Source organism: Arachis duranensis, chromosome 6, assembly GCF_000817695.3.
Source record: "Arachis duranensis cultivar V14167 chromosome 6, aradu.V14167.gnm2.J7QH, whole genome shotgun sequence".
NCBI lineage: Eukaryota > Viridiplantae > Streptophyta > Magnoliopsida > Fabales > Fabaceae > Arachis > Arachis duranensis.
Window position 1 is genome coordinate 12,062,929 of NC_029777.3, and position 70,168 is coordinate 12,133,096.

Below are 70,168 nucleotides of genomic sequence, written 5' to 3' on the forward strand. Positions count from 1 at the left end.
AAAGCAGCCAAGCCACAGTCAGAAAGACGAGGCATCAAATTCTCGTCCAGAAGAACATTGGCAGCCTTCAAGTTTCCATGGGCAACAGGTGGGGAGAATGCTGAGTGCAAGTAGCTGAAAACATTCATCATGTTTATGAGTTGACACTATGGGTATTGCCTAGACATGCATACACGTGTGATATTAAATGGAACTTACTCCAGGGCGTTAGCAACGCCGACAGCTATCCGGAGACGGAGGATCCATGATAGAGGCTTGTATACGTCTTTGTGAAGAGCATCATGCAGAGTCAAATTCCTAACATAATCATACACAAGAAGATGCTTTCCCCGCTCCAAACAGTAGCCATTCAGTGCTACTATGTTGGGGTGCTTCAATCGGGAAGCCGTGCAGATAACATCCAAGAACTTTTCCTCTTCTCTGTAAGACACACCCGCCAAGTTTATGCTCTTCACTGCCAGAATCTTCAACGACAAAAAGGAAACAATAGAAAAAGAGAAAATGGTAATTAATTTGCAAGGAAAATTTTAAAACTTTTTTTTTTTTTTTTTTTTTAAAAAAGACACTCCTTTTTGAAAGATAGCTGAAGTTTGTACTTTGCCATCAGGAAATTTGGCTCTGTATACAGTGCCAAGAGAACCCTCTCCCAGAATGTTGCATTCATTGAAGTTGTTAGTAGCAAACTGAAGCTCCGATACGGTGTAAACTTTCGTCCTTCCGGTGGATCTGCTTCTTCTAGAAAAACTTCTTCTTGAAGCTTCGTCTATGTTGTTGTGGTGCACAGGAGGCAATCCCATTGGACCCCTGAGGGATGCAGGATCAAAAGCCGGGATTTGTGGGCTCTCATCTAAAGCAGTAGATGAGACCTCTATTTCCAGGGGAAAAGAAAACACATGATTAACGAGAAATGAAAAAGATGAATTCACAGAATCCTAAAATTCAATGGCATACTAGTCCGAAAAATATTGATAATATGAGAAGTGAATTTCCATATATCAGAGCTTCCTTATATTATTTGCTTTTAGCCTAGACTTCTTGAATGTAGCAAAGTAAGAAGTGATTCAGTACATCAGTGGTTCAGTATATGTATTGGTATCTTTATGAATTACCTATTGTTGCACTGCTTGGATGAGAATGTAAAGAGAAATGGTTGCTTTCCAAGCTCTTTGAGCTTGGCATCTGTGCTCGCCTTTTACTTAAACGGATTGCAACGAAGAGTGCCACACCAGTTGCCATTAGTGTTCCTGCACCAACCATAAAAGCTATTCCTCCGGGACCCATATGTTTTTCCTTGTGCTGACTAACCTTGGGAGGTGGAGGAGCATAGTTCCTTATGGCACTTGCCACAGTTGTATTATGCTCAACTGGGTGTATGGGTGGGTGACTAAAGTTATGTTCAACTGGGTGTGAGGGTGGGTGACTAAAGTTACGTTCAACTGCTATTGGTACAGTGTCCAGAGGAAAAGACCAGGGAGGAGAGCTGTCCTCTGAATGGAAGTTATTCCCTCCAATCCTGATCCATGGTAGAGAGGGTTATCATCACATGTTGTGTGTTCATTATTTCTTTTGATGCAAGAAACATTATGCTTTCAAAATTCAGAATAGTTGTCACTGACCGTAAATTCGGTATGGTGTGAAAGTGGAGTGGAAGAATGCCACTAAACAGATTGTCTTGGATGTTCCTGTGAACATAGAGAAGTGAGCAAATAATAAAACAGTAATGTATTTTAGGCTTTTAGCAACTGTTAAAAACCCTACAGATATGAAAGTGGAAGTTCAGCCAGGTAGGTGACTGATCCAGTAAATCTGTTATTCTGCAGAAACCTGCAAATAAGCACCACCATACAGTTCAAACCAACAGATACTATTCCTATGTTTGAATATACGAAGAAACATAATCAAGGGTCTTTTTTCCTTTAAGTAAATAAAAAAAAAAAGAGTATGAAAGAATCATCTTACAATTTATCAAGGTTTTTCAAGGAACCAAACGATCTTGGAAGATCTCCTGAGAAATTGTTGTATGAAAGGTCCCTGAAGAAAGGAGCTCACCCTTATTCATTTGATCTAAATTCAAATTCTACACCAAAAGAACAGGTGAAGATGACATACATTTCTTTGAGATCATCCAGGCCAGTAAATACATCGCCAATGGGTCCATTTAAGAGATTGTGGCTTAAATTCCTTCACGACAAGAAGATAACAATAATTGCACAGCCATTTGGAACTTAATATGTCATGTTCAACAGAGAGCAAAAAAATAAAAGGAAATGAAATTTCAGTGAGTATTTTGGTTCAGAAATGTACCCTTGTATTACACTCTTAATCAAGCTTGGTCAACATTCAACGCTAATATAGCAATTAAATGGAACTTTGGTCCCAGGGAATTCATTCGCTATCAGTTTAGTCTCATATTTATTATGTGGTTCATTTAGCCCATTAAAACATTCCCGGTTGTTTCCCAGTACTTCTTTTACTATCATGGCTATGTGAAGAGTAACATGAAATGAGTCTGAACAATTAGACTCGTGAACAAAAACAGCATTTAAGTAAGAATTCACTAGCAAGTTATATTTCGAGCATAAAAAAGAATTCCATTTTCCTAATGTGACTCGTAGATGCCATAGTTCACTGTTGACAAATGTATATAATTTGTACTTAAAAAAAAAGTTGCAAAAATGCAAGTCATATTTATACAAGAAAGAATCTAGCTAGTAGTGCAGGAACAAGATGAAACGCATGGCTTACATATTTCTTGCATTGCGGGGTAAGCTAAATGGTATTTCTCCACCTATGTTATTAGAACTGACATCACTGTATAAACCAGAACAAACAAGTCAGAAAAAGTCTGCAGATCTTAACAGTAAAATATCCTGATGGTAAGAACAAATACCCCAACAAAAACTTACAGTTCCTTCAAGTTCTGAAGATCACGGAGCATGCTTCCAAAATTTCCAGTGAGGTTCAGTCCGCGAATTTTTCTTCATGAAGACAAGAAAGCATTATACTAGGACATTATTATGATCTAGCAATGAATATAATTAGCATTAGTTAGTAGCCAATCTCACATGTGTATAACTGATGACCCGGAACAAGCGATTCCTTTCCAAGACTCCTCGCATGGATCACTACCATTCCAACCTTGGAGCTGAGGAGGGTAGTTTAAAGCCTTGTATAGATCCTGCAGAGCTGATACTGTTCGTCGAAAGAACCACAAGAAACATATTATTATTCCATTGTTTAGGTTCTTGATTCAAATCACATTAAGCATTTAGGATTATTCATTCAATATGATATGATATCCGATGGAATATTTGATTCCAAGAACAAATTATATGAACATGGAGAGTAGAAATGAGTAAAAGAGGTGATCTTGAATTACCTTCGGGTGAAGGAGTAGATGCCAAACCCTGAGAAATCAAAATCGACGAGAAGACAACGAGGTTGAGTTGCACGTAGAGGTAGTCGCAAATCATTTTTTATTTCCCGAGAATCGGAAATGTAACACCCCTCGCTTACTTTTTTCCCTTCCCTGGAGAAGAAGAAGAAGAAAGAATTGATGAATGCATTACTTGGATTTAGAAAGCGGAAAGAAGAAGATGACGTAAGTGGAAGGGTGCAATGAAAGCTTGTTTACTTTCATGAGCTCAGCAGCTACCTCAAGTGGGATTAGCGTTTTTCAACTGTTCGTGCGTTCTGGTGAGGTGGGGTCCACATAGCGTTTTTCGTGTTCTTTAGTTTTCGCGCCAAAGATGTTTAACGGATTTCATTGGGCTTTTTTCTTCCGGCCCAATTCAAAGATTTCTACTGGCCCAAGTAGCTTGTTTACGTTTCGATTAATCGAGTCTTTTACAAAATTTTTATTGTAAACTGCACATTGGCTTGTGTTGGAAAATTAAGTGAATTTTGAACAGCTTCATTATTCAAACATTATTTTACTCCCACTTAATTTTCAAAAATACTATTTGTGTATAAATATATCTATAGTTTAATTTAATTTCAATATATATTTATATTCCAATATGTATTTTATAACTGACTTTGTTAGCTAATTATGACATAAACATAGCATAGTCGTTTAATTTAACACTGTCTTTAGAGATAGTAAAAGATACCACTCTCTTTGTGCCATAATTAAGATTGATATTGAAATAGAGAGTACGAGATTAATCATCAAATTTAAGAGGTGGTAGTAATGCCATACCCATGTAGAAAGACAGCATCAATGTCTACTCTTAGATGATTGATTTAGTGGCTGAAAGTTTCACAACTGAATCAAAAATAGCAACAGCAATCAAGTAGCACAGGTTCCCATCTCATTTTCTAAGAGTTTGGTTATTACAAAAAGAGCAATAAAGTGCATTAAGTGACCAAGGAAGTGAATCATAGTCCCCGGACTACTCTAGATTCACATGATGCCTCCTACCTGGTTCCAGTGCATCGAACTCGCCGGGAACTTGGCTATTAGGAAGCTGCGAGAATTGACCGAGGCCTAGATCAGGGACAACCTTGTTTGAACACCACCAGGGATTCGGAACTTGATGGATGGATTCACCATGGGATGATGCAGCAAGTTGTGTCACAGGTGCACCACTGAAATTCAACATGTTATTCAACCCGAGACTTGGTGCCATGTTACTAGATCCCCATGTTTGGCTTGACAGAAGAGAGAGAGCACAGCTTGAGTCTGCTACGCCGGCATAACTTTCGCTCAAAGGAGGAGGGTGTCTGAGATTGGGGATGCTTGTCCCACCCACTGAACCTTGCAAGAAAAGGTCAGATGATGTCTCTGAATAGCCCTGCCAGCTTGGTTGAGATGATCTGGGATTTGGAACTGTGTTTCTAAGACCCAGCTTCGGGTATGAAGCGAATTCCATCAGGAAGCTTCCACCTTTGCCACTATCATCTGTGTCAAACATTTTAGTTCATTTTGCATGATTTGTATAAATGATCACTGCTAATTTAATGAGAATGACTAACCGAAAAGTGACGAAGAAAGTCTTGCATAACGAGAGGTTAAGAAGTTGCTGGATGGTGGGGGCTTTCTCCGACGTTCGTTATGGCCGGCAAGCCGCCTGCGGCAACTTCGTTTCCCTTGATCAAATTCAGGAAGCTGATGAAATCTGGGCAAGGCCATGAAACAAGATATTAGCCCTTTTTTTTTTCGAAATATAAATGCTGCTAATTCTATGACAGTTCTTTTTGTTTCCTAATTCCTAGCATCACATGGATTGTAAAAATATTCATCTTAACTTTTATAGATTGAAGAAAAACTCAAATGAAGAGAGAATCTTTTAGTACAAATGATTATAGTTGGTCAATCCTAGGTTCATTTGGGTCAATTAGATTTGTTTTACACTTTTACTTTTACCTCAACCAAATATCAGATGTTTTCATATTGGTTAACATGTTAAACTTCTTGGTTGATGTTTCTATCGCAGTTCATGTAGTTTCTTCCTTAATAGGTCCAATTTGTCCTTTTAAACCTCTCCATGTGATAAAATCACTCAATATTAATACACTGTTTTCATGAGGCACAAGACCTCAAGACCCAAAAACAGAAGGCAATACTAACATCACAAAACCCAGAGGGGAAAACAACAGTATTGCACTATTGCTATAAGGTGCTGGGTGCAGGCCTAGAATGCAGGAATCGATTCCCTTCCAAAAGGGAAAAGATTAATCCTATAAAAAAATACTTCTCACAAGCTTTATCAGACAGCCATTCAGATATTCACACTTTATTAAAGTTTAAAGTGCAGCTAGGAAAAGAAAAAGAAAAGAAATGTACGTTGAACCATAATCAACCAAACATAACCCAACAAAAGATTTCAAGAGACACAGAATCACACAGAAAAACACTTAAATAGAACACACCCCAGAATAAAAAAGATCCCTAAGTAGCAACATTCACAAAAACTATAAATGTACCGACAAAACAAGATGATGATAACATCACCTACTACACACTGCTACAGGCCTACACTACACTGCACCCAAAACAGAATACCAGTACTATTAGAAGATAACAAAAATTGAAAAAACACACACAAAAAATAAATAATAATAATAATAATAATAACACCAAAACATAAAAGAAGAGTCACCTTCCAAAGAGAGATAAAGTCTAGGCATTCTATATTACATCAATAAATTCCATATTATAATAACTTAATTAAAAAAATCTGGAGATAGATACATATTCATTCTTCACCTTCTTTGTTAGTTTTTTTCCCCTTTCCTTTTTTGTTTTTTAATTGTAGCACCATAGACCCTATCCTACCCTATCCGTCCCCTTATTGCAAAATATTAATAAAGCACAAAGAAGAGTAATATACAAACATGCTAGAAATATTCCCAAACAAAGTATAAAAAATATATACTTTTAATGTCTACAAATCCTAAAAAAGCATTCTTTTCTTTGTGAAGACAAAATATTTCCTTAAAGAGTTTGGTTCCATGATAATGTATTATAATAAAAATAGAAGATAAAAGAAGATAGAGCGTTTGACCTGCTACACTGTTGGCAAAACCTTTGTTGGAGACCAGAAACAGTGACAGTGGGGGATTTGGAGTGCATGGCACAAACTACCCTTCTTGGGAACACCAACAGCAGAAGAAGAGGATGAAGTTGAATAAGTGGTTGACGGTGTGGAGAGACCCAAATCCTCAAAATATATTTTTTGGCCGAATTTCAAGCCATTTAGAGACTCAACTGTGGAGGAAGGTGGTTGGTTCTTATGGTTATTGGTGGCAGTTCTTCCCCCCGAAGCCATTGTTATTGAGCTAGCAGAAGCAGAAGCAGAAGCAGAAGCAGAAGTAGAAGTAGTGTAAGTGAGTTGAATCCATTAAGATTCAATGAGAAGAAAAAGAAATGAAAGGAGAGTTAAAGTGAAAGCGAAAAGTGAAGACGTGACGCTGGGCCATCTTGGCAGAATCTGGAGAGTGCTGTGAGAAATTATAACAAGAAAGAAATAAAATGTTAATTAATTTTGGTTTAAAAATTTAATTTTAATATATAAAATAATTTTACATATTCATCTAATATTAAATTAGTAAAAATACTCATTTTTAATATTAATTACTGGATAATCATCTAAAAAATAACATGATTATGAAAAAATATTGATACTTCCATTAAATTAAATGAGAATTCCCCTAATTTCATACTACCTAGTACATTAGAGTGACGTCAAATAAAATACTCAATATGTCATAGAGTCAATCAGTCAAAGTTAAAGTTGGGATCAATTAAGTTCACACTAATTTATTACAATTTTGAGTTCCTTAGAGATCTGATGATGTGATATCTCAAGTTACATTGCGACTAATATGGTTATGTATAGTTTTAATTTATGTGGCAGGCTAAACAGTTCCCAGGAAATGTTTATGTACCAAAATACCCAAAAAATTTATAAAATAAGATAATTTTGAACAAAATTAATATGAAATATAATAAATTTATATGTTAGAAAGCTTTTCGGTAACAAAAAAAAACATTTTCTCGAGTGCAAAACATAAAAAAATATATTTAGTATTTTTGTTGTTTTTAAGATATTTATAAAAATAAATATTTAATTAAAAAATATATTTGTATCTTCTGTTCGTTTAAGAATTTATTCCAGTCTTGAGTAGTAATTATATTAGGAAAATTTTAGGGGTCAGCAATTTTATTAAATTTTAGCCAGCATATAACCAGCAGAAAAAGGTAAATTATTGGATAAAATCTCACATCAATCTCACACCATCAAATTTTCATTGATAGCTAACTGATGGCTAACAATCACAAAAATTGTTGCTCCTAACATTGCTCATTATATTATACGCATGCTAAAAACAAATGTTAAATTAATTATTTATATAAAATAAATAATAAAATATATAAAATATAAAAATATAATAAAATAGTATTTTGTTTTCAATATTTGAATTAAATCTTAATTTAACTTATAACATTTTTAAACTCCTATTTTTGTTTTAAAAAATTTTAAAATATTTAATATTATCTTACCATTAAATTTAACATTAATAATTAATGAAATGAACGACGTAGAAGTTAATAACGATTATTTTATTTTCGAGCTGGCATGCAAGAGGCAAAACCAGTCCCACTCCCATGATCTCCACTAAAACTCTTTTAGTATGGTGCCTTTTTATGATTTCACTCGCTATAGATTAATTATTGATGCCTTGAAATATTGTACACTCATCCAACTAAAAAATTATTTTACTGTCAATAAAGTTAGTCAATTCATGCATAATTTTTTAGTCTTCCATTAAAAGTCTGTAAAATGAATACTTCGATACCTTGTTAGGTATTATAGGTCAAGGAATTATTTTTCATTCTACTACTGGTTTTATAAATTTTGCTTTTGCAGATGTGGATTGAAGGTCAGATATAGATGATAGACATTCTATATCAAGTTATTACTATATTTTAGAAGCAATTTAGTTGCTTAGTCCAGTAAAAAAAACAGCAATCTGTTAGCTATTTAAGTGCAGAAGCAGAATTTTAAAGTATAATTGAGGCATCTTCTGAAATTATATCACTTAAAAATCTTTTTCATGAACTTCAAATTCCTCTTGCTATTATTCCAGTTATTTACTGTGACCAGTCCAAATTTCTGCCAATCTAATCATGCATCATCGCACAAAATTTTAAAAATTTTTATTTTAAAAGGGACAGAGTTATTAAAAAGAAACTTCATGTTAGGCATGTTTTGGGATAAGATCAGGTGGCAAATATCTATACCAAACATCTGTCTTTTATAGTATTTGATAAATTCAAACACAAACTCAAGGTCACTCCAAGAACTTCCTTGAGTTTGAGGGGATTGAGAAGACAAGGCAGGCGCTAACCAGCATCGGGCGGCCAACGCTCAACCGGCACCCACCACCCAACGTTTTTCGTATATTAGAAAAATATAACCTAAACCTTCTTATAATACTTATTCTCCTCAATTTTTTTTGTACAAAATTCTAAATCCTATCAATCAATCATTAACGCTCCAAAATAAAAAAAAATATATATTAATGATCATTGATGGATCGATTTTACTTATATATTAAAATCGAATATTATTGGTTCTTCAATATGCGAATTATTTGTGTTAAATTTAATAGTGAGGCAACATTAAACCGCTTAAAACTTTGCTAGAATTGAAATATGACGTTTGAACATTTTTAGGACTAAAATAAGATATTTGAAATGTTACGGACCAAATTAGGATTCGATATAAATATTGGAACCTAAATAATACTTTATCCTATATATATATAAACTAATTTAGTGACTGATTTTCAATTTATATATAAAATTTTTTTAAAAGAAAAAGTATGTAATGTAAAAGCTAGGCAAACAAACTAAAACAAACATATGATAAATGTGACATATATCATATGCAAAAAAAATGTACACCAATTCAAAAATGTGATTAGAAACCACAGAGGATATCCGATTTCTTAGCAAGCACTGCTCCTTACAGGCAAAAGTAAGTAGCTGCGGATCATGAATTGTGGCATTGTGTGAATCAACCAACATTTTCTGCAATTTCCATCTACTTCCTAATACAGCATTTAATTCTTCAAATATGGGCAATAACTGTGCCCGTACACTACTCATTTAATAACGATTGCAACAACACAACAGCTTCTAACTTGAAACTTGGAAGTGTGAGATTATCAACTTTATTTTCATCAGTACCTGAAGGTAATGCAGTTGGAATTCAGAATTTTTACCAACACAACTAATAATGGCACCATATGAAATCATGTGACTTGCCAAATATATTTTAATGAAGACAACTCAACCTATTAGGTACACTGCATAACTCTTGTCCTCTTGCTTCATAGTCAGAATTTTTTGTTATATGTATAGAAAAAAAAATATTTGAATGGAAGAGAAGCAAATGTACAAAAATGGATGAGACATGCTCACCTAAAGGGATAAACCAATTAAGTTCTGCCATAGAATCTTAATTTTTTTAGAGGGCCAAATCTTCTAAATTTACAACAATATCAAATCCTTATCCCACTAGATAGAGTTGGCTTATCAATCAAATGACGACATTGAATCCCATCATGTATTGTGTCTATAGTGATTCTGACTACATATTTTGACTACCTCATGTATTGTCTTCTTGGGTCTATCATCTACTTTTCTTCCAAACTTAGTGAGAAGAAATTGGTACAAGTCCATAGAGCACACCCATAATAATTAGCATGAAAAAGGTGAGCGTCCAAAACCACAGATTATGCACATATTGTGGGAGAAAGCAATTAGAAGCTTGCTCTTAAGCGCCTTTGGAGCATGGGATTAGTTTTAATCCAATTAAAAGCTGCATTCCAAAGTCCAAACAAAGGCTTTGACTTTAGAGAAAGATTTATATTTCCACATAAGTTTATTCAACCTTTCTATGTTAGAAGAAGTCAAGAAATACAAATAAGATTTACATGTGAAAATACCAGACGAACGAAGAGTACAAGTCCTAGTATAAAAGATTCTAATTCATAGTTAGATTCCAGGACCAACTCAAGCAACACATCACATACAAGCAATTTCAAAATAAACAGGAAAATTGAACTTATGATTAAAGAATATCTACAAAATCCCATAGTTCCTTTTAGTGATAGTAGCTCTATAACTACAAGAAACATAGTCCATTATGAATCCGAAAAATTAAGATTTTGCCAGTTTTCTGAAAATAGCAAATAGAGTTGTTCAAAAGAAAAAAAGAATGACAATAAGCAACCACAACAAGTCTTACACAGCCAATGGACTGTGTCTTGTAATAACAAGTTTCCAGCAATTCTTCGGCCTTAAAAACCAGAATGTCAACCTTACTTGCAGTCTACACCAGCTTCAGCAGCGCGGTGAGGCTTGTTTTTGCGCCTGCTCCCGTTATGCCGAAATCCAGCAGGCTTTACAGAATCATCTGGGTTCGGCTTTACTTGGTTGCCATTCTCCTCCTTCGCCAGATCCTTCTTTTCTTTAGTCTGTACAGACCTCTTTCTTTTCCTTTTGTTTACTGTGATAACCTGAGTTTTCAAATCCTTGGTTGAACCATTTTCGTTACCAATCACAATCTCCTCATCTTTCTCTATATTTTCAGTTGCTTCTACTTCTTCAACATCATCCATCAGCAGCTTTATTGGTCTACCTCTTCTTCTGAAAGCTGGAAGTTTCTCCTCTTCGCCATTTCTAGGATCCTCCGGCTCAACAATAACAGTGTCCTTCTTCCCTTTCCCTCTGCCTCTACCCATAGTTAAAGGACAATGTTGACAAAGTGTACTAAATATCTCTAATAAGAAATCTGTGGACAGTCGAAAACAAAAAACAACATACTTAAAAACCCAAATTAAGACCATTTAACTGAATGACAATGGAAGATGTCGAACTGAAACAAACCATGAACTTTACAGGAGAATAGCTAAACCTGAATATCTATATTGAGCAATGCTACAGCCTACATGCAAACCACTTCTTTGGCAGATTCTCTCAAATGTAATTTTCACTTGCACTAATAATTTGTTGATTACATTAAAATCAATGGTGACAAAGATCTAGTATTCAGTTATAATTTCTAAAACACTTTTTTTACTGATGGAATATCAAGAATTCAGTTATAACTCTGATGTGAGCTAAAAGAATTGTTCATATGCTAAGCCTTTTCAATGAACATCATCAAAAGAACTAGCAGAAACCTCAAGGCTTAAACACAATCAAGATACATCATTCTCAAGTACTGGAACTGCATCCTACTATGTAAGTAATTCTAAAACAACCAATCAAAGGTTAAAATCATCTGCATCTTCTACTAAATAAATTACAAATACATCTTTCTCAGAAAATATCCAAATCCAATTTCAAGCCATTCACCTTAGCAAAAGATTAAACCACAATTTTACAGATCACATAATCCCAAACGGAACAAATGAATCCAACTCCATCTTTTAGGCAATAGATGAGTAAAAGCTAAAACAAAATAACTATATTTCAGTTCCAATAAACCACAAAAACACACAAACAAACACCCACACACACAAATACAAGCACACATCTCACAAGCAACAAGAAATGTATGTAGAACGAAAGGAACAAGTATCTATACCAATTTCCAAGTTCATGGTGCGGAACCAAATAGATGATGAAAGTAATCAGAATCAGAACACAGCCAAAATAAAAACACTGTTTGAAACATAGAAATAGAAATGAGGCTAACCTTGTATCTTGTAACACTTCTCTGCATATCAAAAACAACCCATTTTACACCAACAAAAATGTTCTGATTATGCAGATATAGAAACCGAGCATACCCAGATGAAAGGTATGGCTTTTCTGTGAATGGCTATGAAGTGAGGCATAACAGAAAGGTAAAAAGTGGTAGAAAATTTTGATCTAAGATAGAGAAAGCAAAGACCCAGATCAGGAAGATGAAGGAAGAAGAGATGTTGAGCTCAAAGATTGAGACTTTGATGAGTGAAAGGGATAACTAGGTTAGAGTGCTGGAAGAACTCAACAAGGCATGGACACAAACCAGAACTGAATTAACGCTGAAGTAACAAGGAAAATATAGAAAAATATAACCCACATAAAGGTCGCATTTTATTATTATTTTATTTTGTGGGGTCATAGATGTATAATATTAAATAATTAAATCATGAATTAAATATGAACTTATGCTAATGATATTTGTATTGATTTTTTTTTTATTTTTTAATATAAACAATATGATCTATGTGATATAATTCGATATAAGCAATTTGAAGGAGATAAAGATCTCATAATAAAAAAACATTTATTTATCTTTAGAACTCAAATTTAACATTTCTAATTAAAAAGATAAAATACCTACTACTTTAATTAATCTCAACTAAACTTGTGCTAAAGAGATAGTGTGATTAAAAAGAAAAAAGAAAAAACTGGTAGCACATGGGGCAAATCACAATAAAAAAATCAATTGGAGTAGAAAATTACAAACTTCTCTTAAAACAAAAAAATATTATATGTACACATTAATTTTATGTAAATTGAAGTAATTTATTTTAATTTATCTTTACCGTATGTAAGTTGAAACAATTTAATTAGATTTACTAAGGTTTAGGATCATTCGAATCAACCTAATTCGATTTATGTTAAAAAAACGTTAATATATGTAATTCGAATATATATGATTCGATTTACACAAGGAGCATATCATGGTAAATCGAATTGATTTAATTTGATTTATTTAAGGAGTGTGTGCTATTATAGATAGGATCAGAGTGTTTAATTGAAATAAATTCATCATGACTAATGAAGAGAGTTTTCTAGTTCTTATATACTATAAAGGCACGATTGAGAAAAAAAACACAATTGGATATAAAATTTACTAATAAAGATCTGTTGAATGTCTTTATTAGAACTTCTAGGAGCCTTGTTGATTTTCAAAATACTGTTCTACAGAAATTGGAATTTCAGGGAATGAAACAAATAGAGAAGTTATATTACAAAATTTCGATTTCTGTAGTTTGCGATGGAATGAAGTACGACTTGTTTGTGATAGACAGTGACAAAGATCTGCAAGTTTTATTTTACTGTCGTCACCAGTTTTTCGATGCGAGAATCCCTAAACTATTGGCCAAGTTTGTGGATGTGGTTTTTAGCTCAAAAGAATCGAACTGAAATCATTAATCAGTACCAATGGCAGCAGCCTCCAGTTCAACCCTACTGTTGAGTCTTCATCTCTGTCTGTAATTGTATCTACCGGAGATTTGGTGACATCTCCATCTTTCGCAGTTGATCTATACCGCGATGAGATCGCAAAACTAACTAGGTACTAACATGAGTACTCCTGTTCTGATTCCAATTTTTAAGACGATTGGAAAACCAGATGTGGTGGAAGGTGTCCTAAGGAATGATGATTATGTGGAACCCACCACGATTAATGATGACAGCAATAATGATATAAGGAGAAGTATTTCTGTTGAAGCTGATGGAGCATCAAGTTCGAAAAGCTCAGCAATAACATGTTTTATTTAGAAAATCCATATAATTTTGTCCTCCAATTGATTTTATTATGTGATTTGCCCTGAAAAATTTTACTTATTGAAATGAAACTAATTTATCTATTGAAGAGTTCCTTTGTTTTCTTTTTCATTAAAGGTATATTTAAATTTTTAAAAACAAATTATTTTTTTACAGTATTTTTTAATCCGGCAATTCAAAGATTAATTCATAAAAGATCGAAACTTTATTTAAAAGTTTATTATTGGCTAATGAATTACTACATGTATAAGGCAAAAAAATCGAATCTCTCGACAATTGTTTAAACGGTCTAGTAAACTAACCATTTGACTAATCCAATTTAGTTTAAATATTTTAATTTACAATCCCGCTACGTTACCAACAGCTGCCAACTTCTGCCAACTCTTATTTATAACTATGTTTAATGGAAGTGTCTTTGTGGATATGTCTAATAAAAATATTTTTTTATGACTGTGTTTAATAAAAGTGTCTTTATAGATATATTTTTTGGATGTGTCTCTTTATATATGTATTTAAAATATAATAATTAATTATTATTGGCAATAAGTTAGCAGATAATATGTTGGTCTAATAGATGAAGAATAGCCATGTCTCAAAGCTTGATCCATTACATATGTCAATTTATTTCAGTGATTATGAGTCTTATATTTTAGCTGTATGTCTTGGTGAGTAAGATTACAATCGAAAATGTGATTCGTAACATTATTATGAACAATCAACAATGACTTATATATTGACGGAATTTTTAGTTTGTTGGCTGCACCTCACTTTTCATTTTCATATAAATATATTTCGAATCACATTCAATCTCAATATCTATGCATGCAAATATTATTTACTAAAATTCTATTAATTTTTTTATAAAAAAAGATTTTAGTTATTGAAAAATAATTTCAGTACGATGCTATTCAATCATATTTTAAGTTTTTAACATGTTATAATTTGTTAACCAAATAAATATTAGTAGTTCCCCACCAACCAATGATAATAAGAACATGTGTTGGCATCATTCTATAGTAAATAAAATCTTAATACAATTTTAACAAATAAATTATTAATAATATAATGTAATATATAGTTGTCCGATTGTAATGATGGGGTTTAACAAGTCACAAGTTGAGAGTCCAAAGTTTAATCATCTGAGTAAGGAACAATTCAATGGATTTCATATGTGCGCCGTTTGCTCAACAAATATTGATTAATTTGAAAAATTTTTAGTGTAAAAGGACAATTGAGGGTGGCCACGTAAGCTTAATCTTGTGATTCAAAAGTTAAGAAATGAAGCGTGATTGGTTCACTAAAAGCAAAATAAGGTTGCTTTAGAGATTGCATTTGACTCAGGCTTGGGACTTTTGTGCCAAGCAACAAAATGCTGAAATTCTAATCAATTCTGTTGGAGGAATAATGAGCCACTAATGTCTCATTTCCTTCAACATTATTGTATAAATATACGAGTAGTTGCTAAACACATTTACAATTTTTTTTATGGTCTTGGATTAAATATTTTTTTAATCAAATGTAGATAGTCATTAATATGAATAAAATAACAAGATTATTTGGACCACTAGTAATAACAAAAATGGAACATTTGAAAATAAATTCCAAAATTGAATCATACTAAAATTCAGGCCCAAAGGTTGAACCATTCAAACATAACAACAGATAATGGTGAAGGTGGTGGTATGCATAGATTTTGGATCAATGTGGTCCAATATGATGAGTTCACATCTCAATTTAATGATGAATCATATAAAATCAAAATTAAAGTGGCCCTCCAACTCTTGTAGGAGTTCCCATAAATCATTGGAACTTATTACAAGAAATTGTTAGCAACTACCAACAATAGGTCATATGACTACTTTTCTTGAATTTTGAAACTATTTCACCCAATTTTTGGGGTAAACAATCAGCAACCACAGGAACAATACCTGCTAAAAAAAATCAAGTAAAAAATAAGATAAACAATAAATCTCTTTCACTTTGCTTGTGAGAAAGATAGTCATGGCAACATTATCAATTACCTTCAACCCAATACACTTGCTTGTCTTGCTTCAATTCTTCAGACAGTACAGTCTCTCACCCTCACCCTGTCTGCTTCATTCTCAAGAAACATATTCAGTTAGAAACTTTAACCGTCGAAGACTGGCCTGCAGTGTAGCTGGGTTCAGAAGGAAAGCTTATATACAAGCCACATGGTGAGGATGGCTTCAACAACAAAACCAATCTAGCCAACCTTCTTCCATCTACAAGTTGTGTCGGAAATATCTGCAATCAGTAATCATCTATGGTGGGGCCTATCAACACACCAAATATTCAATTAGCTATTCATGAGTATACTGATCAACTGATCAAGTCAACTCAGAGTCAAGTATTTGGAATCAGATGACAACTTACAGTTCAAGCATCCTTAACAGTTTTGTAAACGCACTACACAATTATCTGAACCAGAAACATATTTTCCAGATTAAACGATGATCATGCTTGCCACAAGGGATCATATCATGTTATTATTCTCAGGATAAATTTCGGACTTCAAATCCTGCCAAACTTGAAGGCCAGATGGATGCCGATTTACATACAACCGTAAGAATAACTCCTCTGAGCATGCAACTATGGTGCTCAAAGCAAGCCTGGGGTGAACAACTCTATGGTCTCTCAGCCAATTATACATTGATAACCTAAGCTTAACTCTACAAAGTGTATAGGAAAGAAAAGATGGGAAATCGACTAAACTTGATATAGGATATCCTTCATTCACAAGATACTCAATTTTCGTGTTGATCATATCTGTGGTCTGATTAAGAATCTGAGGTGAAGCCTTAATCATTTCGTGAACATCCTTAGCGTCCAAGCCAGCATTAACAATAAAATCGTATCTCTCCTGAAGCTCATCTCCCTTACCTCTAAACAGCTTAAAAGCCTGTTTTATTCCCTCCGAGTTCTCTTCGTATCCAAGGCTCAACAAGAACTTTGTTTTCAAGAACTCTGTTTTCAGAGCCCTCATTTCCTTATCCTCAGGGTAAGGCTGAATTTTCCTCCCCACAGCCCAATTCTGCATCCCTTCCGGATTATCCTGCACTAACTTACAGACCCTTTTCTTGCCAACATTCAAGCTACTGAGCAAACTACTAGATTTCTTAATAGTGAATGAACCCATCAGCAAGGAATGAGACTGGAAAATATTCCCAATCTCCGCAGCATGCATATCGATATCAGACAGGAACGTAAAACATTTGCGCAAATTCGACAGAAACATCAACACCCCAATTTGCGGAAACTTGACAAAAATTATAGCTATTTGGTCCAAGGACAACCCTAATTTCACCAAGAACACAATGAGGGACAATGCCCAAACTCCAGAATCCTCAAAACAAACAAAAGGGTGCTGGCCAATCATCTCACCCAACAACTTTTTGTCACTGTAAACTTTCTCAAGCAAGCACAAGAGCTCATGCATAACCCCAAAATTACAACTACTCTCATCCAACAACTGCTCCTCAATCCAAGTACTACCCTTTTCTTCACCAACAAGACGATTCAATTTCTCCAAAACCTTCACAAGATAAAGGTCAACATCTCCAACCAAAATTCTAGGGCTCAAAGAAATCACCTTTACCAAAGTTGAAGAAGCCACACCAAGCTCTTCATAACTCTGAAACTTGGACACCAGTACCCCACTTTCATATCGAAAAACTTGAGGTGCATCCTTGAAGATCTTTCCCATTTTGTTCCTGGGAACACCATAGTTACACAGAGTATGATAATTCTCCATCAACACAGTGTCATCGTTGATGAACATCATGTTCCTTGGAAGAAGGTGCAAGTATTCAAAAGGCTTCAAACCTGTACTCTCGAAGAATGGTTCGAACTCGTTAATTGGGTGGTAACGGAGGTAACGCGAGATTGATTTCTTGACGTCACTGGCAGCAGTGTCGATCTTCTTCTTCTGAAGAACCTTGCTCAGAATATCGTTGAGGAAAAAGGGCGAGTTTTTGCACATGTTGTCTGCATCAAGGAACTGCAAGCTCCTTGTGGAGTGAAGGTACTCGAGCAATGCGACTTGTGCTTCCTTTCTGACCTTCGAGGGGAACTTGAAATCACAGTTTTTTAGTGCGGATTGGGGAGCAGATTTGGCGCTGTGGAATCTAGGACTTTGCGAGGGTTTAAGGCAAGTGTGGGATATTTTGGAGATGAAGTATGTTAATTGGAGTTTCCGGAAATGGGACATAGTGGGTATCGACGGTTTTTGAAATGGAGGCGTTTTGAGTGTTAAAGGTTGTAGCTTGACGAGAATCGTTATGAGTGATGAGACAGAAAAAAGAAAAAAATGTATGATAAGGGGTACGACGTCATTTTGGCACAAAATGGCAATGGGAAATAAATGGATAAAGAGAAAGAGAGGGTCAACGAAGCCAGAAGACCCGTCGTCGGCAAAGATGGTGTGGATCAGTGACTAAGTAGAGTGAAGGGAGAGATGATCGATGATGGATGATGAACCTAAGCCCAATACCAAATTTTGTGTTTTCTGGGGTGAAGCTCCCCAAAGTCTTACCACGTTCTGGTCATAGATGGAAACTTCAACACCTAATTAAAGTACCTGTTAGTTCAAAAAAGTAATAAATGTAAATTCAAAGCAACAAACAAGTGTGTTTGATATTTGACCAATCTGTTTTCAAAATCTACTCTGTTACATGCATCATTGATGTAAACTTTATCTATAAAAAGAAGTGATTCATTCATCAGAAGGGCAAAATCTTTTTGAGCAAAAGAACCCAATTCATCCCTTCTTTCTTATTACCTATGTTTATGCATCACAATTTTTTCATTTACCCAAGCATCACCATTATCACACACAATTAGTTCATTATCATTCAGACAGTCACAACATACATTGGGTGTACATAAAAGATTGTCTCTGATTTTGAACATGAGATTGCTGTCTTCCGAGGTTGGTGTGTCACCGAAAGTTCTACATGAATGAATAATCGAGCTGCCGTTCCTCTCCCTCTCCCTCTCCCTCTCTCGCCCCCTCTGTCTGAAGCCCCATTCATTCTCATTATCAAATTCTCCCTCCCCAAGTTATTAGTAAACATGTGTGACTTAAAGTCTTAAACTAAAAACAAGACAGCAAATGCCCCTTGATATATATATATATATATATAGGGCCAAGCAAGCATGATTAAAATTGAACAAGCTCACTGCAATAGTCCAAAACAACAATGCAGCACGTTCCTTTTTTTCCATTATTTATTTGCTTATCTTTCAGAAACCATGAATGGCAAGAAACCACCTAACTTCAAAGATTATGTCAGAAACTTTCACAAGGATAACTTACCAAAAATCTAACTACAATATCCAAAGTATGAGAAACTAAATCAATCTGAATAAGTAATATGTAATATATTCTTTTGGTGTCTGAAAATAGAAGGAAAGAAAAAGAAACGAAAAACCAAAGAATAAACACTGTCCAAATGGCAGTAAGTACATCACAAAAGGAATGTAATATGTAATATATAATATATATAATATATCGTTACTGAATCTGTTGAAGTGAGAACCATTAGACTGAAAACATAAATTTAAAAGCACATGCAAACAAAGTGTTTCAATATTGCACCTCAAGAAGGAAAACATAAATTTATAACAATCCAGCATGCCTGGCATACATAACAATTCCATCCATCAACAATAACATAAAACATAACATAGTCATTCATAACATTGTTGAACTTTCAAATTGGAACAAAATTTTCTGCTTTTAACTTCTATAGACAGTGAAATTAAACTAAACAAGGGGCAAAAAAATATATAAATTAATAATTGCCTGAAGGAACAAATTTCAGCTCAACACTGTCCGAAGAACTATTATCAAAGCTTACAGGGACAAAAAAAAAAACAAAGCATGTAGAAGCAGAAAATGGTACCATGAAGGGGAGGGCTGGAGAAGAGGACGGCGAAACAACAGAGCTCGGAGAAGAGGACGGCGCGGCAATGCTTGTGACGGAGAGACTCGACGGTGGAGATGCTGCTTCCTCAGCCGCGACCGAGCTATCGCCGCCTGGATCTGGGTTTGCATCTCTCCCAGGGAGGGAGTTCAGTGGCTGGTGTGATGTGAGACAGTGAGAGATTAAATTTTTAGTAATATGTATATCATATTTACGTTATTAAATTTTTAAATTAAGATTTAATATTTAAAATAAAATATTAGTATATTTTGAATTTTAAATGTTGTTAGTTGTTACATTTTTTATTTTTATTTTTACATTTTGACAAACATAAATAAAATATTTTTTATTTTTAATTTTTAAACTTTAAATCTGATCTTAAAATTGTCATTTTTAAAAAAATCTAATTAAATAGATCTAAATTAAGTAAATTCAAACTAACAAATTTTAAATTTTAACATTTAATTTTAGGGTTGTATCTATTAGTTTAAATTACATAATATTTAATTCTAAATTATAATTTAGTATATCTTAAATAATACATGAAAAATTTATTAGTAATTCTATATTTTGTCTTAACTTTTTTTATTTCAATGCTTTATTTTATTAGATATTATCAGTATTTTTTTTTTTTGTTCACCATTATTAATTTTGTTTTTAAATAATTTTTTTCCTTAAGTTCAACCTGATTTTTATAAGTTTTATGATTTTCATTGTAAACTTATATTTTAAAATTTGTCATCGGCAAATTTTATACAGTTTCGAACAGTTCGTCTAGGACCGGAACGAATTATGTGACATTTGCTAAAGTTTCTCTAGAGTTTGGGCAAATTATTCTCAAATTTAAAAAAGAAAAGGATTCTCAAAAATAGAGATAATTTAATTGGTTATAGCAATTAATATTTTTTTATTTTATTATAAAAAAATTCCATAAATCAAAAGTATTATTTTGAAATACCATTCAAAGTTATAGACAATATATAAATAATAATTTCATCAAATAGTTTGTGGTTTTATTTTAAAAGGTTAGTAACCTTCAAATGCAACAGGGAAAAATAAAAGTGAAGACAAAGAAAAGCATTTGATACTATAATTTGGTTTGACTATTGGACAGTTTCTAATTGTACAAATACCACCTGCACTTCTCTGTATCTAATTTATACCTCTACCACAGTTGTTTAATTTCCCTTCCTCCTCAGTTTTCCCTCAGTATAAGTAATCTAAATGAAGGCTTGGTCAGTTGGACTCTTTTCAACTTCACCTAAAACCATTAATCTACATACCAGAATTTTGTATTTGGCAAAATAAAACCTTCGAAATGTTTTTCATTCTATAATAATCAATAAAGTACATAAAAAATGCTCTAATCACATGAGTACCTAACCCAAGTATTACAACTTACAAGTAAAATGTCAAAATCCTACTGAAGTGTGGCAAAATGGCCAAAAAAATTTTTTATAATAAAACAAGGAGGAAATAGAGCATTACATATAACCAATGATGTTTTGACAGGTTCTAAGGGCTAATTTGGACTGAAGCGAAAAGAAATAAAAAGGAAAAATAATATCATCATGCTCAATTTGATATGCTCATTGCTTGGGATAGTAATAAGGGTAGTTGTTCATTGCCATAGGTTGGTTTGGGATACCAAGTTGATCTTTCTTTGTAAAAGAAGTTGGATAAGGACCATGTCCTTGAACTGCATAAGGAGAAGGTACAGTGGTAGGGCTTTGATAAGAAGAGTATGATGCTATAGTTTGTGGGTAAGTGTAACCATCTGGCAGGGTAGTACCAATATGAGTTTTTCCAGGTTGCACATATCCTGAGGCCATAGGTAAGGCTGCCATTGGAACCACTCCTGGAGAAAATGATGCCTGGCTAGTTTTACTCTTGTGCGAATCAGCATATTTTACCATTATATTCCTCCCCTGCCATCAACCAAAAATAATAAGACATGGCAATAATGCTTACATACAACATGAATTGCAGGTATAATAAGAAATTCAGCTAACAAGGCTAGGTGAGCTAGGTAATTAATTTACAATGCAAGAAACAATAAACAGTATGAATTATGGTTACTAATATGCATGTATGGAATATTTTGCTCTCTTTTTTCATACAAAGAAGAAAAAAGCAAGTAAACTTGAAACAAGAACTCTAAGGCAAGTAAGAAGTACTGTAGCAATAAGATCAATGTATAGTATAGCATCTCCAAAAAGAAAAATAAAAATATATAGTATAGCATTACCACATAATCATGATGATGCCTTTCCCTCTAGAATCTTATAACAATTTTTATGATTTCTTATTACAACTCCAAGTTGGAGCAAAAAAAAGTGGGCTGCACTCAGCTCATCTAAAGGTTAATAAAACATTAAGGTATTTACTTACCCCAAGAGTCTTTTCTTGGTCATCGATGGCCTTCTTTGCAGCTTCTGATGTCTTGTATGTTACGAAGCCAAAACCACTACAATGAGAAATTAAACAATAATAATACAGGCTAATCAGGAAAAACAATGCTGGTAAAAAATTAGACAATAGCATATTATATGCAAATAAAGCATTTCACTACTTTTACCGTGATTCATTTGTATCCTTGTCATATGCAACTGAACCTTCCTCTATTTCACCATGCCTTGAAAAATAGTTAAGCAGCATTTCACTCGTGACTTCCGGCGATAAGCTACCAATATAAAGCTTCCTCTGGGCAAGATCAGGAGCACTACTTGATCCACTAAGTCCTTCACAAGCCAGATTACAAACAGCCAATCTTCCCTGAAAGAAAAAATCTCGTCAAGAAAGGGATAAAAAAAAGGAAATTTTAACAACTAAATTACAGTCCAGAAGAATGTAAACAAAACAAGGCAAAAATTAAGCAACGGCATGTGTTATATCAGTTCAGAAATATCTCTTAAGTAAAAAGTTTTTCAGATTGGGTTTAACTATCTTGTACCCTTAGGACACATGTTAATTGAGAAAAGTTTTATTGAAAATACAAAAAAATTGTTTTCAATGCATTTGTTTTACATTTATTAAAAAAAAAAAAAACTTCCACTAATAGTAATATTATCATGTCCTCTAAGAGTACATGTTAGCTTACTGTTAATAAGTGAATCATCTCTAAACACCCCTCCTTTCTCTCTCTTTCCAAAAGTAAATTACTCTAGAAAATTGGTATATGAAAAACAGAAAGGGAAAAGTTAGTGATGATACTCCTAAAAATAAATAGTAGATGAATGCAAAACTCAAATTGGATTTCTAAATTGAAAGCATTGAAAAGGGGCAAAAGCTTACATCAATTAACTTGCTAGGTGCTCTCAATGCTTGCTGAGTTGATTCCATATACTTATAAGTGATAAAACCATAGCCACGAGATTTTCCTGTATTCTTATCATGGATGACAGCCCCTTCCTCAATTTCTCCATGCTCTTGAAATGCCTGAAAATGTAAAAGCAAAAGAGCCATGTAAAAAGAATGAAGAAACAAGTGTATTTTACTTTTTGAGGGTCTTGGGTTGGCTCTAGATGAAAGAAGCAAGAACATGCATGAGTGCGTGACACACGATACAAAACACAATGATGAATGCACTCACAACACGCAAGGTTTCTGACGTGGTATTCCAAGCCAAGCCACGAACAAAAAGCTTTCGATGAACAGGATCAACACTCGCAATACTTTTTATTTCTTGTGCAATTGAAGGATATTGAGACCCTCTTTATGCCACAACATGCAAACAAACACATACAATCAAGCACACTATCCATCCACGCCTACTATTTGGTTGAAAAAATAATAGAACGAAAAGAAGGAAATTGACGCACAATTTAGTGAGAAGGTCGATGAGCTGAGCTTTAGGAAGGGGTTCAATGAGGACGCGAAGCTCTTCCTTTGAGGGACACTCACCATTTGCAGCCTCCTCCAGCTTTCTCTTCTTCAAATCTTCCATTTCCTTCTTTCTTGCACTTCACCTTCTTCGCCTTCGTAGTTCGTGTACCTCGTTTCCTTACCCACTCACTAGTTTTGGGCCGGGCTTTCTTTTTTCAACTTTAAATTAAAAAGTTTTTATTTTTTTGTTGTCCACGACATACTCAATTCGATCGTTCAAAGACTGTCAGTCACGGATCTGAGTTTCATTTAAGGGTACGTCGCTTACTAATGAGTTGTTGGCTTGTTGCATACATAAGACGGAATTCGAATCCCTAACACTTGGTTAAGCGGACGAGTAAGTTGACTACTCAACTAATCTAAGTTGATTTTAAAAAAAATTATTTAAAATACAATGTTTTAACTTTTATCCTGGTTATTAACCAAAATTTTTTTTATCTTGGTTGGTTGAGTGGTCAGATCATTATTACTTTACTCGTTTGCTTAAGTGTCGGCGATTTATGTTGCAGGTAGCAATTCATTGGTCACGATAGATCCTTAAATAGAGCTTGGATCTGTGAAAAAAAAATTGGCCATCAATGTATTTATATATAAAGGATTAATCTCTACATACAAGTGATTTGCTATACAAGTCTTACAAGTCTTCTAATTGATATTACGCTCAAACGCGCTTGTTATGCACATATGTTTCACGCGCCTCTAACAGATTTTTAATTTTTGAAAGGATTCTGTTTCTTTTTTCGAATTTCTTGCATTCTCTTTCTCCTTCTTCATTTACGTGATTTTCTCTTTCTGTTCTCTTTCTTCGTTATTCTCGAGTTCCATTGTTTTTTTGACATCAAGCTCTGAAATCGTTTTTTAAGATAATGGATAATTTAACTTCAGATTGTCAGATGAACCAGTGCGTGAACCTTACCTGTGAAATTTGTTGTTAATTCTTCCTTGTTTGAATTGAATCTAATGTACTAGTTCTGATTAGAATTAATATAATTTTGTCCATTTTATATCAGACGTTTGGGTGTAGATCAGGAATATTTGGGTGTATTTTTATAAAAGTTTGGGTGTATTTACAGTTTATGACTTTTCATCTGACGGGGGATGAATTGTCTTATTCTTTTAGTTGAATTGTTTTAATTTCTGTTTAGTTATGATTCATGAATTTGATTTTTATTATTTTTTATGATGGTTTTATAGATGTATCTGCATTCTATAGTTTATACTTGTTATAATATGGTGTATTTTGCAGCCATTCTGTGGTGTATTTTGGGTGTATTTTGCAGTCCTTGCTGATTTTGGTGGCTGATTTTAGCGTACACGTAACATAACTCATTTTTGTATCTGCAGCAAATTTGGGTGTAAAAACAAAGATATTTGGGTGTAATACGAAGATATTTGGGTATAAAACGAAGATATTTGTGTGTATTTTTATTCGGATGAGTTCTGCATAATTCAGAACTCTTCCTCTTCCTCATCCTCATCTTCTGCTACTTCTTCTTCTTCATCTTTTTATTTCATATTCTCATATTTTTTTTTGAGGAAAAAATCAAACAAAGAAGAAAAAAATACATTATGTTACAAATAAAAAGAAGAAGGAGGAGAAACACGACGATAAAGATGAAACACGCGAAGAAAAAAGAGGAGAAACACAAAGAAGGAGGAGAAGAAGAAGAAAGAAGAGGAGGAGGAGGAGGAGGAGAAACGCGAAGAAAAATGACAGTTGTGGTTTTCATCGAGGAAGAAGAAGATGAGTCATTCATAATGGTGAGTAGCGCGCTTTGGAAACAAGAAGTGATTGAGTAACGTGCGTGTATTTACTCTTGAATGTGGGAGTGTAATGCGCGGTGTTTTGTTGGACTTGTGCCAACTTGTAAGCAAAAAATGCTTGTTTGTGTAGCATACCTAATATATAAATAGTTCAATATATGTGTAATTTAATTTATTTTTAATGTATATTTATATTTTAACATATATTATATACTAATAGATAATTTTAATGACTGATTTTAGTTTACAGCTAGTATAGTCGGATTATATGTATTGTATATCATATTCAATTAACATTTGGTTATTGAACACACGTTTCCTTACCTAATATAAGATTTGACATCAAAACTAAATTTCAACCTTGAATGTAGTTAATTCCTGTTACGTGGGGTAACCGGAGATAATGGGCTTGACTCGTTAGGTTGGCCCAATCGTTTGTGGAGAGAAACCTTCGAAGAGAATCACGCTCCTAGGCTTCCGTCCGACTTGTGAATACGAGTGAATGGAGGTGGTACCTGCAAAGACACTCTGATGCCTAAGTCAGCAAGGGTGTAAGCAGGTCTAGAGAGTATTGGGGCTTAGAAATACATGAGGGATGTCAGTGTATTTATAGTAGTGAATGATTAACCACCGTTGGAGTAGTTCCACTTTTTAGGGTGTATAACCGTCCCTTTATCTTAGGAAGGTTACGATATGGCTTCTGGAAGTGGGTATAGAGATTTTAAGGGCAGTTACTCATTTGAATGAGTGTTTATCTACCAGCCAATCTTCGTCCCCGACTTCTTTGGGATAAGTCGTGGTGAGAACCGATTTCGTCAGGAGTAGGTCGGTACAGGGCGAGGCTCAATCCTTTGGATTGGGCCTTTCGTTGGGTCCTGGCCTTATCATTGGGCCAGGGTATGAACAGTGCCCCTACTCGATCCCAATTTCTTTTAAGACTTGGGTTCGAGTATTCTACTCGGGATCGTAGCCGACCTGGGAGGGAACCGACGTGATCCTTGGGAACCGACGTGACTTTTCGTGGCTTTTGATTTTCACAGTTACGTCTAATCAAACGTCGCGTCCATTAGAGGTTCGCGTAGGGATTGATTACCTTGGTAACGGTGCACTCATTAATGACCGCTTCTGTTTTTACCATTATGCCCCTAACGTGTTTATAAATACTTTCCCTCTCTTTCGTTGTTTCGTTTCTGTGATTTTTTGCTTCTCATCTGTTCGTGGGGAATTCTTGTTTGAAGGCTTTCATCTTCCTCTACCTTTTTCCAGGCAAAGGTTGGTTCTTTCTCCCCTTCTCTTTTACTAGGTGCTTCTGTTTGCATGCTTTTACTTTCTTAGAGAGAGGAGTTTACTCTGTAGGCTTCTATTTGATTCCATGTCCCCTTAGAGACCCTGTTCTTGATCTTTTTCTTTTTTCCTTTGTAGGTTTCGCTAATCCTTTTTAGGAAAAGAAAAATGTCTTCCATAGAAATTCTTGCTCAGTGGGTCGATGTTACTGTTTTAGGAGAGGAACCTTTGGTTGATGCCGAATTTATTACCAACTTTCGCACTCACCACAGAATTTGTACTTCTGAGGAGGATGAGCCGAAGTACGAATTGGTGGTCCCGGGTCCGAAAGACCGGGTTTGCTTCGGGAGGGCTACTGAAGCGGCTCCTCATTTCTTCTACATGTATGAGAGCATGGTTACCCGTTTGGGTGTTTTTCTTCCATTTTCTGACTTCGAAATTACTGTCTTACGTCATTGCCGAGTTGCTCCTACCCAACTTCACCCCAATTCCTGGGGTTTTCTGAAAATCTACCAGTTTATTAGTCACGCTTTAGACTTTCCGACTTCTTTAGGAATTTTCTTTTATCTCTTTCACATGACCAAGCCCTTCAGTGGGCTAAACAACAAGCAACAATGGGTGTCTTTCCGAGCTATACAAGGTCAGAGAGTTTTTACCCTTTTTGACAAATCCTTCCATGACTTCAAAAATTATTTTTTCAAAGTTCAAGGCGTAGAGGGTCACCACCCCTTTTTCCTAGACAAGAGTTCTTCCCCTCGCTTTCCTCTGTACTGGCTAGAAGCCTCCCCCTGTGAGAAATATGGTTTGGATGACCTGGATGAGGTGGAGGCAGCCATTGTGGGGTTCCTCCGAGAAGTGTGTGGGAGGGCCCCATATCTGGATACTAAGAAGTTTCTCCAGGGGGCTCCGACCTTTTCCCAGACACAATTAGGTAGCCTTTACTTTGTTTATGTTTTCCGACTTTGTTTCTTCCGACTTCTTCTTCTGACTATTAATTTGTTTTGAACAGAGATGGCGAAGAAGAATTCCAATGAATCTTACCAGAGAGTCCAGGAGGCCAAGGCGAGGTCCCATGCCAGGGCTGGCGGCGCCAGGGTAACTAGCTCTCCTTTTCCTCCTCCTCCCCCTTCTTCCCGAAGTTTGGGGACTCCTTCTCAACCCATCGTCATTTCCTCCTCGGCTTTTTCTCAGCCGCCCCCTCCCCCCGACCTTCTCCTGAGCCAGAGAAGAAGAAGCGTAAGACTTTAGAGTCTAGCTCTTCTTTTGAAGGTGAGGCTAAGGTGGATGCTCCTGCATTTATCCGAAAATTCATCTTTCCCCATACCCGTATAGGTATGGATGATGTTTCTATCCGGAACCACCTCACTATTCTGGCTCAGGAGAATATCAGGGGGCGGCGGTGTGCACCAAGTTTCTTGATATTTTTGAGAAGACTCCTCTTAGCTCTCTGGGTTCAACCTCGAGGGTTGAAGAGTTGGAGGAAAGGCTTCTCATATATCAGAAAAATGACAAGGAGTTGAAGGAGGAGGTCGCTAAGTTGAAGGAGGAGAGGGATGGCCTTCGGGAGAAGGAGAGTAAGTTACAAGCCTAATGCAATATGGAGGAGGGCTTGAGGAAGAAGGCGCAGGAGAGTTATTCGAGCTTGTTCAAGGACCTCATGGAGGTGAGGAAGGACTTGTTGAATTCTCGGAATGCTTACGCCGAGTTGGATGATTCTATTGCTGAAGGAGCCGAGGAGGCCTGGAGGATTTTTAAGGAGCAGGTCGGAGTCCTTGCTCCCGACCTAGATCTCTCTCCTTTGGATCCCGACAAGGTCGTCATTGATGGTGCCATAGTTTCTCCTCCTGCTCTCGAGGTTGTCTCTGAGTCAGATTTGAAGACTCGGGGGCAGAGAATCATTGAGTCCCCTCCTCGTCCAAGGATTCTCCGAGTTCTTCAAGGTCTCACAGAACCTCCTCTCCATCTCCTATGGACACTTCTCTCCCTGGTCCTGATGGCGCTCCGACTACTCTTCCCGACTCTGGTGGTGATGTTCTCTAAAAAATTTGTTGGCTATATGGGGGTCCGGCCTGTGGGTCCCCTCTTTTTTAAACTCTCTTTTTTTTTATGTTTGTGGTGGTGACTTGGTTGACATTTTCCTTGGTCTCTTAAGGCCGTAAACAAAAAATACTTAGAAATACTTTTTTTGGATAAGGGTTTAAGTTTAACAAAAAATACCCTTTTTTGGATAAGGGTTTTAGTTACCTTTTGGTGTGCATGCTTTTCTGATTTTGGCGTTTTTGAAAAACCCCTTTGATCTTTTGAAAACCTTTTTCTAGGCTGTCTGTCCCTTTTGAGCCTTTTTGTTTTAAAGGCTTAGGACAACCTTTAGCTTTGGCTTTTTAATAGGTTTTTCGATCTCTTTTTAGTATTTCTTATACTCAATTTTTTGATTCATTGAGTTCCTATGACTTAGGTTATTTTTGCGATGCGTTTTTTTCTCCTACTCGATTTTTCATCTCGACTTATGAGTCGGAGTGTCTCCGAGTTTCTTACGATCAACCTTTATAACCTCTTTACACCGACTTGTACCTCGTCATTTTATCCTGACGACCATCTAGGTCAGTTCATGGGATTTTCACGCTTTGTCAAGCTTAAGTCGGTGCGTTTCGTAGAAAGAAAAAACAGACGAGAAGGAATTTATAAGAGATATTGCAAAGGATCTTTATTTATTTGGGAAGGTACCTTACTGCTACTAAGGGTTTTTAATAATCTATTCTCCCTTAGTCTCTACTGTGATGCCTCGTTAAAAACCATTCTTCAGAAAAAATCCTTTGATTTTTGGGAAAAAATCGTGAAGTTGGGAAAAGAGTACATCAGGGAGTAGAGTTCGCATTTAACTATAGTACCTTTTCATGTTACAAGCATGCCACGACCTTGGTAACTCGGTGCCGTTTAGGTCGGTCACCTTATAATAGCCTTTTCCTAGGACTTCCCTAATCTTGTATGGTCCATTCCAATTAGCGGCGAGCTTTCCTTCCCTAGACTTGTTGACTCCTATGTCATTTCTGATTAAGACCAAGTCGTTTGGGGTGAAGCTCCTTCGAATGACTTTTTTGTTGTACCTGATAGTCATCCTTTGTTTCAATGCTGCTTCTCTTATTTGGGCTTGCTCTCGGACTTCGGGGAGCAAATCAAGTTCTTCTTTGTGCCCCTGTATGTTCCCGATTTCATCATGGAGGATCACCCTTGGGCTTTGTTCACTGATTTCCACTGGTATCATAGCTTCTACACCATAGACAAGTCGGAAGGGCGTTTCTCTAGTGGCAGATTGTGGTATCGTCCGGTAAGCCCACAACACTTGGGGGAACTCCTCTGTCCAGGCTCCTTTTGCATCTTGTAGTCTTTTCTTTAGTCTTGCCAATATGACTTTGTTGGCTGCCTCGACTTGTCCATTTGCTTGGGGATGTTCCACCGAGGTGAACTGGTGTTTGATCTTCATACTGGCCACTAGGTTTCTAAAGGTGGAGTCGGTAAACTGGGTTCCGTTATCTGTAGTAATGGAATAAGGTATTCCATACATTGTGATGATATTTTTGTAGAGGAACCTCCGACTTCTTTGGGCTGTGATGGTGGCTAATGGTTCTGCTTCTATCCACTTTGTGAAGTAATCTATTCCCACGATTAAGTATTTGACTTGATCTGGCGCTTGGGGAAAAGGACCTAATAAATCCATTCCCCATTTCGCGAAAGGCCATGGAGAAGTTATACTAATGAGCTCCTCGGGGGAGCCACGTGGAAATTTGCGTGCATTTGGCATGGTTGGCACTTTTTCACAAATTCTGTGGTATCTTTCTGCAAGGTCGGCAAGTAGAATCCAGCTCGGATTACTTTCCTAGCTAGCGACCTGGCTCCGAGATGGTTTCCGCAGATCCCATTATGAACCTCCTCTAGTACTTCAGTGGTCCTTGAGGTCGGTACGCACTTCAACAATGGCGTTGATATTCCTCTTTTATAAAGGATATTTTTCACCAGAGTGTAATGTTGTGCTTCCCTCCGGATTTTCTTAATCTCTTTTTCCTCTTTGGGGAGGATGTCGAATTTTAGGTATTCGACCAAGGGATTCATCCATCCGATGTTTAGCCCAGTTACCTCAAGGACATCTCGTTTGTCCTCTACTTTTACCACAGAGGGTTCTTGGAGAGTTTCCTGGATCAAGCTTCTATTATTCTCTCCTGGCTTGGTACTTGCTAACTTGGATAGGGCGTCTGCTCTGCTATTGAGATCCCGGGTTATGTGCTTAACCTCAGTTTCCGCAAAGTTCCCGAGGTACCCCAGAGTTCTTTCCAAGTATCTTTTCATGTTCGGGTCTTTAGCTTGATACTCTCCATTTATCTGGGAGGTCACCACTTGAGAGTCACTGTATATCATCACTTTTGTCGCACCGACTTCTTCTGCCAGCTTCAATTCTGCAATCAGGGCTTCATATTCTGCCTGATTATTTGAAGTTAGAAATTCAAATTTGAGGGATACCTCTATTTGGGTTCCCCTTTTGTCAGCCAGTATTCTGCCTGCACCGCTTCCTGTCTTGTTTGAGGATCCATCTACGTAAAGTTCCTATGCAGTTGGCTTCTCTTGATTTCCCGCGTATTCTGCTACGAAGTCGGTGAGGCATTGGGCTTTGATTGCTGTCCGAGTTTCATACTTCAAGTCAAACTCGGAGAGCTCTATTGCCTATTGAACCATTCTCCCTGCAACATCCGTCTTTTGGAGGATTTGCTTCATGGGTTGGTTCGTTCGGACTCTTATCGTATGAGCTTGAAAGTAAGGCCGTAGCCTCCGTGAGGCTATTACTAAGGAGTAAGAAAATTTCTTCAGTTTGTGGTACCTTAGTTCGGGGCCTTGTAGAACTTTGCTGATGAAGTACACTGGATGTTGTCCGACCTCGCCTCCCTTATCAGGGCTGATGCGACAGCTTTGTCTACTACGGACAGATATAGGACGAGATCTTCCCCAACTAGAGGTCGGGTTAGGATTGGAGGTTGGCTCAAGAACCTTTTGAACTCCTGGAACGCTCCTTCGCATTCTGGAGTCCATTCAAAGTGGCATCCCTTTCTTAATAAAGAGAACAGTGGAAGGGATTTTAATGTTGATCCTGCCAAGAACCTGGAGAGGGCTGCAAGTCGGCCATTTAGTTGTTGAACCTCCCTTAAGCAAGTCGAGCTCTTCATTTCCAGTATAGCTTGACACTTATCGGGATTGGCTTCAATCCCTCTTTGCGTCAGCATAAACCCTAGGAATTTTTCGGCCTCTACTACGAAGGTACACTTTGCGGGATTTAGCCTCATCCCGTGCAACCTTATGGTGTCGAAGACTTGCGAGAGGTCTGTCAAGAGATCAGCTTCTTCCTTAGTTTTTACTAGCATGTCGTCTACGTAGACTTCCATTAAGCTCCCGAGGTGGGGGCGAACACCTTGTTCATCAGCCTTTGGTATGTGGCCCCTGCATTTTTTAATCCAAATGGCATGACCACGTAGCAGAAATTTGCTCGGGGCGTGATGAACGATGTTTTCTCTTGGTCTGCCTCATACATAGAGATTTGATTATATCCCGAGTAGGCATCCATGAATGACAAGTATTGATACCCCGAGCTAGAGTCTAGTAGAGTATCAATACTTGGGAGTGGATAAGGGTCCTTGGGACACGCCTTATTTAAGTCGGTGTAGTCGACGCACATCCTCCATTGGCCGTTTTGCTTCTTGACTAGCACTACATTTGCTAGCCATGTTGGATATTTAACTTCTCTGATGAAGCCGGCTTCTAGGAGTGCCTGTACTTGCTCCTCCACCACTAGGGCTCGTTCCAGGCCTAGCTTGCGCCATCGCTATTGTACAGGTCGGGATCCTGGATACACCGAGAGCTTGTGGGACATAAGCTCGGGATCTATCCCAGGCATGTCGGAGGCTTTCCAAGCAAAGAGGTCAGAATTGTCTCTTAGGAGCTTAGTCAACCCTTACTTCAGGGTTTCCCCTAGGTTGGCTCCTATGTTGGTATTTTTTCCCTCCTCTTTGCCGACCTGTATTTCCTCGGTTTTTCCTCCTGGCTGTGGTCGTAATCTTCTTTGGCCCTTGCACCGCCGAGCTTTATGGTGTGAACCTCTTTGCCTTTTCCCCTTAGGTTCAAGCTTTCATTGTAGCACTTTCTTGCCAATTTCTGGTCCCTCCGCACCGTTGCTATCCCCGCTGGTGTCAGAAATTTCATACAGAGATGGGGGGTAGACACCACCGCTCCGAGTCGATTCAAGGTAGCTCTTCCGATTAGGGCATTATATGCTGACCCTACGTCGATGACTATGAAGTCTATACTCAGAGTTTTGGATTTTCCCCCCTTTCCAAAGGTAGTATGAAGGGGTAAGAATCCCAGTGGCTTTATTGGTGTGTCGCCTAGCCCGTATAAGGTGTTGGGGTAGGCTCTTAGCTCCCTCTCATCCAATCCTAGCTTGTCAAACGCGGGTTTGAAAAGGATGTCCGCCGAGCTTCCTTGATCTACTAGAGTTCTGTGGAGATGGGCATTGGCTAGGATCATGGTTATCACCACTGGATCGTCGTGTCCAGGGATTACTCCTTGCCCATCCCCCTTTGTAAATGAGATGGTAGGAAGGTCGGGCGATTCGCTCCCGATCTGGTAGACTCGCTTGAGGTGTCTCTTGCGAGAGGACTTGGTGAGTCCCCCTCCCGCGAATCCACCTGAGATCATATGTATATGTCTCTCTGGAGTCTGCGGTGGTGGGTCTCTTCTATCCACGTCATCTCGCTTTCTCTTCCCATGATTGTCCGACCTTTCCATGAGATGTCTGTCAAGTCGGCCTTCTCTGGCCAGCTTTTCTATCACATTTTTGAGGTCGTAACAGTCGTTTGTTGAGTGACCATATATTTTATGGTACTCGCAGTAATCGTTGTGACTCCCCCCTTTTTTATTTTTAATGGGTCTGGGAGGCGGCAGCCTTTCAGTATTGCAAATTTCTCTGTATACGTCCACTATAGAAACCTTTAGAGGAGTATAAGAGTGATATTTCCTGGGTCTGTCGAGATCGGGGTCTTCTTTCTTCTTGGGCTCCCTCTCCCTTTCTTTTATCGCGGGAGGGTGCCCAGATCGCCAACTCGACTCTCTCAGTCTGGCATTTTTCTCCACGTTGATGTACTTTTCCGCTCTCTCCTGTACATCACTCAAAGAGGTCGGGTGCCTTTTTGATATGGACTGTGAGAAGGGTCCTTCCCTAAGTCCATTTACTAATCCCATGATAACTGCCTCTGTGGGCAGATCTTGAATTTCCAAACACGCTTTGTTGAACCTTTCCATGTAATCACGAAGAGGTCCCCCGACCTCCTGTTTAACTCCCAGGAGGCTCGGTGCGTGTTTTACTTTATCCTTCTGGATGGAGAATCGCATCAGAAATTTTCTTGAGAGGTCCTCAAAGCTGGTAACCGACCTTGGAGGGAGGCTATCGAACCACTTCATCGCCACTTTTGACAGGGTGGTCGGAAAAGCCTTGCAACGTGTTGCATCAGAAACATCAGCCAGATACATCCGACTTTTGAAATTGCTTAAATGATGCTTTGGGTCTGTAGTTCCGTCATAGAGGTTCATATCAGGACTTTTGAAGTTTCTTGGAACCTTCGCCCTCATTATGTCCTCGCTGAACGGGTCCTCTCCTCCCAAGGGCGACTCTTCTCGGTTGCCGCGGGAGTCTCGGCCTTTAAGGGAGGATTCAAGCTTTGTGAGTTTTTCTTCCAACTCTTTTCGTCGTTCTATTTCCTCCCTGAGGTTTTGCTTTGCCTCTCGTTGTCGTTCTAGTTCCTGTTCCAGTTGTTCCAGACGACCTTGGTGGCCGTGGACCAGCCCATTAGCTCGGTTGCATGGGGTGGCACTTCCTTTCTGAACTTTCGTCCTTCCGAGGAATTTGCCTTTGGGTTTTTGAGCCCAGAGGTGCCTTCTTTATGTTGGTCGCTGGTTCCTTGATGAAGGGTCAGGTCTGCGTCATTGTTTCCGGTATCTGGATTTTCTTGCTTGGAATCAAACGCTGTATGTCCATCTTCTGGTGAGTTGTCCACCATTACTGGTTGATCTCTCGGCTCCCCGGCAACGGCGCCAATGTTACGTGGGGTAACCGGAGATAATGGGCTTGACTCGTTAGGTTGGCCCAATCGTTTGTGGAGAGAAACCTTCGAAGAGAATCACGCTCCTAGGCTTCCGTCCGACTTGTGAATACGAGTGAATGGGGGTGGTACTTGCAAAGACACTCCGATGCCTAAGCTAGCAAGGGTGTAAGCAGGTCTAGAGAGTATTAGGGCTTAGAGATACCCGAGGGATGTCAATGTATTTATAGTGGTGAACCAATAACCACCATTGGAGTAGTTCCACTTTTCAGGGTGTATAATCGTCCCTTTATCTTAGGAAGGTTACGATATGGCTTCTGGAAGTGGGTAGAAAGATTTTAGGAGCAGTTACTCATTTGAATGAGTGTTTATCTGCCAGCCAATCTTCGTCCCCGACTTCTTTGAGATAAGTCGTGGTGAGAACCGACTTCGTCAGGAGTAGGTCGGTATAGGGCGAGGCTCAATCCTTTGGATTGGGCCTTTCGTTGGGTCCTAAGCCTTATCATTGGGTTAAGGTATGAACAATTCCTATACCGTTAAATCCCTGCCTAGCTTTTGTGTATATTTATAATTATTATACTTTATGAAAAGTTGCTTCAAAAATATTCCAAAGATTATCATTCTATCATTTATTATTTTGTTGGGCTATAGAAAGTACGAATAATAATATATGATATAATTGTTTAACTAACACATATTCTATACATTTATTTAATTACAACCGGACCATACAATATAACCATGGACTCGGTGTATTAACTAAGATTAATTAGCCATCCAACTTCGATAATTATTATGCTAAAAATTACAAAATGGACTAATAAATTAATTAAACGTGTATCCATAATTAAGCAACTACCATAAAAGGATCCGTCTCTCTTTCACATTTATCCGCAATCCAATAATATTGGTAATTGCATGAAAGCATATAGCATGGCCATATGGCACATAATTATAGAGGTGGCAAATAGATTAACATATCAAAACAATTGACCCATCTCAAATCTAGTTTTATGCATAATGTCTTAAGGGTTATTTAATTTCTTTCCCACTTTGTTTCTTTCTTTTTGTTGATCTAACATCATCTTGAGCTGCTCTCTTTGCTGTTCAATCAGCATTTGCAAAGTTCGTTGCATCTAATAAGCCATAAAGCAAAATAGCCTCGTTACAATAATAACTAACAATAAAATTAGGATAGATGTATATGTGTTCAATGGCCACTTTTGATCAAGTAATTGATTAATTACCTCCAGTTGTTGATGAATACTCCTGCGGACCTCTTGTTGAAGTTGTTGTGATTCCTCAATTTGTATTTGTCTGCTAGAAAGCCAAGTAATCTATGACTTTATACATCTGTATATAGTATGTTTATATGGTTGTTTGCAAAATAAAAATGCTAGGTGCACGTTCAAAATCTGGTATCAAATTAGTTATCATGTATTATATTTTGGTATAAATATATGTTGTTTAATTAATTTTATGGTTGATTTTTTGTTGTGCAAGTTGTTTTCAAAGTGAAGGGACTAGTAATCAAATGGATTAGGGGCAACTAATCCGATGATCAATAAATAAAAGTATCATAGCAACACATAACTAGGTTGCTGTAACTCAGTTGATCGATCTTACATTTTGTGTTGAAGTTGATGAGTGACATCTGTTTTATCTCCTTCCTCAAATGATCTTTCTGATAGTCAAGACAGTACATAATTTACACTCATCAGAATATGAGAATTATTTGAGTATTAAGTCTATAATATTACGTTTAATTCTTAAGTGTTCTCAAGAAATATGTAACAATTAGCACATTAAAATTGTTGAGTTAGTTACCATGTGAAGCTTTGTGGTGCCATATTGTAGACCTATATTTCTGCAAGATAATATAAGTATATAACTATAGTTAGTTTAATAGCAAATGAGGTACATAACATATATAGAGCAATAAACATTTAATGAAATTACCTGCAAGTGACTTTTAATGTGTGTAATTGACAACAAATCAGATTTCATCATGTCTAATATAGCCTTAGGCTTTGCCTCTGCCATGAATTAAGCAAGGAATTAATAGTAAGAGATATATAGAAGAAGAGATTTTAGTTGCTGTATGTGTTGAGAATTGTGAACTTACTATGCGGACCACCGAGTCTATTAACAACGGTCATGAATGGCTCATGCAGATCTTTGGTCCATCTTATTCTTCTTTTAATCGATGATGACGATGATGATGATGGACCTCTCCTATAACCACAGTTGCTAGAACCACTCACATAGCCTTGCTTTTCTGTCTTTGACCATATATATTGCAATCATGTAGTTTCAGAGCCAAATTGGGGGGTGAATAATAACTACTCTCAAATTATTTCTTAATAATTTGTTAAGATATCAAGATTTGTTACCTGAGCCAATTAGTCATTAATAATAGTAGTAAGCTAAATAGTTAAAAGGTGCGAGGTAGACAAATTCTGTTAGTGTGTGATTAGTGAATTAATTTGTTAGAATATTGACTATAAATAGTTGTGTAATCCGCAAACTAGCTATAACTCAAATGACATAGTCTCTCCATACTCATCTAAGAAGATGCGGGTTCGAGTTTCTCTATCTTTATTCTAACAAACTAATTCATTAATCACACACTAACAGAATTTATTCACATCAGCACTTTCTAACTAACTAATATTTAATTCAAGAAATGATTATGTAACTTATTCAAGTCATTAATTTCTACTAATGAAGGAAAGAAGAAAAGGAGGTAAATTTATAAGAAGTAATAAGAACCTGATTTGTTTGAAAGCAAATCTGAAGAGGCTTCTCATGATGATCTGTAGCATCATATTCATGATCATCATGAACATGATGTTGTTGTGGATAGTGTTGATGGAAGATTAGCACATCATTAGCAGCAGCAAGATCAGAGTATGAAGAAGGAATAGTGTTGCATCTTTCATAAGAGGAATAGCTATCTGCACTACTACTGCTAATACTAGAAGACTCAACTGCATCAACAACTGTTCCTGTTGTTAATGGAAGCTCAAAGTTCCAAGCAGAAGCAGGAACAACCTCATCATAATAGGGCTCATAACTACTCTGATCTTGTTCCCAGCACTCACCATATTGGTACATGCTTCTTTCTTTCTCTCTCTTTTGCAAATGCTATAGCACTTGGTTTATGTGTCTTCTTCATCTCTTCATTTATATCCCCAAACAAAACCTTGTTACTAAAAAAAGTAATTTATATCTCTATGTTTCTCTACTTTATTTATAATGTATGAGGACATAGCTTTGTCCAAGTGCATAGAGAATTTCCGAATGTACAAGGACAATTTTCTTGTCTCAATTCAAACATTGCTTGTGGTTAGCTTCATAGAGATACCAATAGTCACCTACATCATATATATACTATAGTCTTAGTTTATTTTATAAGAGATTCACATATACCACTTGCAATTGTTTAATCAATTTTGTGACATTGTGACTCAGCACAAACAATGCATTGAGTTAAGAGCCTCCTATTTAAAACAAGAAGGAGAAAACAAGAAGATTAAACTGCATAATAACGTAGTATATGTTGACATGGGAACAAGATTCCTGAGCAATTTAGGTCATGTTTAATGTTTCCTGTTCTTGTTAATTAGTTGTTAAGATAAAGATTCTGTATTAATTAAATAGGAATAGGAATATATATGTATTTATATCGACATGCAAAAGTGGAATCATGTCCAATAATTAGCTTAATTAGTAGGTTATTTTAATGAGAAATGCTATTTGTACACTAAAATTAGCTATCAATGTATTTGTGTATAAATATATGTGTAGTTTAATTTATTTTCAATGTGTATTTGTATTTCAACATGTATTTTATATTAGTGGCTGATTTTGGTAACTGATTTTGGTGTACACATAGCATAATCCTCGAAGAAATAATAATTAACTTTTCAATGAATTAAAATAGGGTTATGCTATGTGTACACCAAAATCAGCCACTAGTATAAAATATATGCTGAAATATAAATATACATTAAAAATAAATTAAATTACACATGTATTTATACACAAATACATTGGTGACTAATTTTAGTGACTGATTTTAGTATACAGATAACATTTTTCTTTCTTCAAATACTTTTTATTGGTTATAAAATACCAATCAAAGTTTCATTATTAAATTGACGTGGAACCAACAATGATGTACATTTGAAAATATAAAAGAAGAATCTAAAAAGAACATATTTCATCATTTTAATGTTTGTATCATTAAATTACTTATTCCAAAAATATTGATCATTACAAAAGATAGTAATTTACAAATAAAAGAAACTGATAAAGTCATTTTTGTATGTTGGCTAGGAGAACTTTTCTTTGTTACAAAAATCTCAAACTCAAGATCGAATTTCTTTCAATTCCCAACGTACATCTTGAAAGCTTAGTTCTTATTTTAACCTGGTTCACTTACCAGTGAAGTCATATTCGAAAACCTTCTCCCAACGAACAAATCAAAAGAAGGAATAAAACAGTAAATGACAGTCTCATACTAGAATTAGATCACTTTGTAACTTTATATATGGTAATGCTGGAGAAACAAAAAAAAATGAGACCTGCTATACCTTTTTGGCTTACAAATCTTACAAGTCGGCACAAATTCAATAAAACACACACATTACACTCCCACATTTAAGAGTAAATAAACGCATGTTGTTCAACCACTTCCTGTTTTCAAAGTGCGCTACTCACCATGCATTATGAACGACTCTTCTTCTTCTTCTTCCATGAAAACGAGTTTCTTGCTAAATTTAAAGATAATGGAACTTTAGAAATACATTCAAACGATTATAGAAATACACCTAAAGGATTACAGAAATACACCTAAACGGTTACAGGAATTCACTTAAACGATTATAGAAATATACCCAAAGAATTACACAGAGAGAAAAGCACGTAAATGAAGAAGGAAAAAGAGAAAGTAAGAAACGAAAGAAAAGAATAAACAAAAGAGGAAGAGGAAGAAGAACGTGCAGCAAAAAGAAAAAAAAGGTGCAGTGAAAACATATAGTAATAGTTCGAAGCGCGTTAATATAAGTGACTTGTAAAGACTTGTATAAAAAAATGCTTGTATGTGAAGAATTATTTTAAATTCGTGAGAACTTATATTTAATCTTCATTAATTATTGCAATAATTAATAAATATTAAATAAGATAAGTTTTGATTATTTTTAACTAATTTAGTTTAGTTACCAAATATTTCTGTTTGATATATTATTTCACACAAAATTAAAATTCTCAATAAACATCAGGCATTACCACTATACCAGCCAAAACCTTTATGTTATTTGAAGAATAAACTATAAAAGAATTACTCTAAAAAATTTAATTGCCGAATAATGTTAGAAAGACAAAAAAAAAATAGTTAAAATTTGTCTCAACATTGTAATAATTAATAAAACAAGTTTTGACTAATTTTTATTATTTTTTTTATTATCAAGCAATTCTGACATATTGGTGACAAAATGATATTTAGTGATTTTTCGGCAAACAAATAAAAATCTTGGTTTAGATTTAAATTTTGTTTTATTTTTCATACATTTTTTAAATAGTTATTCAAATTTTTTTCCAGAATAATTCCTATTAAGTGCACATATCATTTGTCAAATAGAAATTTTTTTTGTTATTTATAAAAATAAATATTTTTTATTATTTTTGCAATTTTAAAATCTTTAAAATATTTTTGTCGATCGATATTTAAATTTTTCGAAGATATTTTTCTTGGTTTACTCTTATTTGTAATACATGGACACATTCATCCGGCAAAGCTAAAAGGGGGAAAAAATATCAAAAGAATATTGATCGGAATTGACTAATTGAGCATTAAAATTTAAAAAACTTTTTTATAATGACATCTGGTTAGGATGTCAATATCATATTATTGATCTCCATCATATACAAACTGCGCTACTGTCTACTTGGGGGCACCAACGGGATAAGATTCATGCAAAAATTAATAAATATCTATAATAATAATCATAAGAAAATTGGTGAAGAAAGAGAGCGATACAATCTCTTTCATGAATTTGATTAAGTTTCATAATTTGGCACTTTAGGAAAGCCAAAGTATAATCATCATGAAACAACAGAAACATGTGGTTTAATTCATTATAATATCCTGAACTGTATTTAGTATCGGACTTGCTAATTTGCTATGCCCAAAGTCATTGAATTAATCTCTAAATAAATTTACAAATGTCAAACAAAATAGTAAATTATTACAATTTAATTAGCACCATAATACAAGCGAACTAATCATTGCATGTAGCATATATATCATCCATGCTAAATGTAATAAAAAGTCAATCCTGAAATCAATCATTTATACTAAATAAACACTATTAAATTAATCATTAATATATATATATATATATATATATAAATACAAAAATACATTTTATAACATATTATAAAACATCATATATATTTATACATAAATTTATAATAGTTATTCTAATAACTGATTTTTATGTGTACATAGAATTTTTGTACACATATAGGAAATCCTGCCGAACAAGCTAGTAAGATCAAACTTAGAAAAAGAAAAAAAAAGTTCTCCATTTAGAGAACTTAAATTAAAATACAGTATGAACTTAATATACGTGCCATGATTAACTATATTTTTTTTTCTCCCTTAAGAAAAATTTGAAAAAACAATAACAACTTTTACATAGAAATTAATTGAAGGTATCGATCAAATGACTAATCTGAATTTATGTATCATCTTTGGTTATTATATTCTGACAACTCAAAAGTTCATTCGTTGCTTTTTGCTGCTCTTCAAACATTTTCTTCAACTGCCTACCTTGTTCCTCGATTCGCAGCTGCAACTTTCTCTGATTCTGGATCATAAAAAGAGCATTCATAATTAGAAAACTAACATTATAGTAGTATTAAGAGAAAAACATATACAATATTGATATATATACCTCTAGTTGTTCATGAAGAAGCTTTTGTGCATCTAATTGTTGTTGAAGTGCTTCTCTAATTTGAATTCCACTGCAAATTTAGGAAGCGTTTTAAAAATATAACCATTTATATGTCTCAGCTTAACCGTTCTATTTGGACTTTAGGTAAAACTAAGCAGCATTACCTCTTCATATCAAGATGAAGATGTTGATGTTGAAGATTCTCTATGTGGATTCTTTTGTCAGATTTCCCTGAAATAGAAAATAGTTTTTTTTTTTTTTAACTAAGTATTTGGAGTGAGCATCATATAGTTTGAAACTACTATAGTATGTGGATTCTGCTATTCTGCTATTTTGCTTTGAAGATATGAATAATGATAAATATACTATAGATTCTCATGGTTTTTTTTTTTCTCTGAATTGTGACTTCTTATACTTGAAACTACAAAATACAGAAACATAAAAGAAAAAAGTGAACAATAATTAATAAAGGTAAAAGATAAATATACCATTATGAATTGGGTCAGGCATGTACTTAGCAATTCTATATTTCTGCAAATGGCTTTTGACATGAAAGATTGTTAATCCATCTGAGTCCATCATCTTCAATACAGCCTTTGGTGTTGCCTCTGCATCCAATAGAAAATTCATCATCATCATCATCATCAAAATCATCATCTATAGACTATAGAGTACTTGAAATTGATAACAATCTAGAAAGTTAACTTACTATCAGCACCACCAAGGCGATTCACACATTCAACAAACTTCTCATGAAGATCCTGAGTCCATCTTATACGCGTCTTACTCGATATGGTTACCCCATTAGAAGCAGAGTTTGCTGATACACTTCCTCCTGAAGAAGGTGATGAAGATCTATCTTGATAAGAATTGAAGCTCACCTGCTTAAAAGGTAAGTTATAAGATCCTCAAGAACAAACTAGAACAAAAGAGAACAAAAGAGAAATGAATACATACTATATTATCTTGATTTCCTTTGTTAGGAAATGGTGAAGCCATGGCATCAGTGAAGAACTTCTGTTGGTGGTGGAACTTTCTGGCAGGAAAATTGTCACATGGGATTTTGTTGGATGATCTAAAGCATTGATTTTTGGTATTGAATTGAGAATTCACCATTGCTTGCAAAGTGTTTGAGAGATCAAATTTGTCCCTTTGATACAAAGGGAATTCCAAATCATTATTATCGTTATTCATCTTAGAGAACTGAGCCTGAGAGTGTTCATATTCTGCAAACCCCATGCAGAGTTCTGCTGCATAGAAGGCAGAAGCCGGTGACTCGAACCGGCTCATGATGGTTGCAGCAGGGCCTATTTGTGGCGGCAGTGGCGGCCGTGATCCTCCTCCAACCATGTTCCAAGACTGTATGGTATCAAATAGTCCTCCTTGGCTTTGTTGAATCATTCCTCTGCAATAATCAATCTTGTTCTCATTCATTGACACAATAAAGTTTGAGGCTTGAGGTATAAGATTTGAATGAATCTAATCTAATATCTAAATGTCTATATGGAACCATGCAAGGTCATCCATCACTTGTTGTATTGTTCCCAAAAGAGGATAAGAATGAAGATAATTAATTCATTGACATTATCAAAGTACATAAACATTAAAAATTAGTGGAATCAAACAAAGTGGTTTATTTTGTCCATTATTGTTTTCATGCAGATTCAAGATGGAGTGCAAGGCTCTATTATTATTCCACTTGACTATTGCCTCCTTGGTCTTGTCGTTTCAAAGTTTTACTAGGAGCTTTGTTTAATAAAGATTAAAACTATGTACTACTTTGATCATCTTAACATTGGAGAATAAAGTTATCTGTAGTGAATTGAAGTAATGGGATATATAGATTCAAAAGCAAGATATATTTAGACTCTAGTTTTGTTTTCATGTATGTAACTTTAACCTTAATGGGATTTCCATTACCGAAAAGTTAAAACACTTAATTAGCACATTAACCTTTCTTTTTTGGTCATATGCACTCAGATGCTAATTCTTTTGTTGCTGCTATATCCATTTCTTGGTGAACAATAATAATGCTTCACAAATACTAGTGATTACTAAGAAAGAAAAACCATTTTATAACAACTCAAAGGTGCACATACACATAGCAAAATTTAACAAAAACAAGCCATTTTTTGTGCTTTTGCAAGCTGGCATATAATATTCTTCTTCACTCTGTAGCTATACTACTCAATTCATCAGTCCATAGATCAAATATATGAAAATTTGTAAAGTAATAATGTAAACATTAATTGAATTTATGATTTCTATCATACATAAATTTCACTATTTTAATTTAATAATAATTAATTTTTTTCTTTTTTATTATACTAACTTTTCACTTTAAAAATATTTAATCTAAATTATTATTATTATTGTTGTTACAATTTCATGTCTATCAAAAATATGAAATTGAGATATTTTTTATTTTAAACTAGTTTTTGAAGTTAAATTAAACGCTCTTTAATTCCAATAAATTATTACCAACTTTTATTTTCATAAAAGAGTATGCAATGTTATTTGATGATAATGATGTTGATCTCATGACATTTACATATGATGACAAAATAATAATTTTACTTTTCATGAAAAATTGACTTCATTGAAAATATCCAAGGTTTTATGGTGCCAACAAACATTAACTTAAGTGGCATCTATACAAAAATTTAAATTTTAATATATTTATTTTATATTTATTAAAAAAGTTTCAAAAACTTTTATTAATAATAATTTAACATGTGCCAGAATGTTAGTTACCCAAATTTATATACTTGCCGAGCGGTATAATAACAAGAATAAATTAACTGGAAATCCCAATATAGTAAATGTTTAATCGTTGTTATCATAAATAGTAATCAAGTTTAGCAGTCCAACAAAGTTTAAATAGTATTAACTTGGTGGAAAAACAACAAAATAAAACAAGTTGAAGAGAATTAATTAATTAGCAGGTATCTAGTATCTTCATCAGTAGCATGACTTTTATCGAAAATGGCTGTAATATGAACTTTTATAAAAATGTTATGACTATTAAATCAATTATAATTTATTTGTATACGAATATAAGTGATATTTAATTTATTTTTTAGTTTAAATTATAAGTTACTTTGTTTAGTTTTTTCAATATATATATATGGGACTGGTAATGGGTAGGGTAGGATAAGGTTTAGACTCTATCCTAATTTTACTCTACTCGTATTATAAAGTTTTAAACCCTACCTAAACTTATTTATAGAAAAAAAATTTAAATAGATATAAAATTCAATCATTCCAAATTTCACACATATTAATAAAATAGAAAGTAAAAAATTAAGTTCAAATTAAAATTAAAAATAATAAAATTTTAAAAAAATACAACATAAAATTACAAATAATATTATCATCAACTAACTTTATGATTATTTCAAGTTTTTTAAGAAGAAGATTGTGATAACAAAACTCACTTTCTTCACTACATACATAACTTTTACATATATATTATATAATATATTAAAAATGTGAGTATAATAGACAATCCTACTTAAATGAGTTGGTCCAAATTAAATACATATTGTGAGTCCTATATGTATGTGTATGTTTTTAAAAGTTTTAGAAACTAAATTTAAATTTATTCTCCGTTCATTCTATTTTAGAATTCAAGTGTACATAGCATATACAAAACATGATTGCTCAATAGAAAATAATAAAAACGAAGGATTAATAGTCTTTTAGATATTTAAAAGTGAAGAAATAATTATTAGTGAAAGATGCATATACCTATAGATAATTATTATTCACAGAATATATATATATATATATGCAACTCTATGATTCTAGCAGTTGTTACTTGTTACCAATTGAGATTCTACTTGGAAAAATCCGGAGTTTATGATTCCCATACATAGTGATTAGTGAATACTAAATACTATATATAAAGGTATAATCAATAATCGCATTATACAATAAGTAACAACTATTGTATTTTGTCTGTTACTACCAATCTACCATATATGCCAAACTAAATATAAATGATTTATTTTCTGGCATGCAGCAACCGAAAATGTCATTATCAAATTCAGAAGTGGGGGAATCAAATTAATGGGGTTAAAATTAAAGGATGAATAACAAAGCTTCATGAGAAAAAGTTCACTATGCATGGACTAATTTAGAACTCTTAAATCCATTCAACCAAAGTGCAATAAGAATTGAACTTAATTAATTTGTCCATATGAAAACATAAGCTATAATAATAAAGGTGTTTTATCGATTTTTAATAAATTGATGGTGGTTCGATATCTAATGGTTTGGGAATGAAACTTATTCTTCTGTACGAGTACCAATTTTCTAAAAGTGCATCAAAGCGTCTCCGATTAGACAAATTTCGACAATGAAAATAAAATGAATTTGTAAAATATTAAATAATATTTAAAAATCAAAGTTTTCAATAAATAAAGACATGGTAAATGAAAAGACTGATGCCAAAATCAAAAGGAAACAATAAAAAGTGTCTTTAATTAAATCAAAGAATTTCAAAGTAAGTTAGAGAATGCTGGAAGATAAATTAAACAGAGAAAATAAAGAATATAAATAACACCTAACGAATAAGATTAAATGAAATTGTTTTACAAACAGAATTGAATTTAAAAGAAAGAAGAAAGTGGAAGGAACCCTACAGAAAAAGGAAATCCGATCGCAAATTCAGGGATTTGCTGGGATGTGAGAGTGCTAGAGTATTTTTCTGAGTAAAAGTTCCAACCCTTATTCTCTAATACTTCACAATATTTATAGGTTATCTTACATAACGGTTAAATAAAGTACAATTAATTACAATTAAATGAGAAATTATAAATTTGAAATACAATCACTCTTGGTAACTGTTCCCGCTGCGCGATTGTAGATATTTTCAATATTTTCCTCGTGTGATAAAAGTCACAAACTTTCCCGCTTCCACCAATACTCGAACAGCTCTTCGAAAGTTCTTCCTAATTTCTCAAATCGAGACTCTTGCTCGATTTGGCTTTTTCGATTGGCGATATAATCGAAACCCCAAATTAGCACCGATTACCTTCAACTTCATCTCACACTCGTATCTCCTCGAAAAGACCATATAATTTGCTTCGATTCAACTTACTTGTATCGAAAATATTTTCGATCAACAAATTGCCCCCTTGAATTAATGTGGTTGCTTTCGATAATATTATCGATAAATAAAGCACTTAATCCAAAAGACGTCCGTTTTCAAATAAAAAATAATTATCATTTAAACCCCATTACTACTGCCTCACTCGACACGTCTCCCGAAACTTACGCCTTCTCTCTCTACCACTTCATCTTCCTCGTTAAGTTACCTCAATTCACTTTAACAGTAACGGCTATAGTAGTACTTTAAATTTCTCATTTTCTTCTTTGTCTGAATCTCTTGAACTCCTCGTTCTTTGAACTCCCCTTGCATAAAAAATTTTTCACAAAATTTTCAACTTTCAATTTTTCTGATAATGGCTGGTTATTCCTCTCGTGCCACTACTCAAGATAAGGGTAAAGGCCACACAATGACACCACCATCTCCACCAGCTCTTCGCATCCTTAATCAAATCAACGATGAAATCATTGATGACCCTCATTTACCAATCAATGATACTAGGATTCTTATCCCCTTCACAATCGGTACAGATACACACTGCTTCCTTGGGCTGATTGAAACTCTTGAAAGGATCAACAAAAAGCTTTCTTTCTTCCCTAATGCTGAAGGAGAAGATCTATTGATAAATCAAGCTTTTAACATCTTTCACTTCATCAACCAAAAACTCTTTTGAAACCATCCGAAAATTAAACTCCGAGGGCTTGATTTTACAACTTGGTACCAACGCCTCGAACCCACAAACGGTGCCGCTTGGGGAGTCTTAGGAATACAAGAACTGTTAAGACTTTCTCACTTTTCACTCACCACACATCCTTGGATGATTGGAGCAGTGACCTATTTCTGGAACAGAACTACCAATAATTTCCACCTTCCTTGTGGAATGATCGGTATGTCTCTTCTCGACATAACTGCTATTACAGGACTCCCTATAAATTCTCCAAATTACACCCCTGACATGCAACCTCAGCGCCAGTACAATATCACCTCCAGCATCTCATACAGTGATTTCATTACCCATAGTATGGGTGCGGATGGTACAGAAATCACCGATGATGAACATGTTACCTTCCTGTTTTACTGGTTAAGGAGAGTTGAAACTGCTCGACCACCACCACATAAGATCAGAAGAACTCCTACTTGAACTTCTCGTAGAGTAATTCTTTTATTCATAACTCTACATTCAAATTTGAAATATCCTTCGAATTATCACTATTATACATTTTTGAAATACAATTAATTCTGGATCTTGAACATCTTATTTTGTAATCATCAAGTGAAAACACTAATGAAAATGAACCAACTAACAAGGATTCTCTTGCTGCTTCCTCTTAATCGGAAGATGCAGTTAATTCTGATCCCAGCACTCAGTTAATATTAAGATCCAGAATTCCTCAGGTAACACATTTATCACTATCTACTTCTTACTTGGTTTAAAAATGAATCTTAAATTCATAAATGTGTACCTTTTATATTAGCCCATTAATGTTGCCCAGACGACTTCTTCTACTGGAGCTCTTGATCAACTAATCCTTCAACAACAAAATGATCCAGAGCACTCTACATCACATGATTCAATTCAATTCACAGGATCCTTGCAATCAATTCTTGCTACTCATCCACCTTCTCTTCCCACAACACAAGTGATTGATCTAACAGAAAATCTCATGCAGCATTCTCCAGAAGAGACTCATAGACTTGAATCAACTTCACCAAATAATCAAGCTGCTTTTACTGAGGAAAACCAAACAGTCCCAGATTCTGACTCTACTTCTAAGGCTGCTGACACCACCAATTCAGATTCTTCTCGATCCAAGGTGTTAGGGACCCCTCCAGAGTTGCAACCTGATCCTTCACTCCAAACTTCTCAAGGACCAAGACCAGGAACATCAAATGTTTCTATCACTCCAACCAGTGCTACTTTGGAAGATCTGACTTCTGTTTTAAATAAAATCATCCAAGAAAATAAGGTACCAGTGTCTACACCAACAATTTCAAGACCTGTTACATCAAAGCCTTTGATCGAATTAGATTCTACCACTCGCGAACAACTTTAATCACTCATCAAGCTCTTGGATCATTCTCCTACCACCTGGGTTAATGATCCAATTCTCAACCAATTCTTGACTGATATTTTGAAATTCTCTTTTGAATTTCCAACCAACACACTATATTTTGCTTCAATTTAAGAATTCAAACCACTTCTCAATGAGAGTGTTACGTCTCAGTTTCAACTTCAAGAAACTAAAAATGAAGAAGCCGTGGCCAAATAAAAAATAGACAATGTTCTTGCAACTGCTCAACCCATTCAAGCTTCTCATGAAGAATTTGATCTGAAAATTTCTTATGCTATCTCTGTCCAAGCTTTCCACGATCAGGAAGAAGCAAGACTCGAAGCAGAATTAGCTCAAATTCAAGAACAACTTGCTACCATTCGCCAAAATTGAGCCACTAAAGCCAAACTTCTTGCTGCAGCCCAATAAGAGCAGCATCTCCTTATCCAGAAACTTGTCTCACTCGATACTGAACGAGGAGAATATGAAAAACAACTTGAGAAAATCCAAGCTGACAAGTTCAAGCAGATTGAAGTGCTTACACTCTTGGAAAACAAGAGAACAAAGCTACGCTCTGATTTGGCAAAACTATTGGCACCTTGAATCCCTTTTACTTCTAACATTATTTTTAAGTTTACTTTGTAATGGTTCTTATTTTTTAAACTTTCTGTATATGTTAACTTTCTATGCTTGCTAACAATACAAAAGTTTCAAGTATTTTCCATTAATCGAGTTAATCACTTTTTCTGACTCAATATTTTTAATCTGATAGGCATTCCCGGAATATGTACCTATCACTTGAAAGTGACCTTCCCAACTATAGGACCACTTACCCAGAAATCTCGATTTCTTTTCCATAGGTAAAACAACTTTCAAAACTAATTCGCCTATCTTGAAAGATTTTTCTTTGATTCGACGATTATAACTTCAAGCAACACTTTCTTTTTATCGAATTACATTCTCGAGTGCCAAAATTCGCTCTGAATCCAATTCATTCAACTCATCAAACATTGCATTCCAATAATCATCAACCGGAAAATCATTCTGTTTCGATACTCCTAAAGTATTTAAATTAATCTCTAATGGCAATACTGCATCATGGCCATATACTAATTTATAAGGTGAAGTCCCTGTCAAACCTCTTGGTGAGTTTCGATAAGCACATAATACTTGACTTAAAGTCTCATGCCATGTTCGTGGCCTATTCCCGATCTACTTTTTAATCAAGCCTATCAATATCTTATTCGCTACATCTACTTGCCCATTAGCTTGTGCATAATAGGGAGTCGAAGTAACCATATTAATATTTCTCGAGGCCGCAAAATTTTTAATTCGCTGGCCAGTAAACATAGTTCCTTGGTCAGTACTTAAAGTCTGAGAAATTTCAAATCGATGGATAATATTTTTCTCGACAAAGTCAATTATCTCACTTTGACCAACTCCTACTAACGGAATAGCCTCAACCTATTTTGTGAAATAATTAATAGCCACCAAAATAAACTTATGTTGTTTCGATGAGGGAGGGTGAATCAACCCAATTACCAAAGCCCAACCTCTAAATGGCCATGGTTTTATTATCAAATGTAATTCGGCTGCTGGAATTTGTTGTATCGAACCATATTTCTGACATTCTTGACATGCCTTTACATAATCAATACAATCTTTTATCATAGATGGCCAGTATACATGATTACAATATAACACCCATCTCATTTTCTTTCTTCCCTGATAAGCACCACAGATTCTATTATGAACTTCACCCAAAGCAATATTCTGATCTTCTCGACCCAAACATCTCATCAAACATCCATCAATCCTTTTTTTGTATAACTCATCAGCCAATAAAACAAAGTTCATTACTTGTAACTTTATTTTTCTATCAACTGCAGTATTGGGATCTTTCAAATATCGAGCAATAGGTTTTCTCCAATCAAAATCCTCCCATTCATCCATACACAACACTTCTCCTTTATTTGCTGGTACTAAAATTTGATGGATACTAGATAACTTCTTAATAGTTTCCAGACCAATTCGATATCTCGAAGCGATTTGAGCCAACTCATTGGCAATTTCATTATGAATTCTAGGGATGTGTACCAAAGAAACATTCTGAAAAGATGTTAACAATTCCCAAGCAATTATTAAATATTTTTGTAATGTCTCATTATTACATTTAAACTCCTTTGACAACTGCTTTAAAACCAATTGTGAATTCCCTAGAATTTGTACTTCTAAAGCTCATTTGTCGATTAAAATTTCGAGACCTAAAATTAAAGCCTCATATTCAGCAACATTATTAGAGGAAGGGTACTTTAATTCGAACAAGAATTTCGACGGGATACCCTTTGGTGAGATAATGAGGATTCCAACCCCTGCACCATCTTTGTGCTTAGATCCATCGAAATACAATTTCCAATAGTTGACCTCTACATCAACTATATTTGCCCCCTGGTCATTCAGATCTTTCGAATTATCCACAAGAAAATCTGCAATGACCTGTCCTTTAAAAGCCTTTGCTGGGACATACTGCAAATCGAATTCCGTTAATGCTAACATCCATTTCTCCAAACGTCCCGTTAGCACAGGGAAACTAAGCATATACTTAATAACATCGGTTTGTGCTATAACTTTCACCGATTTAGCCACCATATAACACTTTAACTTCATACAAGCATGATATAATGACAAACATAATTTTTCAATCGGCGAATACCTTGTTTCCATATCAGTTAAAACTCGACTAAGGTAATAAACAGCCTGTTCATGCCCGTTTTCATCATCTTGGGCTAAAATACACCCTATAGTATTTTTAGATGAGGCAATGTACAATTTTAAAGGTTCAAATGGACGAACGTTCGCCATAATTGGGGCCTTAGACAAATATATTTTAAAAGAATCGAACGCTAATTGATGCTCTGTGGTCCATTTGAATTTCGAACTATTTTTTAATTTTACTAAAGATGCGAACACCCTAGTTCAATCTGAAAGATTCGAAATGAACATTCGAAGATAATTTATCTTACCCAAAAATGATTGTATTTCTTTCTTCGATTTTGGTGCAGATAAAGCTATTATTGCATCTGCTTTATTTTTATCGATAGCTATCCCCTTTTTATGGACAACAAAGCCTAAGAAGTTTCCAGCTGATACCCCAAAAGCACACTTCAAAGGGTTCATTTTTAATCCTTTCTTTCTCATAGTCAAAAATGCATTTCTTAAGTGGTCTGTATGTTGACTTACATAAATTGATTTGACCATTACATCATCGATATACACCTCCATAAATTTTCCAATAAACTCATGGAAAATAGCATTCATTGTCCGTTGATATGTTGCTCCAGCATTTCTCAAACCAAAAGGCATAACCACCCACTCATACGTACCCAATGCTCCAGGACAACGGAAGGCAGTTTTAGCCACATCATCTTCCGCAATAAAAATTTGGTTATATCTAGAATAACCGTCCATGAAACTAAGGATTTCATTTCCTTCTGCAGAATCGATTAACATATCTGCAATTGGCATGAAATATTCATCCTTTGAGGTAGCATTATTTAAATCTCAAAAATCGATACATACCCTCAATTTTCCATTTTTCTTCATCACTGGAACTATATTCGACACCCACTCCACGTAACGAGCAGTTCGAATAAATTTTTCTTTGATCAAACATTCTATCTCTTCTTTAATTTTCACATTGATTTTAGGAGCAAAATGTCTTGGGGTTTGTTTCACAGGTCGAGCATTAGGTTTTAATGATAATTGATGTTCTAATAATGAACGATCGAGACCAGGCATTTCATGATAATTCCATGCGAAGCAATCTTTAAACTCATGTAACAAATCGAAAAGCTCAGTTCGAAAAGGATCAACAAGATCTTTACAAATATATGTAATTCGGACATCATCATGAGTCCCCAAATTAACTTCTTCTGAAGGATCCTGAGATTCGAACCCTTTATAATGATCATATTTGATTGAATATTTTTTAAATTCCAAAGACTCCAAATCATAAATACAATCGAAAGTAAAATCAATGGAATTAGAGATTGAAGAAACTTGATCTTTGATTAATTCATTACTACATTTATTTTCCACACAATGAGCCTCTGCTATTAAATCGGCAGTCTGACTCACATTATTAATTTCATTACAAGTAATAGAAAAATCATAACTACATTCGATTGGAGGTGTCGAATCAATCATACTACAACTTGTAGATTTACTAATACTATCTGATTCAACCTTATCGAAAGAATCATCTTTATTTTCTAAAACTTGGAAATTATTCAAATAATTATGCAAAGTTACTAGGAAGTCAGAAACTTCGTCAACCTGGTCTATAATTCAGCCTTCGAAGTCTTCAAGAAAGATAATCCCAACCTGTTGGTTCAAAGGGCAAATCTGGATAGCGCAACTTCACCGAAAGTCCTTCTGAAGTCAAATAACACCCTTCACAATTGTAAGGATTCAAAGATCGATCAACATTTAAAGGCTTCAGTTTACGATTATATATCCTAAAATCAACATGCATTTGTTTGATATATAAACTCGAATCTGCTTTGACAATTTCAGGTTTGCCTTCCTTAGTCCACAGAAGCATGCTCTGATGCACTGTAGATGGTACAATACCTACTCCATGGATCCAATCTCTCCCAAGTAAGGCGTTATAACTAGCCTTCGATGGCACTACCACAAATGCAGAGTGTCTCTCCAAAGACCCCACTTTCACCGTCAATGTGACCAACCTTTTTGCTGGCGTAGAATTACCACTAAAGTCAGTCATAGCGATGTTTGTAGGGACTAACTCCTCGAAATGTTTCCCTACTTTTCCTAGCATCCTTTCAGGCAGGAGACTTATCACTGCCCCACCATCAATCAGTACCTTATTTATTTTGAACCTATTCACAACAGTAACAATATGAAGGGGACACAAATGAGACATTTGTCTCTCAGTAGGGCGTGGAAAGAATTCTAGCTCATCTTTTATACGAATGAAAGAGAAAGCCTCTTCATCCTCTTGGTTATAATCCTCATCTGGATTACTTTTGCATTCTCCAAGGTACTCAGTAGGAATAATCGAAATCATCCATACCATATCATTATCTCCTTCATCGAAGTACTCCTCATCGACATCAACACCTTTATATTTATCGATCCCAGAAGACTGAGCAACTGCCTTCCCTTTTTCCATCTTTGCTGGCGATGGAATCTCCTTGGGATAAGTCTCTCTATCAGAAGGAAAGACAATCCGGGAATGCACAGAGGGAGTTACCCCCTTGCTTGATTCCTTTCATGTATCAATTTGAAGCTTCCTATCTGATTGAAACTTCTTCTTCCACCTCTTCCTCTTGGGTATCCTCTGGCTCGCCCTCGATAAGCAACATATTGATTTCGAGACAGTGCTCGATGCCCCCATTGAGGATTACGTCGATACAAGTGATCACGCCTTTGAAAATCTTGACAGTTTCTAATCCACTAAACACCAATAGCCTGAGATCGGCTCAAAGGTGTAGTCACGTCATGTGGAGGAATTTTTTAACCAGAACCCTCTACACGTCGAATTGGTTGCCTCTGACGTGCTTGTTCCTCCCTGTGAGCCAATTCTTTCTTCATTCTCTCCTTTTCAAAGATTGCTGCTGCTTCGGCATCAAAAATAGCATTACACCGTAGACACAGAGATACATCCCGGTCTTTGATCTTTTGCTGAACCAAGAAGTCCAACAAACAGTCCCCTGTTCTAGGATACACAGATCTTACTTGTGACTCGAAATCATCAAGAGCCACATGAAAGTCATAAGACATCTCCACCATATTCCCTCCAAAGCAGAGTTCCACATAACTGGCATCAGTTTCGAAGGGATCTACATCAACCTTCATCTCCTTCTTACCATCATCAAATTTCAAATGTCCTTCCATGATTACCTCTTGAATCAAATCCCTGAAACAGATACAACTGTTAGTCGAATGACTTGTTGCTTGATGAAATTTGCAATAAGGCTTTCCTTTCAAATCTTTTAAGGAAAGTAATGTTCTACCCTCAAACAAAACCAATTGTTTATCTTTAAGCAACACATCAAAAATCTGATCAGATTTCGAGATATCAAAACTAAATTTCTTTCCACTTTTAAGTTTTGAATCATTCGACTTTTCACTACCAGGGAGTTTTTTTTTAATAAAGAACAAACATATGGAGGGCCTTTCTTAAGTTCGGCCAAATAGACTTCTGTTTCGAAATTGATTTCTTCCTCTGAGGATTCTATGGTTACATAAGCAACCTTCTCTTTTCGAGTAAACGGTTTACTTTTCGACCTCTGTTCAGTTCTATGTTTTTCTTTCTCCTTTTTCATAAGCTCAGTCTGCCGAACCTTTTCAGCCAGGTGAGCAAAATCAGGAATATGCACATTAAGCAATTTCCTACGCATATAAAATCCCAACTCTATGATTGCTATTTTCACTATCTAATTTTTAGGTAATGTCACATAGCACCTACTTCTAGCATTTTTGGAACGTATTAAATAGTCATCGATGGTTTCACCATCTTCACGTTTCAAAGCTACTAAATCGGTAACTGCTACGTTCATTTTTTCTCGATAAAACTGAGCATGAAAAACAATTTCTAACTGATTCTATGTTGTAATCGAATTTGGTCTAAGATTCGAGAACCATGTAAATGCATTCTTCGTCAATGACGAATGAAAAATTTTCATTTTCAAATTTTCATCATTGACTAGGTTCCCAATCTCGACCAAATAATAAGCAACATGTTCAGTTGTCGATTCTCCAACTTCTCCAGCAAATTTTGTGGTTATTTTCAAATTTTTCACCCCTCTTGGCACTTCAGCCATTTGAACTACTTAGGGAAAAGCAGATACAAGATGTGGCTGATTCATAAAACCAACATTCAATCCAACCGATTTAAAACCTCTTTTACAATTCGAGTGACCTGATAACGATCACCACGTAATCCATGTAAAACATTATCAGCATTTTCATTTCGATGAACCAGGCGAGGATTTTCTCGATTTGGAATGTGATTTTTATTTTGAAAAATATTTTTCATCCCCTCATTATTCCCTCGAGCGTTATGCCTCTCGCCTTCATCATAATCGATGATTCGAGCAATCCTCTCGACTTGTCTTGCAACACGCTCGAATCTCGATTCATGATCGGTCATCATGGGATTTAAAATTGTAGTCATTTGCTAAGTTAATAAATTAACCAAATCATGGTGACTCTCCTCCACTTGTTGTCGATATACTGTCATTGAATTCGCAGCATTAGAAGTGGAGCCCACATGATACTCACAAGAATACTCAGAGCGTTATTGTGGGTTTTGCATATTATTCACTCCATTTGCTTTCCCAAAGCGGATAGGCGGCATAAATCCACCCACCGATGGGGTATAACCAGCGGGAAGACGATAAGAGGGCCGACCAGCAGTTAATGGAGGTTGATACGGTGGCACAGGGCCATGTGGCCGAGTATTCCGTCCAACATTTCCAGTTTGAATAGTCGTGATGACTATGCTTTCAATTTCGATTGCACCTTCCGAATGTGAAGACACGTCGGCTTGTTGCATGAATACTGGTATGCTACCATTGGTGGACGAACCACCATTCACATTTAATAATTCATCAGCCATGTGAATGATCTTCCCACTTCGTAATCGCATACACCAAGAAATTTGTGGAAAACAATTATTTTGACACACTTCGATTTAAAACTGTCCCACCGGGCGTGCCAATTTGTTTTGTCGATTTTTAGCAAATCGATGGTGGTTCGATATCTAGTGGTTTGGGAGCGAAACCTACTCCTCTGTGCGAGTACCAATTTTCTAGAAGTGCATCAAAGCGTCTCCGATTAGACAAGTTTCGACAATGAAAATAAAATGAATTTGTAAAATGTTAAATAATATTTAAAAATCAAAGTTTTCAATAAATAAAGACATGGTAAATGAAAAGACTTATGCCAAAATCAAAAGGAAACAATAAAAAAGCCTTTAATTAAATAAAAAAACTTCAAAGTAAGTAAGAGAATGCTGGAAGATAAATTAAACAGAGAAAATAAATAATATAAATAACACTTAGCGAATAAGATTAAATGAAATTGTTTTACAAACAGAATTGAATTTAAAAGAAAGAAGAAAGTGGAAGGAATCCTACAGAAAAAGGAAACCCGATCGCAAACTCAGGAATTTGCTGGGATGTGAGAGTGCTAGAGTATTTTTTTTTGAGTAAAAGTTCCAACCCTTGTTCCCTAACACTTCACAATATTTATAGGCTATCTTACATAACGGTTAAATAAAGTACAATTAATTACAATTAAATGAGAAATTATAAATTTAAAATACAATCACTTTTGATAACTGTTCCTGTTGCGTGATTGTAGATATTTCCAATATTTTTTTTGTGTGATAAAAGTCATGAACTTTTCCGCTTCCACCAATACTCGAACAACTCTTCAAAAACTTTTCCTAATTTCTCAAATGGAGACTCTTGCTAGATTTGACTTTTTTAATCGACAATATAATCGAAATCTCAAATTAGCACCGATTATCTTCAACTTCATCTTACACTCGTATCTCCTCAAAAAGATCATATAATTTGTTTCGATTCAACTTAATTGTATCGAAAATATTTTCGTTCAACAAAAGATTTATCATCAATAAAGAAGCCAAAATATTAATCTGAATTTCTCAAAATGTTGCTGCCCAAAAAGACCAACCCTTGATATATAATTGCTACTTTACTAATAAATCTCCTAGCCTCCTTTTTCTCTTGCATTATGATTAAGAACCTTATTCCATGTCTTAATAAGAGCATAAACGAATCATTCATTAGAAAGCGAAAACACTTTGTATTATAAGAGTATTTATATTCTATTAATAAATTGTATTAATGTATTTTATTTATTATTAATAAATAAACATATATATCTCGATTTGACATGATGTTCACAAGTATCATACTTATTAAAAACTTAATTATTTATATATATTTTTTATCAGTTAAATTTTTTTAAAATTATTTTATGACATAATATTAAAATTTTTATGATTTTAAAATTTAGAAATTATATAATGACTAATAAAATTAGTATAAAACCAATAAAAAATAATGGAAAAATTCAGACAAACTAAAAAAATTACATAAAAAATATATTAAAAAATAACTATTCATATATCTACTTTTATGAAATTAAATTTTTAGAAGAGATGGTTTCAAATAATATTCAAATACTAACATTATTATTCTTTAACGAATGATATGATTACGGACAAAAATGAGCGAGCGAGCAAGCACAATATATAATGCTTAGTTTTAAAAATGTAAATGTTGTGTTATACACATGCTGCTTCTGTTTCTTGACATATACACCAATTAACTTTGGACACTACATATTGCTTTGCTGAATATGTATGGAATATATGCACTACTACTGCGCATTCATAAATGTCTATTGTCTCTAGCACTACTCTAACTATGATCTATTAAAAAAATAATTATAAATTTATATATTTTTCCTACAAATTAAATTAAATATAATGATGACTAAATAAAGTACAGTAAATGTGGAGACTGGAGAGTATAAATAAGAAATATTATTTCTGATCAATGCCTTGGCCAGTTGTAAAGCTGCTAGCTAGCAACAATTTTTTTTTGTTTTCCATCAATTTATTTATTTAATTATGGTTCACGATACACGAACGCTAGCACAGATAAGGAATATGATATGATACAAAATACGTCAACATGCGAATTTTAAAATTTTATAAGATACAGAATCATACATACATATAAAATATAAAATATTTTTTAAATAAATCATAATAATATTTTAATATTTTATTAATATTAAAATATAAATTAATTTTTTATTATTTTTAATATTTTATTTTATTTATATCAAATATTTAAAATATTTTTTAATAAATAATAATAATATATACTATATTTAAATTTATTTCAAGAATATATGTTAATAATAAGATTAGATACACTGACACGTGATGGTATTTAAGTGTGTCTAAACGTGTCGGAGAAAAATTTTTTATTTTTTATTAAGAGACACACGTATCAGACGAGTGTTAGTAAGTGTCATATTTAAAATGTGTCTGACATAAAAACACAGTAATTCAGCGAAGTGTTCATATTCATAGATTATGATTTAACATTTTAATTAGAATAAAGTGACAATTAGATCTTTAAAGATTTTGATTTTGGATTAATTAATCTTAAAAAAATTATTAATTAAATTTTTTATGATAGTAAACAGTAAACATATATGTTTTTTCGTCAGATAAATAGTGTAAAACAAAATGAAGTTGTCCATGTATATCCTTTTGTTATCTTTTGAGTTTTTATATAATATTTATCGACTACTTTCTATTTATTATGATCCAACTAAAACAGGTGAAATTTCATTTTAAAAGTTATTATATACGTGATGATCTTGCATAAATAGATATGTCACACAGTACATATAAATATTATTGTTAAATTTTATGCGATAAATTGATAAAAGGATATAACATCTCTATTATTTACTATCTTAAACGATTAAATTCATATTTTTTTCGAGGGACGCTTTTTAAATACTTAATTGTTGGTTTACTCTTTTAATTAAAAGAAAATAAAGAGTGGTTGGAGAGGATGTGGAGGTTCGAAAGGGTTCCATTAATTCTTTCTCACCTTATTCTAATCGATCGTCAAGTATATCTATTAAGAATTAAGGGAAGAAACTTCCCATTTTCCAAACATGGTAAGCATCTTTTCTACATTTAGAATTACATTACTTACAATGTAATTGTTATAATTAATTTGTTACATTTATATATGATATGATTTAATAATCCAATTATTCTTTTTGTTTGAATATGGTTCAGATTAAGCTAAGCATTGACATGAACAGCCAAAGAATGAATTAAACAACATACAAGCCATGAACCCAGACAAAGAAGCGAAAGTTATATCAAAGATATAAACAACAATGTAGGGTGGAAGACAACTAAAAAATTCAAATTGACAAGCAAATAATTAATAAAATAAGATTACTTAACTATCATCGCTTGCATCCGATCAGATATAGTTGTAAATCCACACTAAACAAAATAAACTGACCTTTTGAACCTTCAAGGGTCGTTTTTTAAATTTCCTAGCCTTCTTTTTTTTTTTTGTGGGGAGGGGGGTGTGGACTAGGAGTGTTTTTTGCGGTTAAAAATTCATCTGATTTGAACACTAATTTTATTTGTGATGTGGTTTGGATTGGATGATTTTTTTCAAAAAAATCTAATTCGATCCGATCCAATTTCAAGCAGTTTGGATTGGATTGGATTGAATTTGTGGTTTTATAAATAAAAAATATATATATAACAAGTCTCAATATTAAATTTTAAATAATAAAAAATGACAAAACAAGTCTCAATAATATTTTAAAAAATCAACGATAATATAACACAGTAGAAATAAAATTATAGACTAGTAATAAACAAATCACATTTTGAAAAAAAAACATTTATTAAATAATAATAATACATGAATAATATAAAATGTATAATAAATTGAACATGTTATAAATATAATTGTAAATATAATAATAAAATAATAATATTATAGCACATTGTGCGATTTGGATGAAATTGAATCGGTTATGAAAAGTAGATCCGAAATTTAATTTGATCTAACTGTTTGTAAAAAATAAAATCCAATCAAATCTAAATTAATACAATTTAAATCTGTTTTCTGTTTGAATTTGATTGGATAAACAATTTAATTTGAGTCGGTTTAAATTTGAACCGTGCTAAGTGTAGTTGTTTCAATATTGCATATTTTAATAAGCAAAAAGTTTTGAGATGGTAGTTAAAACGGTTAATAATGACAATTTATTAGTTGTTCCTAGGCATTTTGTTGCTAAACTAAAAGTAATGCGCCAGGGTTTTAGGCAAAATAAAATATTTCGATTTCTTAGAATTTTGAGGAAATTATCGATATGTTGGCTCATTCTTAAATGGTTTTTAATTAATAAAAAATGTTCCATTCATTGTTAATTAAATAAATCTTAGTTTTTTACTACTTTAACCTAAAATAAATTGTTGGGATACTTGCTAAGTTCAATTACAACAGCAATAATTTTCAGAAAATTTCTTAGGTATTATGAGAACAAATAATTTTACTTTGATCAATTAATTGTCTTCCACATCAATATTATAATTAAGTGTATTATTATTTTTAATTTAAATTTAAAAAATATTAGTAAAACAGAAACTAACCTCAAATTGGCAAGATAAATAAAGCAAAGTAAGAACATTCAATTATTCTACACAAGAAATTTTCTAATTTTTATCACTTGCCAAAGTAAACATCTAAATCTTAATAGTTTAAAAGATTGAAATTGATTGGATTTGGGCCAACAACTATGAAAGTGGGAATTAATTATAGGCCTCAGAATTGTGTTTTTGTTATGCTTGCAATTTAAAAAGCCCAATTTAATTATGTCCCGATCCAGTAATTTATTGGTCAACAGTCAACACATATTCTTTATACGAAGTTCACATTTGTAACAAATTAGTTATTAATCTGTTGGACTGTGGAATACTATAGACAACAAAAAAAAATTTTGTCCCAAAAAAAGAGAAAAAAAACTAGTTAAATCAATTTGTACAAATAATTAAGGATTTTAATACGATTCTTTCCTGAATTATACACAACATAAATTATCTATGAAAATTTTTGTAGCCCTTATGAATGTATACTAGAGATATTCCTGATTTAAAATGGTAAATTATGGTGTAAATTTTTATTGATAAATTATAACAGTTTTTTATTGAATACTAATATCATTTTTATCTATTTCATAAAAAAACATTTTTATTGGATTTTAATATAATTTTGTTTACACTAATAATGCACAACACTTTACTTATTTTTAAAATATGTAATTCAATTAATATTTTTAGACATGTGATAACTATTGGACATTTATAAAATATTTTTACACTCAGTATGTTACAATAATTGAGTTAAATTATTGCACATCAACTACTAGAATATTGAATTAATATTTTTTATCAGTTTAATTTTTTTTAACTACTAAATTATTAAAAATTTAATTATTTATGTATATTTTTTATCAGTTTAATTTTTTTAAATTATTTTATGACATAATATCAGAATTTCTATAATTTAGAAATTTAGAAATCGATTCTTAGTGACTAAAAAAATTGGTATAAAATAAATAGAAAAATTATACAAAACTTTACACAAATTAAAAAAAGTTTTTGCATAAAAAAATATATTAAAAATAACTATTTATATATCTACTTTTATTAAATTAAATTTTAGAAGAGATGGTTTCAAAACAATATTCAAATACTAATATTATTATTCTTTAAAAAATGATATATAAATATTACGGACAAAAATGAGCGAGCAAGCACAATATATACTGCTTAGTGTTAAAAATGTAAATGTTGTGTTATACACATGCTGCTTCTGATTCTTGGCATATACACCAATTAACTTTGGACACTAATGAGTTTGGAAACTCTAAATTAATATTTGTGATGACTAAATATTATTAATGTGATTAATTGCAAAAATATTAATTTATATAGGCTGATTAAATTAATTTTTACAATACAGGTTCTGCTTGGGCCGAAAAATATTTGCTAGCCCAACTTAATAAAACATATTCAGCAGTGATATAAAGTTTTATCACTCACTATGGCTGAATTGATTCGGGCCAGAATAAAAGAAAATTGGCAAGTCCAAATGTGTTATTTATTGCTCAGCCTTAAAACAAAATGTCCAAATTGATTTGGTTGAAACAAGTTGTTATCTTGAGCCAAATTGATCCATTATTGTTACAAGCCCAAGATAATCATGTTTGCTATATGCCCCAATACATGATCCGAAAAAAATTCATCAGGAAAGCAAATGTTACTATATGCCTTATGCCTTCCAACGGATCTCAGCTTATTACCATGTGATGGATTCCAAAATTCATTCAATTATCATTTATTGTATGGGAACAATGAGAGAGAAAAAGAAAAGGGACATCTGATTTGATTGCAGCATCTAATGCTACACGCTACTCAACAAAGGAAGAATCATTTCAATTAATTTCATTCTCTTTTCTAATTCAATGATGTTCAAATTTCTCTCTTCTCTCTCATCACTTTCCTTCTCTTCTTCGGTCATTACACATCAAACCATGGATACTTTGAGCTATCAAAAAGAAGGGAGGGCAAGCTACAAGACCATCATGACGATGGCAAGAAAACATAAAAAATGTAGTGGCTAAGATTCTCATTCACTTGTGGTAAGATATTGTGAAGAGATCTTGGCTCATCCATACTAAAAATAGAAGAAAAGATTTCGGCCAGCAAGGTTAAGATTCTTGACGGGATGGCTTGTCTCTGACTTTGCTCAACCACCACAGAAGGTAGCTAGGGTGGCTACGTGATGGAAGAGGCAGAGATTGGAGTAGATGAAGCCATCATCATCATCATGAAGCAATAAGGGCCAGAAATTCATCTTGGAGAGCAAGCCAAGGATGGAAAGCTCGGATTGATGAAGTCTGATGACCAAGAAAGAACTAGAGGTATTTGCATGTTGAATTTTGCATGAGTTACCTCTTCTCTCTCTCTGGCCGAACCGGTTATGTGTGAAGGAAAAGAAGTTAAGCTTGGGTTTTGGTTTCAACTGTGGAGGCTTTCCTCTTCTATAGAAAGGGTGAACAGCCACGGTTTGATTTAAGGAGTTAGAAGTAAGCAGTGAGAGTGCAAGGCACAGGATTCTCATAGCTACCTAAGCTTACAGATTTTCTTCTCCTTTAATGTATTCTGTTTTATAATTTTTCTGTTTAATTTTGTCATGTCTTGAGTCTCATAATAAAAGGCAAACAATGAGATTTGTATGAAAAAGCCACAGAGCAGAAAAAGGCAGAGAGTGCAAAATTAAAAGAAAAATCCATAGATGTCCTTAGAGTTCCTTTGTACATCTGTGTTGTGTTTCATGATTCTGTGAAAATTCCCTTGTAAGTTGGGTTAGCACTTTACAGTCTGTAATCAAGAAGATTATAGTGAAATTCAATCATTTTTGTGATGGAGACTGGATGTAGGCTGCACTGCACTTAGCAGCCGAACCAGGATATATCTGGGTGCAATCTTCTTCTCCTTTCTACTCCATTTCTGTTTTCAAATACACAGGAGAAAAAACCAGAAGTTTCTCGTGCCAAGTGACGAGACAAAAAGAAAAGTCTCGTGGCTAGGGACGAGACAAAAATCAAAAAAGTCTCCTCAAAGACCAGCAAGTGTAATCAAGCAAAAAGGGGGCTAGGATTCAATCCCTCCCCTTCTCTTAGCCACTGAAAACCATCAATTGGTATCAGAGCTTGGTCTCAAAGAGATCAAGCTTTGCAGCTTGGAGAAAAGATCCATATGGCAGAAAACAGTGGCTCAAATCTGGTGTCCAACAACCTTACAGAAGGACAGTCAAGCAACAGACCGCCTCTTTTCAATGGGAAAAATTATACCTATTGGAAGGAGAGAATGAAAATCTTTGTGCAAGCAATAAACTACAGGCTTTAGAAGATCATCCTAGAGGGTCCTCAGTTTTCAACTAACACAAGTGCTGAAGGAGTAGTCACTCTTAAACCAGAAGCAAGCTGGACCGAGGAAGATAGAAAGAAGGTTAAGCTAAATACCAAGGCCGTAAATCTACTCAACTGTGCTATCAGCTTTGAGGAATACCAACGGGTATCACGATGCACAACGGCAAAGGAAATCTGGGGCAAATTGCAAATCACTCATGAAGGAACCACCATTATGAAGAAGACTCGGATAGACATGTTAAACAGAGAGTATGAAATGTTTGCAATGAAGGAAGGAGAATCTATTAATGAACTGTTCGAACGGTTCAACACCATTATTTTTGGCTTGGATGCTATGGGAATAACATATTCTGATTCTGTGCTTGTGAGAAGAGTGTTGAGATGTCTCACTAAAGAGGGGGAAACAAAAGCTTTAATTATTTCTGAGAGCAGTAGCCTTGATTCCATGACATGTAATGATTTAAGAGGAAACCTTCTTGCTTTTGAAAATACTTATTTGAAAAAAGAGTCAAAAAAGAAAGGAATTACTTTTTCTTCTGTAATTAATCCCCTGGATGATTGACAAATGAATTTTTGTTGGTGTAGAATTTATCAAGTGATCAATCGTAGTATAGTCTAAACCAACGCGAAATCCATCATCAAACAAAACTACAATCTATATCCGAGAGTATATATCTCCCGAGTCGTTCTCCCTTGGAATTGCCAAAGTATGCATTTTATTGTTTTAGTAAGCCTTGTTGAGTTCTTGGAAGAATTTAGCAAGTAATGAGAAACAAACAATCAATTATCAAAAGGACTTGACTTAGGGTTGGCATTGGGAATTCTATCCTCATAGCTCATTCAATGTTGACAACTAGTAGGCTTGCTTCATTTAGTTATCCCCTAAGTGTAGAGGAAAATCAAATGGAAACAATCAACTTGAATCACAAGTCCTAGCTTCACCTTAGGGGAATCTAGCTTTAGTGTACTCCAAGTCAATTGGCAATTCCTAACTATCAAGCAACTATTAAGATGACTATTCAATTCCTCCCAATATCCAAACCCTATGCCAAGTACAAAAATTCTACTCCATAGCTAGTATTGACATTTTATCAAACATGTAGTGAGCAAGAAGGAAAATCATGGTGAAATGAAGAGAAAAGTAAAATTAGAACTATTGCAACACAAGAGATTAGCAACAAGTATCAAGGAACAACAATGAGAATCAAAATCTCAAGACATCAAATGAATCCAAAAACCATAGAATTGACTCCTAGATCCAAGGTATGTCAACAATTACAACTTGAATTTGGAAGGGGAAATCTATTACATGAGCAAAGTGAAATGAAAGTGCAACGGATCTCACCAAAATTGAGTGAAAATTCAGAACTTTGATGAGAAAGAACCCTAATGAAAGCTTGAGAGAAGTTGATGAAATCTTAGAGAGAAGTTGGAGTTTCTCTCTCTAACAATGTAACTAACTCCAAAATATCTCAAAAAAACTAAAAAATGAACTAAGAGTGTTTCACACTTGCTCCCCTGGTCCTCTTAAGTCTTTTCCCGCCAAAGCATTCCTCAAAAGTTGGGATCTCCAACCAACTCCACGCCTAAGTCACGTGACTTTTAAAAAAAATCATTTTCGAACATCGGCGCGCACGCGCAAGGTACGCGTGCGCGCCCTTGATGCGGCTCTGGAGTATGCGCGGAAGCGGAGTGTACGCGTACGCGTCCTTGAAGATTCTGGCTTAGCCGCTACGCTAGTCGGCTCGTGGCTTGGCTCTTAGCTTCGGCTTCACATTGCGCTCATCCGCGCGGGCGCGTCAGGTGCGCGCACGCGCCCATGCAGAAATTCCCAAAGCTTCAATTCTCATGCTTCCTTTCCTTGCACCCTTCTTCCTTATCTTTTCCTGTCCATTCCTAGTCTATGTCCTGAAATCACTTAGCACACGAGTCACGGTATCGAATGGCATTAAGGCGAGATTAGAAATGTGTCTATTTTAGTGCAAAATAAGCATGTTTTCCTTTATGAGGCAAAACTAGGAAAAGAATGCAAATCCTTATATTTTCATGCAGAAAGTGTGTGAAATCATTGATAAACCCTTTGAAATTAGCACGAGATAAACCCTCAAAATGGGGTTTGTCAATGATGAATCCTGTGATAACTCCTCTGAAAATGAATTTGTGTTGTTTGCTAAAAAATTCAGGAAAATGGTGAAGTTCAAAGGCAAAGGCAGCAACTCAAGGAAAATGAAGAAAGACCTTAGCAAAGTAACTTGTTACAACTGCAAGGAAATGGAGCACTTCAAATCTGATTGTCCTAAGTTAAAGAAGGAGGAGAAGCCAAAAAGAGGAAAGAAGAAGGGACTGATGGCTTCATGGGAAGATTTGGAAAATGACTCAGATGATGATGATGAGGAACTCGAGACCAAGTCACAACCATGTCTCATGGCAGATGACATAGATCAAGTAGTCTTTCATAACCCTAACACTGAAGATCTTCATCTTATGATAGACCACCTTTCTGAAAAAATAAGATGTTTTCAGCTTGATAATCAAGATCTTGAACAACAAATTATCATTCTTAAAGCAGAAAATAGTTTTCTCAAAGAAAAGCTAAGGGAGGCCGAAACTGCTTGTGATCTTGTGGAAGAAAATAAGCAGTTGAAAGCTCAACTTAGAAGTTGTGAAAGTGATCATTCGGTAGTTGCATATGTAAACTGTTTCAAGGAAAATGAAGAGTTGCTGAAAAAGATTAGAAGCCTTGAAAATGACTTAGCCAAGTTCACTCAAAGTTCTGAAAATTTAAATCAAATATTGGCTAGTCAAAAACCACTCTCTGATAAAGCTGGTTTGGGGTTTTATAAATCTGACGAGAAACCTTCCTTTAAAAATAGAGCTTCTTCTTCTAATGACACAAGGTTTCAAGATCCCACTTACTTTAACAAATCAGCAACTCCAAGGTTTTGTAGACTATGCAACAGAAATGGACACTTTCCCATTCAATGCGAAACGGTCATTTTCCCGTTCAGTATTTTTTTTTTGTGAAAGAATGATTGGTGATAAAGTTTACAAAGTTATTTTTTATTACAATGGTTTGGGTCATAGGAGATGGTTTAACGTGAAAGGATCCAAGAAAATTTGGATACCTAAGGTCACTTGAGCTTATTTTGTAGGTATGCCTAGTATCCAAACGGAAGGAAAATATGTGGTACATGGACAGGGTATGCTCTAGGCACATGACCGGAAAGACAACCTTCTTCATAAAGCTTGATGAATATGATGGAGGACTTGTCACTTTCGGTGATGATGGTAAAGGAAAGATAGTGGCCGTTGGAAAAGTTGGTAAAAGCTTTTCATCTTGTATAAATGATGTTCTTCTTGTAAATGGTTTGAAACATAATTTACTTAGTGTAAGCCAATTGTGTGTAAAATTAAATTTGATAAGGATCTTACTTGTGATGCTTGTCAATTAGGCAAACAAGTCAAATCTTCTTTTAAACCAAAAGATGGAATTTCAACCAAAAGGCCATTAGAGATGTTACACATTGATCTTTTTGGTCCAACAAGAACTCAAAGTCTAGGAGGTAAATACTATGGTTTGGTAGTGGTAGATGATTACTCTAGATTTGGTTGGGTACTTTTTTTTGTTCACAAAAATGATGCTTTCCATGCTTTCTTAACCCTTTGCAAGAAAATTCAAAATGAAAAAGATTTGAAAATGGCTCATTTGAGAAGTGATCACGGAAAAGAATTTGAAAACCAAGACTTTGAAAATTTCTGTGATGACTTTGGAATTACTCATAATTTTTCATGCCCTAGAACACCTCACAAAATGGGGTTGTTGAAAGAAGGAATAGAAGCCTTCAAGAAATGACTAGGGCAATGTTATGTGAGAATGAGGTTCCAAAATTTCTATGGGCTGAAGCTGTAAACACAGCATGTTATATTTTGAATAGAACAATAATTAGAAAAGGGTTGAAAAGAACTCCTTATGAACTATGGAAAGGAACCCCTCCTAAACTTAAGTACTTTCATGTTTTTGAATGCAAATGTTTTGTGCTTAACAACAAAGAAAATCTTGGGAAGTTTGATCCAAAATCTTATGAAGGAATGTTTGTTGGATACTTTACCACTAGCAAGGCCTATAGGATTTACCTTAAAGAACATAGAACCATAGAGGAATCCATACATGTTACTTTTTGTGATTCTAATTTAATTTTCAGTACTGTGATAGATAATAATTCAGATTGTGAAGAAGCTGGAACAAGCAAAGAAAATCTCAAGTCTGCTCAAAATGAAGAATCTGCCAGTCTAGTTTTGCCTCGTCAGAATGGAGGAGACATTTCCATTTTGTCTTCTGAGCCAGCACGAGAAACTGAGACAGTGAGACCAACAGAAACTCATCAAAGCTCAACACCACAAAGTAAGCCTAGAGAATGGAAGTCTATGAGGGGTTACCCTCATGACTTTATCATTGGAGATCCCTCTCAAGGTGTGACAACAAGATCCTCAACCAAAAGACAATTCGAACCAAGCAACTTTGCACTCTTGTCACAAATGGAGCCCAACAATGTCAAACAAGCTCTTGAAGATCCATCATGGGTGAAAGCCATGCAAGAGGAGCTTGCTCAATTTGACAAGAATGAGGTTTGGACACTAGTACCTCATCCGAATGGTAAGAAAGTTACGGGTACTAAGTGGGTGTTTAAAAATAAACTTGGTGAGGATGGACAAGTTGTTCGTAACAAAGCTAGATTAGTGTCCTAAGGTTACGATCAAGAAGAGGGTATAGATTTTGATGAATCTTTTGCTCCGGTAGCTAGAATGGAAGCAATTAGATTGCTTCTTTCCTATGCTGCCCATAAGGGTTTCAAAATGTTTCAAATGGATGTTAAATGTACTTTTCTCAATGGCTTTATTGATAGAGAAGTGTTTGTGGCACAACCCCCCGGCTTTGAACATAAGAATTTCCCAAATCATGTTTTCAAACTCTTTAAGGCTCTTTATGGTCTTAGACAAGCTCCAAGAGCTTGGTATGAAAGACTTAGTGCCTTCTTGTTGGAAAATCAATTTTAAAGGGGTACTACGGACACTACTTTATTTATTAAAGCATCTAATGATGATATTCTCCTAGTTCAAGTTTATGTGGATGACATTGTGTTTAGATCGGCCAATGAGTCCTTGTGTGAAAAGTTTGGAAAACTCATGACTAGTGAGTTTGAGATGAGTTTAATGGGAGAGCGTACTTTCTTTCTTGGCTTCCAAATTAAACAAACTCCTAGTGGTACCTTTATTCACCAAGGAAAGTATGCAAAAGAACTTATCAAAAAGTTTGGCCTAGAAAACTCTAAACCAATGGGAACACCAATGCATCCAAACACTAAACTTGAAAAGGATGATGATGGCAAAGAT

At 34.7% G+C, this 70,168-nt stretch overlaps 9 protein-coding genes across 14 annotated transcripts in view; all 9 read right to left on the bottom strand.

Moving 5' to 3' along the window:
• Positions 1-3,619, bottom strand: part of LOC107492815 (protein STRUBBELIG-RECEPTOR FAMILY 2-like) — a 4,436-nt gene extending 817 nt beyond the window's left edge. Inside the window, exons 1-12 of the mRNA XM_016113870.3 lie at positions 3,380-3,619; positions 3,066-3,192; positions 2,907-2,978; positions 2,746-2,811; positions 2,110-2,181; positions 1,960-2,031; positions 1,759-1,824; positions 1,617-1,682; positions 1,110-1,513; positions 597-868; positions 199-464; positions 1-114 (exon numbers count right to left, since the gene is read on the bottom strand). The exon at positions 1-114 is cut by the window's left edge and continues 159 nt beyond it. Of these exons, the coding sequence (XP_015969356.1) occupies positions 1-114; positions 199-464; positions 597-868; positions 1,110-1,513; positions 1,617-1,682; positions 1,759-1,824; positions 1,960-2,031; positions 2,110-2,181; positions 2,746-2,811; positions 2,907-2,978; positions 3,066-3,192; positions 3,380-3,473 (1,691 nt within the window). The 5' untranslated portion in view covers positions 3,474-3,619. The remainder of the gene's footprint in view (positions 115-198; positions 465-596; positions 869-1,109; positions 1,514-1,616; positions 1,683-1,758; positions 1,825-1,959; positions 2,032-2,109; positions 2,182-2,745; positions 2,812-2,906; positions 2,979-3,065; positions 3,193-3,379) is intronic.
• A 574-nt stretch (positions 3,620-4,193) lies between these two features.
• Positions 4,194-6,923, bottom strand: LOC107492814 (squamosa promoter-binding-like protein 9). Its single transcript, XM_016113869.3, is given in 4 exon segments — positions 4,194-4,903; positions 4,978-5,120; positions 6,510-6,587; positions 6,589-6,923. Coding segments are annotated over 4 exon segments (915 nt in total). The 5' UTR covers positions 6,774-6,923; the 3' UTR covers positions 4,194-4,394.
• Positions 6,924-10,554: 3,631 nt separating this feature from the next.
• On the bottom strand, positions 10,555-12,543 carry LOC107492900 (uncharacterized). Its single transcript, XM_016113964.3, has 2 exons — positions 12,219-12,543; positions 10,555-11,309 (listed from the first exon to the last, which is right to left on the bottom strand). The coding sequence occupies exon 2, from the start codon at positions 11,257-11,259 to the stop codon at positions 10,837-10,839; it is 423 nt and encodes a 140-aa protein (XP_015969450.1). The 5' UTR covers positions 11,260-11,309; positions 12,219-12,543; the 3' UTR covers positions 10,555-10,836.
• A 3,143-nt stretch (positions 12,544-15,686) lies between these two features.
• On the bottom strand, positions 15,687-20,140 carry LOC107492899 (transcription termination factor MTEF18, mitochondrial-like). 5 transcript variants are annotated; one of them, XM_021126547.2, is made up of 4 exons: positions 19,948-20,140; positions 16,418-18,620; positions 16,045-16,317; positions 15,687-15,951 (listed from the first exon to the last, which is right to left on the bottom strand). In XM_021126547.2, exon 2 carries the CDS (start codon positions 18,249-18,251, stop codon positions 16,518-16,520), a length of 1,734 nt encoding a protein of 577 aa, XP_020982206.1. In that variant the 5' UTR covers positions 18,252-18,620; positions 19,948-20,140; the 3' UTR covers positions 15,687-15,951; positions 16,045-16,317; positions 16,418-16,517. The 5 variants fall into 5 exon arrangements, with proteins under 5 accessions (XP_020982206.1, XP_052118551.1, XP_052118552.1 ...); XM_052262591.1 differs by having other exon boundaries at positions 16,418-18,598; positions 19,948-20,129; XM_052262592.1 differs by having other exon boundaries at positions 16,045-16,266; positions 16,418-18,607; positions 19,948-20,129.
• A 946-nt stretch (positions 20,141-21,086) lies between these two features.
• On the bottom strand, positions 21,087-23,973 carry LOC107492898 (UBP1-associated protein 2A). The gene is made up of 6 exons (XM_016113961.3): positions 23,790-23,973; positions 23,561-23,681; positions 23,263-23,406; positions 22,547-22,743; positions 22,360-22,435; positions 21,087-21,896 (listed from the first exon to the last, which is right to left on the bottom strand). Exons 1-6 carry the CDS (start codon positions 23,912-23,914, stop codon positions 21,558-21,560), a joined length of 1,002 nt encoding a protein of 333 aa, XP_015969447.1. The 5' UTR covers positions 23,915-23,973; the 3' UTR covers positions 21,087-21,557.
• An 8,949-nt stretch (positions 23,974-32,922) lies between these two features.
• LOC107492767 (uncharacterized) lies at positions 32,923-34,994 on the bottom strand. Its single transcript, XM_016113824.1, has 4 exons — positions 34,845-34,994; positions 34,303-34,737; positions 33,807-34,095; positions 32,923-33,764 (listed from the first exon to the last, which is right to left on the bottom strand). Exons 1-4 carry the CDS (start codon positions 34,992-34,994, stop codon positions 32,923-32,925), a joined length of 1,716 nt encoding a protein of 571 aa, XP_015969310.1.
• Positions 34,995-35,702: 708 nt separating this feature from the next.
• LOC107492813 (myb family transcription factor PHL5) lies at positions 35,703-38,179 on the bottom strand. Of its 2 annotated transcripts, none has more exons than XM_021126548.2 (7): positions 37,809-38,179; positions 37,162-37,318; positions 36,996-37,072; positions 36,864-36,903; positions 36,663-36,720; positions 36,284-36,356; positions 35,703-36,172 (listed from the first exon to the last, which is right to left on the bottom strand). In XM_021126548.2, exons 1-7 carry the CDS (start codon positions 38,151-38,153, stop codon positions 36,062-36,064), a joined length of 861 nt encoding a protein of 286 aa, XP_020982207.1. In that variant the 5' UTR covers positions 38,154-38,179; the 3' UTR covers positions 35,703-36,061. The 2 variants fall into 2 exon arrangements, with proteins under 2 accessions (XP_020982207.1, XP_015969354.1); XM_016113868.3 differs by having other exon boundaries at positions 35,706-36,172; positions 36,284-36,353.
• Positions 38,180-41,580: 3,401 nt separating this feature from the next.
• On the bottom strand, positions 41,581-43,661 carry LOC107492812 (protein PHOSPHATE STARVATION RESPONSE 1-like). The gene is made up of 6 exons (XM_016113867.3): positions 42,956-43,661; positions 42,708-42,879; positions 42,487-42,606; positions 42,163-42,229; positions 41,999-42,068; positions 41,581-41,911 (listed from the first exon to the last, which is right to left on the bottom strand). The coding sequence occupies exons 1-6, from the start codon at positions 43,430-43,432 to the stop codon at positions 41,783-41,785; spliced, it is 1,035 nt and encodes a 344-aa protein (XP_015969353.1). The 5' UTR covers positions 43,433-43,661; the 3' UTR covers positions 41,581-41,782.
• Positions 43,662-50,374: 6,713 nt separating this feature from the next.
• LOC107492766 (uncharacterized) lies at positions 50,375-52,024 on the bottom strand. Its single transcript, XM_016113823.1, has 3 exons — positions 51,440-52,024; positions 51,023-51,271; positions 50,375-50,626 (listed from the first exon to the last, which is right to left on the bottom strand). Exons 1-3 carry the CDS (start codon positions 52,022-52,024, stop codon positions 50,375-50,377), a joined length of 1,086 nt encoding a protein of 361 aa, XP_015969309.1.
• Between the last annotated feature and the right edge of the window lie 18,144 nt (positions 52,025-70,168).

Excerpts from the sequence above, each read along its gene's own strand:
- LOC107492813 (XM_021126548.2), bottom strand. The coding sequence starts at position 38,153 with ATGTACCAATATGGTGAGTGCTGGGAACAAGATCAGAGTAGTTATGAG. Across the intron at positions 37,073-37,161 it reads TAGACTCGGTGGTCCGCATA|AGGCAAAGCCTAAGGCTATA; the intron begins GTAAGTTCACAA and ends AATTCATGGCAG. Across the intron at positions 36,904-36,995 it reads ACATTAAAAGTCACTTGCAG|AAATATAGGTCTACAATATG; the intron begins GTAATTTCATTA and ends ATTATCTTGCAG.
- LOC107492766 (XM_016113823.1), bottom strand. The coding sequence starts at position 52,024 with ATGGCGAACGTTCGTCCATTTGAACCTTTAAAATTGTACATTGCCTCA. Across the intron at positions 51,272-51,439 it reads ATAATGTTGCTGAATATGAG|AATGTTTCTTTGGTACACAT; the intron begins GCTTTAATTTTA and ends ACATCTTTTCAG. Across the intron at positions 50,627-51,022 it reads ATAGAAAAATAAAGTTACAA|GTTGAGGCTATTCCGTTAGT; the intron begins GTAATGAACTTT and ends TTCACAAAATAG.
- LOC107492900 (XM_016113964.3), bottom strand. The coding sequence starts at position 11,259 with ATGGGTAGAGGCAGAGGGAAAGGGAAGAAGGACACTGTTATTGTTGAG.
- LOC107492898 (XM_016113961.3), bottom strand. The coding sequence starts at position 23,914 with ATGGAAGATTTGAAGAAGAGAAAGCTGGAGGAGGCTGCAAATGGTGAG. Across the intron at positions 23,682-23,789 it reads ATCGACCTTCTCACTAAATT|AGGGTCTCAATATCCTTCAA; the intron begins GTGCGTCAATTT and ends TGTGGCATAAAG. Across the intron at positions 21,897-22,359 it reads ACCAAGAAAAGACTCTTGGG|GGGAGGAATATAATGGTAAA; the intron begins GTAAGTAAATAC and ends GGTTGATGGCAG.
- LOC107492899 (XM_021126547.2), bottom strand. The coding sequence starts at position 18,251 with ATGTCCCATTTCCGGAAACTCCAATTAACATACTTCATCTCCAAAATA.
- LOC107492812 (XM_016113867.3), bottom strand. The coding sequence starts at position 43,432 with ATGAATGAGAACAAGATTGATTATTGCAGAGGAATGATTCAACAAAGC. Across the intron at positions 42,880-42,955 it reads AAGGAAATCAAGATAATATA|GTGAGCTTCAATTCTTATCA; the intron begins GTATGTATTCAT and ends CCTTTTAAGCAG. Across the intron at positions 42,607-42,707 it reads TCGCCTTGGTGGTGCTGATA|AGGCAACACCAAAGGCTGTA; the intron begins GTAAGTTAACTT and ends TATTGGATGCAG.
- LOC107492767 (XM_016113824.1), bottom strand. The coding sequence starts at position 34,994 with ATGGTGGACAACTCACCAGAAGATGGACATACAGCGTTTGATTCCAAG. Across the intron at positions 34,738-34,844 it reads CTGGGCTCAAAAACCCAAAG|GAACTAGAACGACAACGAGA; the intron begins GCAAATTCCTCG and ends CAACTGGAACAG. Across the intron at positions 33,765-33,806 it reads CGAGTACCATAAAATATATG|AAAAGCTGGCCAGAGAAGGC; the intron begins GTCACTCAACAA and ends AAAATGTGATAG.